Consider the following 69,678-nt stretch of genomic DNA (forward strand, 5'->3'; position numbering starts at 1 on the left):
CAATCCATGCCGTTGGAAAATATAAAAACTCCACGAGTGTTCCACGTGCCGACGTTTCTCTTCAAGAACGAAAAGACTCTGGCGAGGTACTTGGCGGCTCGGATACTCGACAGAGTGGACCAGGCCACGCTCTTTTGGAAAAAGGCCAATGTTTTCTAGATACAAGGAGAAGCGGGTGGTGGCTCATCTGCGCTCTCTCGGTTGGAACGTTTCGGATCAGTACTCGCACGAGGACCTGACCGTCGACCGAATGTTTACCACTACATCGGCGATCGTCGACAAGAAAAGAAGTAGGTCGCTGCGGATCGACGCAATGTGCGACCGAAAGGGAAGCCGCGTGGCCTTCGAGTACAACGGACCGTACCACTACTACTGCAAAAAGATTAAGAGTAAACCCACGATCGCTTCGCTCAACAACGACTGGTGTAAGCGCCTGTGGTGTCGCTCAAACGGCGTGCGCGTAATTTGCGTTTCGCCGGCGGCACCCACGGGTCGCGAGTACCTCGATTTCAGGTACAAGGTGTCTAGTCTGGCGACTTGTCTTCCGCTCAAAGGCAAGATGAAGTACACGACGGACTCTGTGCGATTCCTCAACGCCATAGGAGACGTCCCCAAGTACCTGATGCATCTAGGCATGTGGACCGTGTACGTGATCCGGGACGACGACGCCTGTACCACCTGTCTGGTCGTGTACTCGATTGACCCGGGCTTCGAATGCTACTGCGAGGGGGCTGGTTTTTGCGTGGTCCGCCAAAGGGAACCTAGCCTGTGTGCCTTTGCCGTCACGAGCTGGTGGCGAGAGAAGCAGCTCGAAAAGGACGTCGTCGCCTACTCAAAAGCCCGAGATAGAGGCGGTGACAGAGTCGTGTCCATGGACGACTACAGTTCGAACGGGGAGTGGGTGCATATGCTCCCGGTTCACATACACGTTCCGAGATACCGTTCCACAAACAGCAGATACTTGGCGTGTAGGATCATCGACGAAGTTGACGACGTGGCCCTTTTTCTCCTACCAGACCAAGATCTCTTATTCGGAACAAAAACAATCAAGGAATGCGTGGCCGACCTCTTTTTTGCGGCGAAACAACGTCGCCGTACACTTAGAGTATAATAAAGACAAATTCACACACGACGACTAGTAGAGTGTTTATTACTCGTCGGTACCGCGGCAGTCCTCTTCCACGTATGTCTCGTAGTCTATGTGCTCGGGATAGGTAACGACAACGTCCTTGGACGCCATTGGAAACCCCTCGTCGAATCGAACGAGTTCTCTGGGATCTTCTCCGGCTTTAGCGAATCTCGCGAGGCACTCGTTTAACAAAGTCCACAAACGCCCTGTGTTTGTGCGACGCAAAGTAGAGTGTGTACTGTATTTTGAAAGGGAGATATTTTCTGGCGTATCTCACGTGGGACGGTTCGTAGTCCCGCCAACCAAAGTCTCTGTCAAAATCTTCGCTAACTTGTAGGTACTTTCGAAGTGCGATGCTCATGCGCACGCCGTACGGTCGGACATAATACCGGAGTAGGCTGCGCTCCAGGTCCGCGTTCCACTCGCTGACGACGCCACTGTATTCGGATGAGGTGGTGGCTGCTTCGAGACCGAGCATCCGATCGCAAATGAGCCAATTTTCGCAGAACGGTAGCGTCACCACGACGTGTGCTGCAACGTCTTGCGGAAGCACATTCTCGGGCTTGAGCATCCTGGCAAAGTCCGACGCGTCGAGCGTTGGCAACACCCTCTCCTTCCAGTATTCTACGAGTCCGACGACAAGCTCGTGCGTCGAGGGGACATAGTCTTCGAATACTCCACGAGCTTCATCGAACGTTCCGCGATACAGGTGTCCGAGTCGTCTTTGTATTATATCTCGAATTTCACCAGTGGGTGCTCTAAAGTAATTTACAAACACGTCGTCTTCGCCGCACTTTGTAATCTCTTCGGCGAAGCTGGCCAAACGTCCCCTTCGTTCGGTCGAAGTAAAGCAGGGATCCATCAGCAATACTCGTATTGGTTGACGACCACGTCTCTCGTCGGAATCGCCAATTCCTGCATGCGTATCAGGTGAACGGGGTCCTCGCCCAGCTGTCTAATCTCTTCCGGAACCCTCCGATCCAGGTAATCGAGGACTCGATGAGTGACGCGGTTATATACGTCGCGTTGGACCTGAAAGGGCAGGTACTTGAAGGCGTAACGAAGTACGCGAGGCGATACCTGCAATGTATTGGCGATATCGTCCGCGTTCGATAGTCTGTCGCGCAGGAACGCGCCGAGTGCGACTTGGTGCGGTTTTACGCAAATGCTCAGCATCCTGCGAAAGACGCTCTTGTCCCAGCACGTTCCGTAAAATCCGAAGTCAGTCGACTTGTCGCGAACAAACGCCTCTTCCCCCAGCAAACACTCGTGCACGAGCCAAATGTCACACGACGGCAGCGTGACCACAAGGTAGCCGCAGTCGCCAACTGCGTTCTCTACGTTAAATAACGTGGGAAAGTGGGTTTCGGGAAGCACGTGCTTCTTCCACATCTGTATGCACGCATTGAGCACGTCGTATAGCGGAACCAGATAGTCTGGGTCGTCGGGGCTCTCTGTATCGTTAGTGTAAAAATGGCGGAGCCTCTTGGCTACCACGGTCTCGATGTGCTCGGACGGTGTGGGAAAGTCGGCGTTCGTAGCCGCGACCAACCTCTCGAACTGTTCGTTGTCGTATATTTGCCTCGACAGCTCTATTCGGTTTGCCTCAAACAACTTGTCCATATAATCGGCCACTACCACGGCTTCCATCGCGTCTACCCCCATCGTCGTACGAAATGAAGATAAACGAAAATGCGAGAAACGTACTTTATTTTTCCAAGGTCATTCTGTCGACGAAATATTTCGTCGTTTCTAGACTCTGTCGCTTCTCTGGAAAGAAGGCCAGGCACTTCCAAATCAGCATCCGCACGTCTCTGGGAAGGTTGCAGGTGTTCTCGACCAGTCTCGACTGTAGGTCTTGAATTATGGTAACTTCTCTCTTGACCTTGTTGTACATAACGTTGCGGACGAGGTTGCCTGCACACTCGAGCTCGCTCCGCTCAAAAGGAATGCTCGACAGGTACAGAGAGTATAGAAAGATGCCGAGGCTCCAGACGAGCTGCTTTTCCGGACAATAGTCCATCTCTGCGTACTTGTCCGTGCGATGGGCCTCCGGCGATCGACTGTCCTTGTTGCAGGCAGTGAACACCTCCGTCTTCGTCGCTCCGGACACGTCCGATACGTCGCCAAATTGCCAACCACCCACTTGGTATTGGTTTTCGTTGAAAAAGACGCAGTGCAAACTCAGGGCCGTGTGGTATACCCCTCGCTTGGCGCACTCGTAGACGCAGTAAAACACTTGCCGAAAGCACTCGCAGCGGTCCCAGTTGAGGTAGGCACCGGCGTCCACTAGCGTCTTGACGGTTATGTAGTTGTACGAGAGAGTCGCGTAAAAGACGACGTCGGCCGATATCCTGCCGTAACCAAAGATCCGTGGCAGGCCTTGTATGTCGGCGAGTCTAAAGGATAAGCTAACTTCGTCGGCACCCCCGTGACGATGCCCTCGACGTCCCAGGATGCAATCATCTTTGACGCGAAGCCGACGTGAAGAATAGTTCGCACGCCACTCGACGCGTGGACTGCGTCGTAGCGGATGGAGACCGGGTCGTAGTCGATGATCGAGAGAACCTTGTAATCTCGAGGATACAATTTGACAGGGTAAGACATCTTTACGCCGTAGGTCTGCAGGAACTACTGGCGAGTCGACTACTAGTCGGCTTAAAAAGAATGGACGAGAGAGAGAGAGAGAGAGAGGGAGAGATGGTGAGGAGGGTTTATTCGACGAACTCAAACATTTCCTCCAATCGGCAACGTTCGTTAGGATTTGCGTTTAGCATACGTCGCAACATGCGGTTAATTTTGACAGATTTCACGGTGGCGTCTAATTTTGCATTGAGTTTTCTCTGAAAGGAGGGGACCCTCGACGACGACGACGACGACGACACATTCGTTGTACACGCGTAATAAAGCCCAATCTTGCAATAGTCGATAAAGTCCTTCTTTTCGTGCAGCATGACTCCGACCGCGAGTTCGTACAGTACGGCGCCTAAACTCCACACCAAGAGAAGTTCTGGGTCGTAGCCTTCCATACTTGATTCCGCGACCAGCGATTCGGGCGACGAGTACTCCGTAGTGCAGGTCCGGTGCCTCGGTTTCTTATTGCCGACGAGATGCACCGAGCCCCAGTCGATCACCTGGACGTTTTGCAGGGTCGCATCGACAATCACGTTGCCCGTCTTGAGGTCTCCGTGGTAGACTCCGGCCGAGGCGGCGGCAGTGTAGACGCAGCGCAGGATTCTGGTAAAGATTCGCATAATGTCGGCCTCGTCGAAAGACATCTTGTTCGGACCGTGGATACATTGAAAGAGGTCTCTAGAACCCGTGTCTTCCATTACCATGTAGCCAATCTCCTCCTTGTTCCAGCGAAAGTAACCGTAGTCCAACAGTCGAGGTACGTCGTCGACTCCTCTCGCACATAGGTGCTCGATGACGTCAATCTCGCACATCTTGTTTGTAAAGAGAAAGTCGTAGCCCCACTCTTTGTCGTAGGATATCGGAACGTTCTTTATGACGACCCTCTTGCCAGTGTTCTTGTTCAGGGCAGAGAAAACTTTTCCGAAAGAGCCGGAACCCTTGGATTCCACGATGTGGTACTTGTAAAACATAACTTCATCGGTCGTCATTCTATAGCCACTATCTGTGATCCCGGCGTCTTTATATAGGGTGGGTGACGAAATATACAAAGAAAAATGTTTGATTATTATTCATACGTCGACGACCAGGGCGAAAAATACGTCATAAAGATAGGGCCGTCCACGAACGTGTTAGTCCTAGATTACGATATCTACCTGACAGTGTTCCCACTCGAGTTGTACGTGCTGGTTATATGCGCCGGTTGCAAGCAGATGCCCGAACTGGTGAACCACAGGGAAGACTTCAACGGCTCGACGTTTGTCTTCAAAGACGCGGCGTTTATGCGAGCCGCCTACCTACCGGATCTCGACAAGCTCTACGTGCTGGAGCAGGTCCTGGACTGCATGCTGTTTTGTGCCGAGAGGCAGGTGTATCAGGTTAACCTCTCGCTAGAAATGGTTCATGTCAGCAAGCTCGACCGTCGTAAAGTCTTTGTCTTTGACTGGCATCGGAGCATTTACCTGCAAAACTACGAGTACGTCATCGAACCGGACGAGTATGGCAACGACGCGTCCAGACCGCCCGAACTGCGGCACTCGGTGCCCGACTCGCTAGACTACGAAAAGATTGTTTCGTGGCAGTTTGGTCGCCTGACATACGAATACTTGCTCGAGCGCGAGTTTGTCTTTCCACTCGGCGCGGGTGCCTGTAGGGAAATTGCCGCCCTCAACGAACGATGGATAGACGGCGAGTTCTACGAAGAGATATTTAATGCCGAGAACAAATTGAGGCGTGTCATAGACGTTGGTGTGAAATCCCCCGTGATTCAGCTTTTATTGAAACGCACGCTGCGCGCATGTCCCGCACAGCGCGCCAATCTGAAAGAAATTCAAAGGTTAACGCTTTCTCGCTTCGACGTCCTTGCTTTCCCGCTCGATTTCTTTTTCCGCTGAACGACTTTTCTACGAAAGGTGTTTAGTATGACTTCCTTGTTATTGAATATGGAATAAAAGTCAGCCGCCATGTGTTGGGCGTCTATCTTATTCTTATTCTCTCGCTTCATGTGTAATTGGGCTCTTCCGATTGCGATGGCCATGGCATATTCCAGTATAGTCGCCAATGTCACCGCCGCAGTACTGCTAGTCCTCCACGTGTACATTCGATCCAAGAGGATTCCGTGAATGCGCCCACGGGGTATTATGAGCTTGACCCTTTGCCTCCTGGTCACAGATTGCGTCGACTTCTTCGCCATGTCTGTAAAAAACCAATCTGTGCACGGTTTGGATATCTATCGAGTTATATATTCCATCATGAAGAGACGAGATTTTCATTGCTACATCAGGAAATACACCAAGGATAAGTACGATTGTTCGATCGATGTCCAGGCAGCTGACATCGTGAACGACCTTCTGCACGACACGTTGAACGAGGTGTGTGACAAAACAAGTTAATTGGTCCACAGGTCCAATCGCCAGACCATGAACGCGTCAATGATCGTGTCCGCGATACGCCTCCTCTTAAAAAAGGACATATGCGAGGACTTGGAGATTCAAATCCAAAACAGGTTAAAGGAATATATGAATCACGAGAATAGCGAGTAGTAAAAAAAAACCCACGCTTTACTGTTACTAGTACGCTTTATCTGGAAACATGTCTACGTCCGCTAGCCGGTTTCGTGCGCTGAGTTGCCTGTTCTTCATCGTCTCTATATTATGGATGATATGCGGCATTATGATGTGGAATCAGACAAACTACATAGAGACACGCTCAAATAGCTCCGATCCCATTAGCTTACGCATACAGATATACAACAGCCTCGGCTTTATCATAACTATAGCCATCGTCTGTATTAGTACATACGCAAGCTATTACGAATTCAAAGAAGAACGATCGTTTGCCTCTTTGACATTTCTCGCGATCTTCTACCTCGTATACGTACTAATAAACGGAGCACTCAACGTGGTCGTCTTCTACATATTCAGCAGGACCGAGGTACTCTGTCAAACGTACACAGTGAATCGAACACCGGCGTGCATTGACGTCACCTCAATATGGCCCGGTGACAGAGTTCCGTTGTGTGGATACGACGCGGAAGAGTTTTGCGAAGCTCTCCTTCCGTCCTTTACCTACACGCTGTACGCCGCAACCACCCTGCTCGTGTTTGTCCTGATCGTCACCGAGATATACCACTACGTCGCCTGTTTCATGTTCGTAAAAAACCGAACCGCCAAGGACAATGCGACCGATAATATCGTTCCTTCGAAATACAAGCATTTCGCGCATAGAGACAGTGGTTTCGAAGAAGAGGACGAGCTATACTTTAACTGTAGCGACAGCAAGAAGCCCATCCTCGCGTGATGCCGGACACGCACGTGACGCTCTTTGTCCTGACTGACGATGTGATAGAAGAGAGTATACGCAGCGGAACGATCCGCATCATGTTCGACGTGCGAGAACTGTGCGGAGAGACCAAGCTCGGCAACAACGCTATCCTGGCTCGTCTCTACGATTCGAAATACTTTGGCTTAAACATGTACGATTCTCCAGAGGACATTTGTGACATGTGCAAACAAAACAACGCGAGGTGCCCGGGCCACCCCGCGCTGGTCGACTTGGGATTTCGCTACGTTCTACCCCTGTACGTGGGTAAAATTCAGTCCATGCTGAATACCAAAGACGTAGCATCGCCGGCCGCCGTCGAAGCGTTTCGCATCGCATACCCCGACCAGTACGAGCGCTACACTTCCAGATACCTGGTGGTGAGACCTCCGTGCGCGCGCCTAGAATTTATGAAGGACAAGAACTTGCAGCAGCTGATTCATTCTCAAATCACCTATGAGTCTAGATCTTTAAACGCCATGGTCAACTCTACCTCCCAAAAGAATCACACGTCCAAGCCAAAGACCGTCTACAGGCTTTGCGACTACTATCCGATCCTAAACAAGCTCATCAGCTCCGTAGCAATCTCGTCCGACAACGTGCCCGTCGTAGCTCCCGAGATAAAGGCAAAGATCGTCACGATGATTCACAACATGGCCATAGGCAAAGTCGTCGGCAGTAGAAGCGCCGGCTGCTCTTCGTCCTTGCCTTCCGGCGGAAGCGGCAGCAACGACGCGGCCTCGTCCGTATCTAACACCATGTATATGAGCGTGTCCACAAACAACAACGCCATGATCCCGTCGGACGACATACGGAGGGACGTCGCCTCCAACCGATGCAACGGCTCGGTCACCAACAACATCTTTTCTGGCGGACGCATTCACATGTCCATGCTGGACGTCTTGGCGCACAAAAAGGGTCTCTTTAGACAAATGTACGGAGGCACTAGACCCATCTACACGGTGCGAGGAGTCATAGTGTGCGCCACCGACATTGACCTGTGGCAAGTCGGCGTGCCCCCCAAGGTGTACAACTACGTGCGGAGCAAGGACGTGTTCCTCTGCAGGCACCCGACTCTATACTCGTCGGGAATGCAGCTAATTCAGCCGGTGCCGTACGACGACGACAATCTACTGGTCCTTAGCATCCACCACGAACTCAGCGGCTCCTTTAACCAAGACTACGACGGGGTCGAAATGACGCTGTACGTCTCTTCGACCAGCTACAAGCCCTGCGAGCCCGACGCCATCCTAAACTCCTTACCCGTCCTCTTATTTTCCGAAATTAACGGAATGGGCATAATAAAGTGTTCGTACAATACGGTGATGGCGATATTTGTCTTGACTTCGTGGCCAGACGAACGTCTGGACGACGCCTTCGTAGACTATTTGCGCCGTGCTCGCTCAATCTCCACGAGGCCGCCGCGGACCTATCGGCAGCTGTTTGAGCACGTCACGTACGAGTGGATGTTTGGCGCGTCGCCTGTCAAGCCACGATTCCCCTGGACCTTCGAGAAAATCACGGAGGCCTTTGGAAAGTCCCCGTGGACCAAAAAGACGACGAATCGATTCAATGCGTTCGCGGTCAGGATATGTAAGGGGTACGAAGAAGACTACCTACGCCACAGGGGGTGCGTGACGCGTCTCTGCGACGACTTTATGACGCAGTACGGCTTTGATTTGTCTGCGCAGGAAATGAATCGCTGCAGCAAACTCTTTAAGGCCGAGTTTGGAAAAATACCGGAGCACTTTAAAGACACCAAACGTCAGTTCACTTGCTTCAGGCACTCGGATGCATCGGTCCGTCCATAGTAAATTTCTATTCGCGAAACTACGTACACATGTGCAAAGACGTCGGCGTTTGCGTTTTCGACAACGATGGTGGTGGCGGTAACGGAGACGTGGCGTGCGCGTGGCTCTCCGACTGTCTCTGGGACGGTCTGCGCCCCGTGCAGCAATTCATCATGTCTTGCAACTCGATAGAAAACATGGTGCGCTCCATCGTCTGCACTGGCGAAGGTGGATACTGGCGTCGCTCGGTCCAATTCACTCTCGACGGCCTCTCGGTGCTGGAAACCTACTCTGTGTGCGACGCCGATCACGACGGATTCGTTTACCCGCCCGTGTGCAACGTCGGCGGAGCGGCCAAGTACGTGTCGGGCCAATTCTTCGCACGGTTCGGGATACCCTACTTTGTCAACGGAACCGAGGACGTGTACTCCAAATGCGTCGATTTCGACGCGGGTGTCGTCCTGCGAATCAACGGGACCAGCTTCTTTGTCGACTCGGACGGAGGCCTGGTGCGAGAAACGACCAGCTGCAACTCGCACTATATCGTAAATTCCTTGTTGGCCGTCAATAACCTGCCTTGACAAGGTACGCCTCAATGTCCACCAGTCTACATCTCTCCTCGGGCAACGGGGCCAAGCAGAGCCAAATCAATTCGGCCACGTCCACCGGCGCCGAGTACACAGCCTTGGTGATCTTTGACTCGAGTTTACGAATCGTTTCCTTGGAGGCCCCGACTATTCCACTGGGAAGCAGGTCTTCCTTGGGTCGTTGAAAGAGTATTTTGTGGAAATAAAGTTCGTACAGAAAGACTCCCAGGCTCCATGTCATGAGGAGTTCCGGATTGTAACTCGTCTTGCGGCTGCAGCAATATATGGCCACGACCTCCGGTGACGAATACGCCATGGTCGTCCTGACGGCAGCCGGATCCGAAACGCTCGGTTTGTGTATAGCGGGAGCCAGGTAGGCGCCGCCCAAGTCTATGACCGTACACTTCATGTCGGCGTTCACTACGACGTTGTTTGGCTTTATGTCACAGTGAAAGACGTTGCATTTTTGCACGCACGCGTGTAACGTGCGAAACACTTGCTTAAAAACGCTTCTAAAGTTTATCGAGCTCTTGTCGTGATATAGTATCCGGTCTAGGGGCCTACTCACCGAGTCGGCAAATATTATCGCCGCGCCCTTGTCGAACGCTACCTTACTCAGGCACTGGGGTATGCCCTCGCTTATTCCGCATTTTCTCAAGACCGAGAGGATCGTATACTCGGCGTATATCTCGCTCCCCTTGTTCTTACTCACTTTTATCACCACACTCTGGTCCTTGTTGAACACGAGCCTGTATACTTTAGCATACGACCCCTTGCCTAAAAACACGCACTTCATGCCCGAATATTATTTTTGTAGTGTGTAGAAAAAACTCCCTCGTCGCATCAAGTCTCTCCACAAGATAGTGATATCGCGTCAAATGGAGGAGGTTCATAAATACTACGTCGTCGAAGAGTCAGAGACCGATGGCAGCACGGTCGTGGTCTCGGAAGAACTACGAGATCAGGGGACCTCGATTGCTAAGGTCATTCGCGAATCCATCTTACCACACATAACGGTACCACCACCGGTTTCTTCTCCCGTCTTTATCGAAAACTCCGTCATCTTCCACAAGGACGAGAGCAAAACGGAAGACATTCGGACCATCGGCGCCTTTATCGATTGGCTCAAAGAACATTACATAAAAATGCATTTCAACAAAAGCGAAGACGAAGAAGACGAAGAAGAAGAAGATCCGTCTGAGGAAATAGACGATTGGGATCAACAAGACACCGCAGTCGTCTAGTCATTTAACCCACCCTGCGCCATTTCAATTGCACGCATAAAAATCGCACCTCCACCCATCACTACCATGTCCACGCGCTACTTACCCAACGTGCTCGGCATTCACCACCAGATAAAGGGGATTTAGAGCATTCAAACGGGTGGCGACGTTCGCAACATCCTAAACTCGGCCTACAATGATAACGTCTACATAGAGCGCAAGCTGACCGACGGACATATAGAAAAAACGTTTCTCGGTGACGTTTTCGTGAGCAAAAACGTTTACTGCGTCTATTCCCTGTACGATGATTAATCTCGAATTCGAGCTGGCCAAACGAGGCTACGACGTCGACACGACCTACAGACTGGGCAAGGGCGGCTTCGGAAAAGTCTACGCCGGCAGACGCATCTCCGACAACCTTCCGGTCGCTACAAAATGCATCGACTCGACCATGGTCTGGCACTGGTCGGAATATCGCGTCCCCATGGAAGTCTCCAACCTCCTCAAGGTCAGACTAATTTCGGGTGCAATTTACATGTACGACTGGTTCAAAATCCACCGCGGTGGACCATACGTCATCGTGACCGAGCGTTCCGAAAACGACGTTACCCTCGCAGAGTACCTCGACTGCTACAGACTTCGCGAACGCGAAGCCATTCTACTTTTCATCAAGATAGTCAGAATCGTTTACGACTGCTGGCTACTCTTTGGCCTGCTCCACTGCGACGTCAAAGAAGAAAACGTGCTCGTCGACATCGACACCGGAGACATCAAGCTCATCGACTTTGATTTTGTACTCCGCGACTCGGACAAACCGAAAACCTCCTTTTGCGGAACTCTCGAATATGCGCCGCCCGAATGGTTCCTAGAGCACGAGTATCTTCCCGAAGCCTCGGCTGTCTGGACTCTGGGTCTCTTATTCTTTAGACTCGTCTTTCACGAGTATCCCTTTTGCAGCTTCCAACAGATACGAGACTTTAGCGATCTAAACTACAACCCGATCTTTATTCGCTATAAGCACACCTTTTCGCTAAACACTATTCGGCTCCTGACTAGACTACTGCGGGTCAAGGGCAAGTCACGCATGAGGCTAGTCACCCTCTATAACGAACTTCGTCTCTTGACAAAGTAATCACCACAGGTAGATAAAGAGGTCCGGTATATGTACAATTCTTTATTTACACCTCATAATCTAAACTGTCTAGATATTCTTGTATTTCGTCATAAAGAGACATGGTCTTGCTCCGCTGCTCCTGCAGGGATGGAATCTTGTGACCTGTAAATAAAGGAATATATACAAATTAAAGACCAGTCTCTTTCCTCGTTCTAGACGGTCTTCCTCGCCGAGGCGGTCTAGGACGTTCTTTTAATAGCATTCCGATTTTTACGAGACGCGTCGGATCTTCCATCCCATCAGATACACTCTGCTAGAAAAAAAAAGGTACAACAAGGAGTTATATATGTACACTCACTTTTTGGGGGAAGGATGACCTCCTCGTCGAGCTCTTCAGTCTCCGTCACAACTTTCGCCACCACCTTATTCACCAGGTCCACAAGCAGGCGTTTGACCTCCTCCTCTTCTTCGTCTCCTTCGTGTTGGCAATTGTATTCACACATGGCCTGATGCAGAGCAGTTTCAAAGAAATCTTCTACTTTGTCGCTTTTAGAGTCTTTTTTGTAGACCGAATCAATCAGGTCGGCTACCATTGCCACGTCCTCGTCTGTCATATCTTCACCCGTAACGCTCGAAGGAGTGACTGGAACGTCGTCGTTTAGGGTGATGGCCACTAGTTGTTGTAAAGTGGTAACAGACTCGTATTCCCTTTCCAGCTGCTCCTCCGAGGGAAAGGACGGGGTAGAGCACGATTCCGCTTCCGACAATTTTGACAGAGCTTGAAATGCGCTCTGCATCGGTGAAAAATACGTATTCTTTTTAAGCGGTGCTGTCAGCAATTGACGTAATAACGAATTAGAGTCTTCGCTCACCTCAGACCATGTCGAGGAGGAGTCATCTCCAAAAACTGCCTTAGAAAGGTGATGAGCCATCGGTGGACTAAATGCCGATTGAAGCGATGGGGGACAAAATCCAGAGTGAAGCGATGATGAATAAATATCTGTCGACATCGTCTGCCGATGGTCATTCGATAATACAGAATGAGTGGTGGGTACCGCCGCCGCCGCCACCGGTACTTGTTCCCGATGCCACGTAAATGGGACGTGCACTTCATCGCACTGCCGCAGCGCCGACATTGACGAGGGTAAAAATCGCACAGACTGTGGTGCCACTAGCGCATCTTGACCATGCACCCACGTCGCTGGTAGTGGTAATGTTGGAAGCACGGTCTGTGCCTCCGCCACTGGCACTGTCGGAAAGATCCTGTGGTGTCGGCACTGGCACTGTTGGAGAGAGAGTCTGTACCTGCGCCACTGGCACTGTCGGAAAGACACTTTGTGCTTTCGGCAGTGGCACTGTTGAAGAGAAAGTCTGTGCCTCCGCCACTGGCACTGTTGGAAAGAGAGTCTCTACGTCCGCCATTGGCACTGTCGGAAAGAGAGTCTGTGCTGTCGGCACTGGCACTGTTGGAAAGAGAGTCTCTGCCTCCGCCACTGGCAGTGTCGGAAAGACATTCTGTGCTTTCGGCAGTGGCACTGTTGAAGAGAAAGTCTGTGCCTCCGCCACTGGCAGTGTTGGAAAGAGAGTCTCTACCTCCGCCATTGGCACTGTCGGAAAGAGGGTCTGTGCTGTCGGCACTGGCACTGTTGGAGAGAGAGTCTCTGCCTCCGCCACTGGCACTGTCGTAAAGAGAGTCTGTGCTGTCGGCACTGGCACTGTTGGAGAGAGAGTCTGTGCCTGCGCCACTGGCACTGTCGGAAAGACATCCTGTGGTGTCGGCACTGGCACTGTTGGAAAGAGAGTCTGTGCCTCCGCCAGTGGCACTGTCGGAAAGAGAGTCTGTGCTGTCGGCACCTGCACTGTCGGAAAGAGAGTCTGTGCCTCCGCCACTGGCACTGTTGGAAAGAAAGTCTGTGCCTCCGCCACTGGCACTGTTGGAAAGAGAGTCTCTGCCTCCGCCACTGGCACTGTTGGAAAGAGAGTCTCTGCCTCCGCCACTGGCAATGTTGTATGCACAGTGTGTGGCATCAACATTGGCACTGATGGGAGCACAGCCTCTGGCGCCGACACTGGCACTCTTGGGAAGACAGTCTCTGGCGCCGACAGTGATGGAAGCACAGTCTCTGGCACCAGCACTGATGGAAGCACAGTCTCTGACACCGGCACTGATGAAAGCACAGTCTCTGGCACCGGCACTGATGAAAGCACAGTCTCTGGCACCGGCACCGGCGATCCTGTATGTAGAGTCTGTGGCACCAGCAGTGATGAAAGCACAGTCTCTGGCACCGGCACCGGCGATCCTGTATGTAGAGTCTGTGGCACCAGCAGTGATGGAAGCACAGTCTCCGGCACTGGCACCGGCAATCTTGTGTGTAGAGTCTGTGGCACCAACAGTGATGGAAGCAGAGTCTCTGGAACTGGCACCGGCAATGTTGTATCTACAGTCTGTGGTACCGGCACTGGTGGAAGTAGAGTCTCTGGCACCGGCGCCGGCGATCTTGGATACAGAGTCTCTGGCGACGGCGGCAGTATGAGCTGCGACGGCGACGTCCTGAACTGTGATGGAGAAAATGAGAGCTCGAGCTGCGGACTTGATGGTGATGAAGATGGATGTGGCAGCTCGGACTCGGGCTCTTGCAGGAGCGGTTCGGCGTTGGGCGATGCCTTCGGCACGATCGGAAGTTCGGGCGAAAAGGATAATACTTCCGAGTTGCTCGTGGAAGGAGATGCCGCTGGTCCGGTGAAGGACGAACACTCCGAGAGCTTCGGACTCTCTGGTAGTGGCGTTAACGGCGGCAGGATCGGAGACTTGGGTGAGGGGGTGATTGATTCCGCGTTAACCGCGGAAGACGATACCACCGGTCCGGTGAAAGACGAGCACTCCGACTCTGACAGCCAGGGACTTTCTGGTATTGGCGTTGACGGCTCGTCCGACCAGAACGGACTTTTACTTTTTTGGGCTTCGACCATTTCGTCATCCGTTGAATCGGATAGAATTTGTCTCCGACGTTTCACAATGGGCCTAATTAGAGAATCCGGAGATGATGTCGATGAAGATCTGTTCTGGTCGTCATCCGAGTCGATATCAATAATTTCGTTTTCAGAATAGTATACAGGTTTCTTTGGAATCGGTCCGCTGTCAGAATCGGAGTCTAGACAATTCTTCCGTTTCCTGAAAGAAGAGGTGTACCGCACGATTTCTTCTTCCTCGCTGTCCGACGAATCAATTTTGGATTTTGGCACTCCTGCGTTCTTCAATACCATCTCGGTTGCAATATCCAATTCGTCATCGTCCGAATAAGAGTCTTTGTTGCCAGATTGGACGCTTTCGGATTTTTTCGCGGAGCCCGGGCTACTAATCGAGTCGTCCTCGATCCCTTCAAACACCTCCTGGCTAGACAACGTGGCAAATACCAATCGCTGTTCGTCGCCGGTAGGCGTCGACTCAGCAACAGGTTGCTGGAAGCCAATCGTTGTCCGAACCGTGTCCATGATAGAAGCGTTTTTGAAAAACCTGCTCGGCATCATGGTATTGGCCACGTTCATCGACGTGGCCAGGAGGGTCGGATATTGCTTCGACCATAGGTCGAGCAATTCCTCGGTCAGCACCTCGTCCTCCCTCGTACTGAAATAAATGAAGAGACCGAGGACGAATGGCCACAGAGTGGTCGCATCGAAATATTTCTTCACAAATGCTTCGACGGTCGCCTCTTCTTCGAAATTGCACAGGTGCATAACGAAGACGCGGCGACTAGACTTTTGAGAAATTTTGGTCACTACTTTGGTATATTCGGTCACGCAGGAGAAACCGAGAAAGGTTTTCAAAGCCTTAATGTTTTTCGGAGTTTTAAGAGTATCATAATTATCCAGGCGGCCGTAATTCAGGTCCTCCTGCGACGCCATGTTATGACGTATTAGTACGGATGAACATGTGGCGGCAGCGTTACAATTGAATGGTCGCAGGAGGTCCGATATTAAATTATAAAAGGCCGCCAGGATAGATTCGTTTTTAGACTCGACAACGAGGCGACAATCCCACACCCGCCGTTTTTCAATAATAACATACAATACATAAAAAAATAAAGATGTCATCAATTCCGATGTCTCCCGAGCGACAGACTCGTACTCCGTGGAATAAAAAAGTCCTCTAGAGAATTCTGCAACATCAAAGTCCCCAATTGATAGGCCGACCCCGGAGATGTAAACCCATGGATCGGTCAAAATGCTCGGATACTCTATGAGTTGCGCCAATTTAGATTTTTTTCTATCCGTCATTTTCCGACTTTCAATATTTGCAATTACATTCACGCATTGATTAAATTCCGACGAATAAAAAAACACAGATTTATACACCAATGTTTTAATGGATTCGCAAATGTAATTTACCATGAGGGCCCTATCCTTTTCAATATTAATACTTAGCCAATAAACTCGGCGAGTTCTCGGCGCATCGTCAACGACGTTAGCGCTGGTAAGATGAAATATTGCAGGAGAATTACCTTATTAGTTTTATCTCTGCTATCGTGACTGAACGTGTAGCTATAAGGATAAAATACTTTACCCTTGTAGCCGTTAAACATATTTAAAACAACGTGGGCGCGATTGCATTCATACCCTTGATAGTGAGTGAGCAAAAGAGGTTGCACCACGTGTTTAGGTTTTTCACGTGCGCCACGATAAAATACCCAATTTTCGCTGGAGTCTCCGTCCACCGGCAGCCAAACGGAATAGGGGGCCGACGCTACAGAATCCTCGAGAAACTTTAACAATTCCTTCGTTACATGTCTCTCGCTCATCATGCGGGCCACCTCTTCGTTAAGGTAATCGATGAATAAATGCCTTAAAGAATCAACGGGAGAATTGTCCAGATTAGCTATGGACCACATGACGAAATGAATTAATAAAATGATAAGAGAAGGAGATGGTTTCACCGGTACCGTTAGGAGGTCGTAGTCTTGCGGCATCTCCTTCCACGTCCTCGGAACGACGCCGGGAATGAATTTCACTTTGTCCTTGGTCATTTTCTTTCGCTTCAAACTTTCAAATACTTTCATACTGGTCGAGGCTGGTATGGTCGAATGATTGAAGGTTGCTTTCACCGGCGTCTTTAGATGATGGCCCGGAGCTTCTAGTCGTGCCGTCGGCATTGGAAATCGCCTGGACTCCATGTCTGCCAGTAGTAGTAGTCCTGTCGTTGCTGCGAGGGAGAGGGTAGGCTAGTAGTCGGTGGTAGTGTGTCGCCCGTTTTATACCTCACTAAGACCCCCCTCTCACAGCCCATGTGACTCTCTGGTGGCGAGCTATTAGTAGCATTGACGTCAAAAACCACTCGAATAACAACCAACCTTGCATATTTCCATATCGCGTTACCGCTCGACATCTGACCTTGGCGATGAGACTCGCGTGAATGTAAGATCAGTTCCACGAACACTCGACAGTTATCAGTGACCAGACTTTGAACATAAATTAATTTCTAGAAAACATTTTGAGACGAAACTTAGTGTCTGTCCTGTGCTGGCTTGCTGATACGACTACCACGAAAATGTTCTCATTTATATAATCCCTTCTATGAGTCACTTTGTTTAAGCTTAAATTGAAACTACTTCATATCCATTGTCTTGTCAACTTTTTAACTTTCCCTGGTCATTACCACCACCCTTAGTAACACTATGGTTCAACACTCTTCATTCTAAAAGTCAAAAATATTAAAGGGGTGCTTTTGTTTCTACCTAAATTTTTGTCTTCAAAGTTAGCGTCCCGACGCAACACGAAGGTTAAAACACTCTTAGTCACAAAATATTAAAGGGGTGTTTTTGTTTCTACCTAAATTTTTGTCTTCAAAGTTAGCGTCCCCACGCAACACGAAGGTTAAAACACTCTTAGTCACAAAATATTAAAGGGGTGTTTTTGTTTCTACCTAAATTTTTGTCTTCAAAGTTAGCGTCCCCACGCAACACGAAGGTTAAAACACTCTTAGTCATAAAATATTAAAGGGGTGTTTTGTTTCTACCTAAATTTTTGTCTTCAAAGTTACCGTCCCCACGCAACACGAAGGTTCAACACTCTTAGTCACAAAGGGCAAGATGCCTTAGACTTTCCACGTTCCTCTCTCCCCCCCCCCACCCCCCATACAACTATCAGCCTGTAGCAACAGCGCTCTTAGTCAGAAAGGGCAAGATACCTTAAACTGTCCACGTTCCTCCTTACCCTCACCCACACCCCCCCACCCCCCCTCCCCCCTCCCCCCCTCTCCCCCACCCATACAACTATCAGCCTGTAGCAAACAGCGCTCTTAGTCAGAAAGGGCAAGATACCTCAGACTGTCCACGCCCCCCCCCCCCCTCCCCTCCCCCCCTCCCCCCCATACAGCTATCAGCCTGTAGCAACAGCGCTCTTAGTAACAAAGGTCAAAATCCATACAAGATTGTTGCTTTGCTCCTCCCCCTCCACTTAAAATTGTTATCATCTAAAGCCGAAATATGCGTATATCTTTTGTGTACTTACTGACGTCAGCTATATGGATTGCAACGCCCCCTTTAGTGTATATATATATATATATATATATTGCGAGTAGTGTTACACATCACGACACGACGACTAGTACTAGTACCGACGAAGATGCAGGACGTAATTGCAAGGTTCCGAACTTTCGAGGGTTGCCAAATGCAATACCCGACACCTAGGTGTATGGCATTTGCCGGCTTCCGTCGCCTCCTCGGGGTAAATTTCTGCCAAGATTGCAACCTCGTTGTGACAGACGAATACCTGAGACTCTCAAACTCCAACGCCTCGGCATTGGGAATGTGGGTGCATCCACATAAACTCCACGCCGCCGCATCTCCAGACTGCAAATTTATCAAGACATATCGGGACCCACGGCTGTTTGTGGATTTCGACCCAGTAGTCTACGAGTCACCAGTTCACCCCACCATGTGCAACGTTATGGACAGAATGACGTCATTTGGAAGGTATTCCAAGTACTACAAAGAGTTTGCAAACGCCGGATTCTTTATGAGAGAATGCGAGACAGCCGAAGGAGACGTCACCTGCTTTTATTGCGGAATGCAGGCGTGGATGGGAAACTTCAACGAAGAAGACCCCTGGGTGCTTCACGCTCGGCACTCGCCGCACTGCTTCGTCCTCCGAATGCTCAAGAGCGAGGATTTCATCCGAAAGACTGTGACGGACTATAGATTAAGTGAACGATTCTGGGCACTGGCGCTCCCCGAGGTGAAGAGTCTCTTGATGGAGCGAACGACTCGTTCCAAGACACTGGACTATCTCAGAATGTATTGTGACCTGTCGCGGCCGGACAACGTGAGGGACTTTGTGGCTGCAATTTCGGACAAGGGATACTACGACTTCCGAGTGCCCGCCAGACTATTGAATCCTGTGGTGATCGCTCCGCCGTGCGTCCCTCTGGTTGACGGAAGAGAAGACGTCGACGCTCCCGACGAATAATAACAATAAATCGCAATCAAACAAAATATGGTCCAAGTTTCTTTTCCAATCTGGTCCAGACTAGAAGTGGTCTGTCGACCCTTTTAAAGAGTTCTTCGATAGAGTGGGGATGCGAGAGAACGAAATGTAGAAATTTACGTTCTTCTGGATCGGCGTACACGTAGGGGTTGGTGCGAAGGGACTCGAGTTTGTTTTTTACGCGGAGTAACCAAGCGACGCCTATATCTTCTCGTCAGCCATCGTGTAGCGTCTTTAACTTTATGATTAGGGAACGAAAGTCAAAGTGGCCGTGCACGGCAACGAAGCGATTAAAGTTGCGAACAGTTGCCTCGTAGTCTGACGAATTGAGGAGATAGTCCCACAAGCGCTGCGCCATCGGCACGGTTCGCACAACTTTTTCGTAAAACGCAGACTTTGCGTACTGTTTCTCGACGTTCAGCATGTAATGGAGGTCGCGGAGCCAGTCTCTGTCGTCGTCGCAGCGTGTCTGTGAACGTCTGGCGGCGGTCTCGTACTCCTCGACCTCGTAGACGCTGGTTGCGCCACCGTCGTGTCGCATAATGGCCTCGAGTGGCGAGAGCCTCGTTGCTTCCACAATCAGGACTCGAACGCGATGCGACATGGGCGTTTTCGTAATCAGGGTCTCGATATGACAGGCGTTGTCGCGCAAAATGCACAGGGCCGTGTAAACGCGCATCGTAAAGTTTACCCACTGCGTTCCCTCGTTGCGGAATTATCTTAGCGCCTCGGGTAGCACGCGGGTCCAGTCGGTCGTCACCAAAGACGCGTAGCGAAAAAAGTCTTGTAGACTCCTCTTATCGCCGCGAAGCCAGAACCACACTCTGACTAGGGCTGGGTTCGTCTTTTCGTAGAGGAGATGCGAATAAAGGTAACCCAGCACCCGCTCGCTACCGTGTACATTTTCGGGACGCATCATGCGAAACACTTCCATCGAGGGACTAGTCCCGGTCGGCGGATCATTGTCCTTGAGAAACTCGTACACGTCGATGGGCACGTCCCCGCTCGAAAACTCCTTTCCCGTGGTGGAATAGACGAGTTTCCCGTAAAGTCTAAACACGACGTCCGCGTCGTAGTCGTGCTTCCTCAGGAGCTCGGCTGCCACCAGTTCTCGCCACAAGTGCTTGCACACCCAGGTGTTTGCGGCGCGCGCAATCGCACGCAGCACAACCTCGGAGGCCTCGTTCCCGGCCGATACTCTGCCTTCGCGCCTCTCCAGAAAACCAAACACGTCCGCGTGCTTGTCCAAGAGCCGCTCGGCTATCGCGGTAGTCTTTTCGATCACGGTGGTCCACAGATCCATGTCGTGAAACACCGACCCGTAATCCAAATTGTCTTTTGAAGAAGAAGTTTCTCTAAATACGGAGCTCATTGCGTCTTCTTCCGTTTCGGCGTCGCACACGAGCTCAAACAGTTTCACCGCCGCGTCTCCGTGTGCGAGTTTGGCCGCGAGGCTCGGATGGACGCGCTCGCTCCAGTCTGTTCCCGGGATCCGTTCGCGAGGCATCCGCCTGACTCTCTTGATCAGGCCGGCCCAATCCAGCCTGTAGTTTTCAAACGTGGACACCGCCTCACGGTATCGCTCGAACAGCCCTAACAACCTACGCTCGTCCTTCCGCAACTCGTTTATAAATTCGATCACGGTAGGGTTCAGTTCGCAAACCACGCCCTCGGCCAGCACGGTGGCCATGAGTTTAACGTCGATCCAATCGTTTCGGTAATTGAAGGCCCGAGAATGAGAGGTCATCATGGTGTCGTACTCTTCTTTCGAATAATACTCGCGCATCCGCCGAAAAAACCACTCGCAGACGGTGGACCGCTTCGCGAATGTCTTGGCCGCTTCCACGACCCTGACGAGAAAGTACTCGTCCAGGTCGGGGTGATCGTCCACGTAATTCAAGAGCGGAACGTTGGACCGAGCGTCCTTCAGGGTCTTCTCCATTATTTCGCACACCAGGGCGGCCAGCTCGTGGTTGCCCGCCGCCAACAGAGCGTACTTGCGAAGAATCTCAACGTCTCTCTGAAGTGGCGGCGGGGGGAAGCGCCCAAAGAACACGTTTAGAGCCGTCTGTGTCTTTTCAATCGTGCGAACGCAAGCGACGTGCGCGAGAAGAAACCTCATACTGTCGACCGCGTCTCTGACATTTGCGAACGTTTTGGCAAAGGCACTCGGGTCGCACGACTCGCCCAGTTTGGCTCGAATCTTTGCCAGGGCCTCGGCCGCGTGTAGAACCCTGCCTCTGTAATCGGCGTCCGAGAGCACCACTTGCTTGACGACGCGATAATACAGACTACACAATTCCGGAGGAAACACGCCGAGTATCTCGTTGTACAAGTTCTTTACCGACGACACCGTTTTGAGGAGTTGCACTATCTCGGCCGTGTTGTAACCTCTTTCCGTGGCCAGAGTGGACAGCCACTCTTTGGGCGACCGCGTTCCGCGCGTCGTCTCCAACGCCGCGTGGTATCCAAATACCCCGTGGCGGTCTTCCGTGTAGTCGCTACCAACTCCCGTCAGAAAACCCCAGTGCTCTCCGAACGTAGTCAGGCGGCCCACTTCTTCGATCACGGTCCGCGTCCTATTCAAGCTTTCTCTGATATTGTCTTCCAGTTCTGACAACTGCGATTTATTTAACGCACCGGTACGCACGATTGCGGCCCTGAGGTTCTCGTTGTCGATGGTCGCGTCCAGAGGCACGGGCGATATTCGCTCCTTGGCTCTGTGCATGTGATCGATGGCATCGTCCGTAAATACCTTACGAACGTGTGCCTCGTAAGCCGCCAACGAACACACCAGGGTCTCGGCGTGAGGCACGTACACTTCAGCTAGAGACTCCTTCGACACCGTTCTGCCGTCGCGCATTGCCTCGAATTCGTCGTAGAGGCCGGCCTGCGCGCTAACCGCGTTCAACGTCTTGGCGAATGGCATACAGTCGCGCTGGTAGTAGTAGTTGGTCAGGTGGTTGGGAAAATCTCTCCCGACCGCAAACGCCGCAGACAACACGGCCCGATGCTTTTCAAAGAGAGCGGCCCCTTCGCGTATCCTGTCGGCGATTCTAGCTAGTGTCGCTCCAAACTCGGCCAACTCGTCGGACGCCACTCTGCCTAGGACGTCCTTGGAGGCTCGCAAAAACTCTTGGTCCGCTTCGAGGGATCTGACTCGCGCGCTAGTTTGGGGCACCACGGCTAGGATCTCTCGCCTAGACTCCACGTGCGTCTCGTACTCTGCGTCGTAGATACGGTAGTGCTTTGAGGCTCGTTCGTAAGACGCCACGGCCTCGTTCAACTCCCCAGTGGTGTTCAAGTCTAGGCTTTGGACAAGAGACGCGAGGGAATTTTTGACACAAGCATCGTAAAAGGCCAGAAACACTTTATATTCGCGAGCGTTGGCGACTCCCGACTGGATTCCGCCCGATTCAAAGTCCGGGTGTCGCGAAATGTAGTCGATAACGCGAGATGGAAGTCGAACGCATATCCTCTGTCGTTCGCTCTTTAGAAAACGCAAGACTCGTCCGACCTCCCTCAACCGATCCAACAACTGTTGCGCGTCTTTGAAGGAAACGAGCCTGTTGTTTTGCGCCCGGTTGCGCAGGCGTTCGTACTCTTTTAAGTCCTCGTCAAATTTTGTCAAGCCGTTCTTCTTTAACTCGTCCACCGCGTCGGCAATTTCTCGGTCGGACTTGGCCACCCCTATCACGCGCTCGTTCGCCTTCACTATCCCTTCGAGTCTAGATAGGTCGATCCATAACGTCTCGAATAAAGAGTCTAGAAACTCGATCCTATCACCACTCTGCAAAGACGCGTGTTTCTTTAGGTAGACGTCGATCCATTCGACCAGGTCCTTCTCTCGTAGAGCCAAAAAATCTAGAGTTTGTTTCTGGGCACCGTATTGCAGGGCGACTGGTTTCCAATCGCGCACGTACAAGGCGTCCCGCACGTTTTCAAAGACTCGCATCCTGGCTTCCTTCTCAAAGAGAACCTTTACATAGTCGCCCGTGTGCCGGAGCGCGTCCGCGTCCAAAGTCGCGAGCGCGTCGGGAGAAGCTATCGCTTCCAACACCCCCGTCGTCCCGTCATCCGAGTCGGCGTACGCCCTGGCCAGCGGATCGGTTCTCCTCACGCTCTTCGCGTAAGGCGTCAGGTGCGACTCTATCGCATGAGTCACCTCCTTGGTTTCTCGCACCATTGTCGCTACGAATCGGGCCATCTCGGTAAAGTCGCGCGTACTCTGTTGCACGTCGAGGTCGTCCGTAGAGGTGCGTCGGCCCAATACGTCCGTGAGGAAAAGATACTTTTTGGTCCGCGCAATCCGAGCTCGCAACACATTTTCCTCGAACGGCGTCCCGATTCCACGTATGGGCGCGACAATCTTCCTCTCGATGATCGCCCTGCGATCCTTCAAAAATTGCATCTCGGTCGCGTACGCCTCGCCATCGCTCTCGTCGCACACGTATCTGGGCAGGACCCAGTTTGAGTACCAATCGTCGAATCCCGACCTCGAAGATGCAGCCAACGGAGCATCCGAGTTCGGCCACCGGGCCGCGGCGGATCGTGCCGACAAAGAAGAAGATAGGAAGACGAACAAGTCTCGAGTAAACGGCTTGCTTCTCTTTTCAATCAATAAAGATTTTATTCGCAGAGACTCGTTCCATGCGTCCACCTTACTCTTGACGGCGCGGGCCGAACGCAGCGTCGACAAGACGCTAAACACTGTGCCAACGACGGGCTCCGCGTTTAGGTTAGGACAGGTGTCGATGTCAGTGTCTGCTTTCGCGGATCGCGACGCTTCCCTCGTCGCGTCCAATTCCGCCAATAATTTCGAATACAACTTCAAATCCCTTTCCAGGTGCAAGTGCCGATACTCTACCGCATCTGCGTCGTCTTCCTTTAGGTCCGACATTGAATTGCCCAGCGATTCGTCCGAGTAGATTCTGGTCACTAACTTTGCGGGCGATTCGTCTTCGGCGCGACGGTGCGCGAGGATGGACTCGTAGATTGCTACGTATTCCCGAGCCAGAGACGCGCGCTTGGGTTGTACCTTGTCCTTCAGACGAACAATTTCTTTCCGACAAGATTCCCACGTCGCGGCAGGCAAGGTGCGGTGCAAGCCCTCCCTGTACGCTCGCGTGACGGCGACAAAGTCGGAATTGGCAGCCGCCTCGTACGCCTCGGCGCGAGGTTCCGTGATCAAACGTTCGGCGTCCAGAGCCGACGAAATGTCTAGCGTCTTTTTGCGATCTTCGTACGCCGCGACGAGAGACCGACTCGCCTTTTCCCAGTCTACCCGAGAGTCGAAGACTCCCTCCAGCCACTTTGGATACGAGACGGTCTCCGTGTCAAATACAGTCTTTGGCACGTCAGGTGCATCTGTAATGTCCCACAGTTTGAGCTGCTTCACTATTCCGAATATCTTGTACTTTTCAAAGACTTTGTACATTGCCAGGTAGTTTTTGGCGTCCCTACACATGTTCAATAGCTCGGAAACGAAGCTTCGAGTCAGGTCGGCGTGATGACGCTTAATCAGGTCTTTTTGCGACATTGTCGTCAATTCGATTCGCTTTAGAAAATCGAGCACTCTCGCGTTATCGCCTCGCTGCGGCCAGGGAGAAAGCTTCAGGTCCCGCGTTAGCCTTTCGACGTGTCGAGAGCAGTCCATCAAGTCCGTTTCTTGGCCCAGAGCCTCGTATATTTCGGCCTTTCGCCGAACGTAGGCCGCTCTCTTTGCGTGGGCGTTTGCGATCCTGTCCCAGGGAAAGGTGGCCACAACGTCGATGGCGCCTTCGCGTATTATCCTGGCGAGGTAATCGTCTTCTCCGGTAACGCCGTCCTCGTACTGACGAACGTACTCTCCGTCCGGAGAGTGCATGCCCCAGTCACGCAGAGACTCTCTGTAGCGCTTTTCGTTTTCCACCAACTCTCTAATCTTGGCGACTTTCTCGGTCACGGTGGCCAGCGTGTCCTTTGGCGAGATCATTTCCGTGTTTAGCCACTTGGCGTAATTCCGACCGGCACGTTCGATCGCCTTACGTACCTCTTCCGATCCGTGCACTTTGAGATTTTCGACTCGGGTCAGGTCGGGAAACTCTTTGCGGACCGCGTCGACCATCTGCGCGTAGGCGGCGTGGCACGCCAGCCACGCCTCTAGCTCTGGTCTCAGGTCCGTCTCGTCGGCGAAATCGAGAAAGAGACGCTCCCTAAAAGTTTCCAGAACTGTGTCCTCTAGCCGTAGAAATCGGCGGTCCACGCACTTTTCCGCGTATTTGGCCTCGCGCAAAAACTCGAAAAAATCGACCGTCACTCTTTCGCGCAAGAGCCTCCACATGGCGTCGTAAGATTTTGCGACGAGTTTGCGAGCGACGTCGGCGTCCTCGTTCGCCACGGTCCAGCGGATAAATTCGATTTTCCAGTCGTCGTCGTCTTCCGCATCGACCATCTTCAGCAGACTCGACACCTTGAATCTAGACAGTTTGGAAGAGACGGCGCTTTGCGAAACGCGCAAGGTGCCGACGAGATTGCGCAGGTAGACCCTCACTCGAGCTTCCAGACTAAACTGCTTGGTCTTCCAGTACGCCGTTCGCGCCGCGTGCAACAGCTCGGTGATTTGCGCGACCCCGAGGTCTCGATGCAGCTCCCAATAGTTTTCGCCATTTGCCGATCTCGTCGAAAAGAGATTGTTTACGCTTTCGCGCGACGCCTCGGTGGACGGAAAAAAGGAAGCGCGGTGCTTGCCCCACGTCGCGACGTGTTTCACGTACTCCTTGTTCGCCTCTATCAGTGTAGCGACCGCCGACCGAGCTCGCCTCACAATCTCCGAGTGCCGCTCGAAATTCTCGTGCGCCTTTCGAATGCGATCAAACTCCACCGTCGCTACAATATCGTACGGGGCTTTGATTTTGTCCAACAAATCCTTGTCGAAACCCTCGTGCTCGCCAAAGGCGACTGGGTCCTTTTCGTGCGTCTGCGGGTATCTATCGATGGGTCCGCTCATTCCCCACTCGCGGATCTTATCTCTACGTTCGCGCTCCGTAGTCATTAGGGATTTGAGTTCGGAAACATTTTTGCGCAGCGTCTGCAAGTTACACTTCGACTGGCTAATTATCTTTTCGATCCATAGTTCGGGCGCAGCGTTCATGGTGGCCAGGATCGCGTCGTTCCAAGTCTTTAGGTTTGGTACGCTCGAAGGCAGTTTCACGAGCGGAGGGGCACTAAGCAGGCCGCTGTCACCGAGAAACTTTCTCATGTTTTCGTAGTCTCTGTGGCGTTCCTGTACGAGCCGATAGAGTCTATCGAAATCGTCTTTGGGAAACTTTGACTTGAGACGCACTTTCCACTCGTACAAACCTTTGGAGGTGGCGTGAGCAAACAGAGACGCGGCGTCGGCCTCGTCAAACATACATTTGCCGTGCCTCGCGATTAAAGGATAGTAAGGTCCCAATTTTTCCATTTTTTCATCGACGTCGCCGCTATCGCCCACGCCAGCGAGGAGTAGTCGTCGTAACTCGTTCAGGTGCGGTTTCAATCGCTCAAATTTTTTGTAGAGCACCTTCCAGTCGACGTCGATCAAGGCCTTCCTAATGTCCTCCTCGTCGTTCTCCAGCCAGCGCTTTCTCAAGACGGCGTCCTTGCGAACGGCACCGAGGTCCCTAGCAAATTCTCTCAGGAGATCCTCTAGGCTGCGAAACTTGGCGTAATGTGCCAATAGTGACGATATGAAGGCGCTACCGTCCTGCAAATACTCGTCAGATTTAATCTTGTTAAACAAGTCCCTCGTCTCTTCCTCTTCGCGGACTTTGTGCGTGGCCGGATGGGTCACCGCCCAGACGAGCGCGTCCCTATGTTTGTGCTCCGTGTAGTTCTTCAAAATCTTTTCGAACGCGTCTAGTATGGCCTGCAACTCGGTCGGCGACAGCGTAGGTGCGGAGAGAAAGACGAACCGCTTGACGTTGTCAATCTTTGCGATTTCGCCAACGGCTTTCAAGAGTTCCGGAGAAAACTTTTCGTCGATAAAGGTCTGGGCATATTCAACCTTGGCTTTCAACTCGGCGTAAATGCGAAGAGTCTGACCTTCCTCGGCGGCGACCCAGCGAACGAGCGCCGCGTCCCACTGCGGCGTGCCCGCGGCATCGAAAACGGCCCGGAGCAGTGGATCGAACGCTGGATGTTGGCTAGACCACGAAGAGTGCCGCGTGACTTTCTTGCACCACTCTTCGAAGAGTCGCTTAAACTTTAGAACGGAATCCTGCCCGATCTGGGACTGGTATCGCTCGAGCACAGAGTTGTACTTTTTAAACGTATTGGTTTTAACGTCGTAGTACATTCCGCCGCTAATGCCGTACAAGTACTTGTCCACGGCATCTAGGTCGTACACGTCCAAGTCGTACAAATTACTAAGCATGTCGTCGCCAGCAAATTCCACGCCCAACGCCTCGGGGTACTGCTTTATCACGTCCCTGGTCCTGACTGTGTACATGAATTCGCCCAGGACGTTGTTTGGGTCCTTATACATTCTGTAGATCAAGTGTTTGAGGGCCGGGATGACTACGTTGCGCAGAAACCCGGGCTTGTATTTCTCGCTGGCCAGCGAATTGACCTTGGACTGAATGCTCTTGAGATAGAGTGTGTAGGTAAAGACCAAGTCTATGGCTCGCTTCGGATCGTACAACGCCGTTCGAATGTCGTTAGCGTGGTTCGCCACAATGTAATCAAACACGCGATTGGCCGTGTCGCCGTAGTCTTTGTAACGGGTAGTTTCGACACCAGCGTTAGAGTACAGCGCGTAGTAAAAATCTTTAAAGTGGTCGTCGACTCTACTTTCCAACCTTGCCTCAAACCCTATGGGAATGGCTTTCAAAGGTTTGAACAAGAGATTGTCGGTGGTCATTTTTTTATTTCAGCTACAGAAACACGTTTTCGCCTTTAGCGCGTTTATTTCTATAATAGGTCATTGCCGCGTAAGTCACGACTCCCGCTGTGGCCAGGACGGCAACTCCACCGACGACGTACAGCCAACCGCTTCCTTCGTCTTCCGCTCCAACAGTCTGATACGGCGTCTTGGCGACGTCCGACACTTTTTCGTTGCGCGTCGTTTCTTTAGGAAGAGCCGAATCTCGAAGAGACGGTATCGCGTCGTCCGACCGTCGTCTCTTGGCCGCCTCCGCCGCAGTCTGAGGGTACGTTTGGGCGACGCCCGACTCCTTCTCTTTGGGCGTCGTTTCCCTAGGAGGATCCGAATCCCGATGAGACGGTATCGCGTCGTCCGACCGCCGTCTATTGGCCGCCTCCGCCGCAGTCTGAGCTGATGTTTGGGCGACGCTCGACTCCTTCTCCATGGGCGTCCTTTCCTTTAGGAGGAGGGGGAGGAGGAGGAGGAGTCGACGGCGACTCGTTCGTGCTATCCCGAAGAGACGGTCTAGCGTCGTCCGAAAGTCGTCTCTTGGTACCGACACCCCTCAGCTTCGAGTTGTAGCTGGAAATTAAAGACTCGACGCCGACATAGTCCAGACCGTTGTCGTAAAATGTCTCGATCAGGCTGTCTACGTCGTGAAGTTCGGCGTCGTACAGCTTTTTTCCTCGGTCTTCATGACCACCTCGACGCCGGCATCTTTCAGTCTGTCTCGCGTGTACACCGTGGCCAGGAACTTGCCGAGTAGATTGTTCTGATCTCTGTACATTCTGACGATGACGTGTTTTAAGGCTGGCACGGCCACCTTCTCGTGTTCGGCCTTGAGCTCGGCGGACCTCTTAAAGTGAAGAAGAAACGCGGTGTATTCGTTAATTACGTCGTTCATTCGGGTCACGTCGTTAAATAGACCAAGTATAACGTTGCGATACTTGGCCACGATGTAATCGTACGCGGCTTTCATTATCTCTCTGTCGGTCCTGTACCCCGTGTGCGCCCCGGCTCTATCGTACAATTCTTTAATGTGCACTTGCAAATAGTCGTCCATCGACTTTTCGAGTCGTTCTTCAAACTGAGAAGGAGGCTTCTTGAGTATAACGTTATTCTTATTAGACATTGTTAGGTGTTTTGTATTAGTCCTGGACGTCAGCCGTAAACTTTGATGTTGTATTCGGAAAGAGCTCGGGTCACGTCATCTACAAAAAGCGTCTTGCGGTGTTGCATCTGGGCGTAGACGACGGCCTTTCCGACGACCTCGGTGACGAATCTATCGACCTCGAATTGCATGTTACCGTACACGTTCTCTGATATGCGATCGATCTCCATCTCCTTGGCCAATCGACGCAATTCGTTCTTACAGAGAACGTCGTCCACGGCAGTCGTTGGCTGTCGACTGTCCAATTGCTGCTTCTTCTTATTCTTGGCTACCGTCCTCTTTTGCCGGGTCACGTTGTTTGAGGCGTTTTTTATGCGCGCCATATTCTCACCATCTATCTCCTCTAACGATATAAGCGGGAAACTTCAGTTTTTTATTTGAAATCGACGTTACAATCATGTTACGCGTATACTACGACAACCTGGCAAACACCATCGCGACCGGACTTCGAAATCCCGGCGACTCCAGCGTCTTTGTCGACTTTCTCTACGCCTTGGAGACTATGCACGCGGCGACGATCCTTCTCGTCGGCCGCCCCTTCATGACGGTAGGCGCAGCGTTGCATCGATTCCATAGCCGCACGAAAAACAGATACAGACTCAACCTGTACGTCTACATGAGACTGGTTCGGACGGAAGTCTGGTACCTCAAGACGGCCTGTCGATACATCGACTTTCGCCTCTACCGCGACGACGCAAGCGCCCTCGGTTCGGTGATCTGCGACTACACGTTCGAAAGCGGTCGAGTGTACGCGAACGCGACCGCCTTTCGCTACGAAGAGGCCAGCAAGATTCTGTGTCTGACTCTGACCGACTCTCTCACCTTCTTTGTGGCCTGCGTTCGCAAGTTGAGTTACCTGCTTGACATGCCTCCCGATCGAGTCGTTTGCAGCGTCGTCGAGCCACGCACCGTGAAAAACGCCAGAGTGCATCGAGATTTTATGAGCCTGTACGAGAGCGTAGATCCGAGGTACTTTAGAGTTTGCGATTACCTTGACTGGTTGTGTAGGTATCCTTTGTTTGGGCAATAAAAATAAAAAAAAACGTGCACGTTGAGTTTTCGTCTCAATCTCCTCGCGTAAGCATGAGTAACGACGTAGATATGACCAAGGTCGAAGAAGAAGAAGAAGAAGAAGAAGAATGGATAGTGTTAGACGAATGGAACGATGGCGACGATGAAAAAGAGGAGGGAGAGATTACGGACGACGAGGTCAACCACTCCGCTCAGACTATTTATAGTTCCGAAGACGAGACGAACGATCGGTATAATCGTTTCAAAAACGAACGTTGGCGGGTATGGAAGAGGCGCCCCGCTACCGGCTCGTACTACCGGGCGACCGCATACCTTACCCCGTACAAGTGGACGTCTTTGAAACAATGTTGCGCGGGTTCGGAGAAAAAGCCAACGTCATGATAGAAGCTCCTACCGGATCGGGCAAGACGATGGCCATGCTCGGAGCCGTTCGCGAATGGATAACGACACGACCCAGCGGCAAAATCTACCTCTGCTCTAGAACGCTCCAACAGCTCGACCAAATGGTAGCGGTGGCCAAGGCGTTCATCGGAGACGCCGCGCACATTTCTCGTCTCGTCGGCAAGGACCGAGTCTGCCTCTTGGAACGGGAAGTCCACAGCGGTAACGTGCCCCAACTTTGCAGTCAACATAGGGCCTCGTCGACGTGCCGATTCTACCGCAATTGGAAAGAGCAGCATGGACCAGAGACGCGTTTGCCCGACGTTAGGGACATCAAGGACTTGGTGGAGAGTTGTGCTGCAAACGATATCTGCCCCTACTACGTCAACGAACAGTACTACGTAGCCAGGTCGAAAATAGTGCTGGCTCCCTACAACTACTTGATCGATCCCTTCGTCCGTAGCACGCTCAACATCAATCTCAGCGGCGCGATTCTGATCCTCGACGAGGCGCACAACATTGAAACGTTTTGTAGAGACGCCATGTCCCTACAAGTGTCCAGATCGCAGCTTCAGACGTACGCACGACGATTTTCTCGCTACGTCGAGCTTCGCGAATTCTTCGAGGGGCTCCTGGCCATGATGAACGACGTTGGATATGCGATTGTTCGCGGCGATGATCTCCTGGCCAAGACGAGACGCTACCTCAAGACGGACAACGTGAGCCTGGGTCAAGTCGTGAGTCCCTTAACGTCTCGACATCCTTTGTCCGACCGGTTAAACACCACGTTGATTGACCGCATCGTCACTCAGTTTTACTACCCCGAGATATTTGGTGCCCAAGGCTTTGCAATGTTTGTCGTCCAGGGTCGCGAGTCGCCAGAACTCAGGATGACCTGCATGGACTCGAGTTACGCCATGAAGTCTGTGTCGTCGTGCACGCACTCTATCGTCCTGGCCTCGGGGACTCTGAGTCCGATATCGTCGTACGAAAAGGAATTGGGCGTCTTCTTTACTCACAAGGTGTCCGCCAAGGAACACGTCGTGTCCAAGCGTCACGTCTTTGTCCGTAGGATCTCGCATTCGCTCAAGGGTGACAAAGAGTTTTACATGAATTACAGCGCATGCCAGAACGAAGAGCTACTCAAGGCCGTAGGTTCCGTCGTCTACGAGTCGACCAAGATCCTGAAGAAAAACGTCGGCGAAACAAAGGCTGGCGTCCTGTGCTTCTTCCCTTCTTACAAGCTACTTCAGACCTGTCGAGACGTGTGGCGCAAAGTGCCTCTATGGGCCAAGTTGGTCAAGGTGGTCGGCGGGCATCTGTTTCTGGAAGATTCTGAAAACTCGGACCTCTTGTTCGATAGGTACAAGACTGCGTTGATTGACGGAGAGCCCGGCACGGTGGCCCTGTTTCTAGTCGTGCACAGAGGCAAAATGAGCGAAGGCGTCGACTTCTCCGATTCGCTGGCTCGACTCGTCGTATCCGTGGGGTTACCCTATCCGTCGTATCACAGTCCGGACGTAAAGGTCAAGGTCGAGTTTAACCGCAGCAGGGGCGGAGACGGGGACGAATGGTATAAAACGCAGGCGATGCGAGCGGTTAACCAGTCCGTGGGACGCTGCGTACGTCACGTGAACGACTGGGGGGCCGTCCTATTGCTCGACAGTAGGTATTTTAGACCCGACGTTTGGAGCGATTTATCGCATTGGGTCCAGGTCTGCGAAGACGAGTCGTCCACCTTCAAAGACACGAAGAAATCTTTGCTCGAGCTAAACTCGTTTTTGAACGGTCTTCTATGAAAATGCACATCCTCAGTTTGCACACGTACCTGCGCGAACACAGATACACGGCTAGCCGACAGGGCTACGCTTACTCAAAAAGAAACTCCCGCTGCGGCGAAACATAGTTTCGTTTCACAGCGTCACGTCATGGCTGGTACCCAGCACGCTAGCGTCGACGGCATGGCGGAAAAAACCATGCAAAAAACTATGGACGATTGATGCAGGGTATTTTGTGTCGGGCGGCCGTTTGCGCCGCCTAGCTCATGCATGCTCAGTTACGGTACTTAGTTTAGTCTCAGTTCTGAAAGGCGACCAAAATTGGCCCTTTGGCACAGGCTTGGCGCAGATTACCCATATTTTGGCAAAATGTAGCAGGATGTAGCAGGGTTAGCCCCTCGGCGCAGTTTGGCACTATTGGCGCAGCCATCACATCACTGATATAGGCAGGCAATAGCTCACCTTGAAAATACTTGCTCTTGGTGGCCGAGAACAAACTCGTGTTCCTGATTGGCAGCCATGTGCAGCGAAGAATACCTGCACATGTCCTAAAGAACCCAGTCTTAGTCTAATACAGATGCTTTGGCAGGACAGAGACACAAAAGCCTGACACAAGACCACTATAAAGACAGGAAATAGAGTGTCTGTCAGGAATAAAACACAACTCAGATAGGCATCAATCACTCACCTTGAAAACACTTGCGATGAGCGGCAAAGAGCAAACTTCTGGCCTTGATTGGCTGGTGCTTGCCACCAAGACCTGCATGTGTAAGAAAGAACCCAATCTTAGTCAAACTTGGGTGTTTTTGCAGAAGAGACACAACAAAATACTAATGCAAGACCACAACACATAGGAAACGGCATCCAAGAGGAATGCAACACAAAACTCATATAGGCGGGTAATAGCTCACCTTGAAAATACTTGCTCTTGGTAGCCGAAAACAAACTCGTGTTCCTGATTGGCAGCCTTTTGCTGCGAAGAATACCTGCACATATCCAAAAAAGAAACCAGTCTGAGTCTAACACAGATGCTTTGGCCGGACAGACACAAAAGTATGATACAAACCACAAAAAGCAGGAAATAGTGTCTGCGAGAGATGAAAACAGACCCAGGTGGAGAGGCTGGTCCTGTTTCACCTTAGTCAAATAGTGTAGCTCATTTTGCTAAAACAGTGCATATTTGCTAAAAAATGTATAATATATATTTTGCCCCATTTAGCAGAGTTTACTGCCAAGGGTACCTGTACACCAGAATAAGTCAGACTTAGTCAGTTTTTTTTTTCTTTTGATGAGCGACAACAGAATCCTAAACAGGTGATGAAACAAAATATAAGCCTACCAAGCCAGGCTAGTTTGCCTTGATGCAAGTACAGTGCCTCGGCCGACAAATGAGGTTCTATTCTTGGTCCCTTGTCATATTTGGTGGGAATAGTAAAGTAAACGAAAATAAGGCTATCTCTCTTGCAGCCGACAGCTGCAAACGAAATTCATATACCTCGATAAACGACCTAAAAATAAAATTGGGTGGTGGCGAAGTAATTTATGGTGTCAAATTTCAAATTTACAGACTGTGTGGTTCTGGTTTAAGTCCTCCTGGTGTATATTTTTATCCTTATTGATTATATTTAAATTTATTATTATTTTTTAAGGCACTAGCACATCATTTATACGCTAATTCACCTTTAGAAGTGTTTTAAGAATACTCCACAGCTTCCTAGTGCTCGTAATAAATTCTCAATAAAAGCGGCTTTCAATTTTTTTTTCTTGCTCTCGCTGCTGCTTGCTTCCTCACCCTTAAAATGCTGACAACTCGACACAAAAGTAATAAAAAAAATGTGCATCAAATGTGATGAAGATGAGCATTTCCAAGTTGTACCCTTGCTTCATGCCCTGACCATGCCACCATACCGTAGCTGAGTGCAGCGACGAATGGTCCCAGGTGCTGTGACCCGACCGTATATAGCCTTACAGTGGCGCGACTCATGCAGCCCCTATGCTTAATGATGGAGCCAGTGTGCGAGGTGCGACCTGCTTGAGCTGTGCAAGCCACAGCTTTACAGCCTGCAAAGGTTGGGAAGATGCCCCTCCCTTTGCAGAGCTTGCAATAGCTCAACAAGAAGCTATTGCAAGCACTAGGGAGCCAGTGTGTGAATAAAAGCACTTCTGGATGTGAATTAGTGTGTAAATTATGAGTCTATACGTTAAAACTTAAAAAAAAAGTATTATTTATAAATATAAAATATATATATATACTGTAAACGACTAAATTTTCGAGAGGACCTAATTTTCGCCGATTTTGTGAATCGCCTACAAACGCGAAAAATATGTCCCGCGAACAACTCAGGCGATATGTGAACACTACGGAAGCTACGCTCGATTCGCGAAAATTAGAACCCGCGAATAATTTCATATTTTCAGCTTTGGCCCGATTTGCAAAAATTTGAGCCCGCGATAATTAAGTCGTTAAGAGTATACTAAAAAAAAAGGCAAAAAGAAAAGAAACGTCTGCAGGTGGGTTTGAACCCAGAGCTCCACTGCCCTTGATTTCAGTTCCCTAAGGCCCGCTTCAGTCGGGGCAACCTTTCTAGCAATTTTCAGGTTGATGGCGGGTCGTTCCCTAGGTTTTCCCAGATCAGCACGAATTTCTGAGATCAGGTTCGGCTCAAAGCAGACAAGCAACTCGAACAAACTGGAGAAATTTGAAGCGGCAGCAGCCAATAAGGGACGCAATATTTTCACGTGACACCCCTGTGGTGGTGAGGATGACAGCTGAAGACTTGGTCCTGGTTTGAAATGGATCGTTTTTGGAAATAAACTTTTTTCAGAAACATGAGTGAGTATTCTCAACGGCACTCAAAGATATAAAAACATGTTTTTAGCACGTAGTTGTGCGTCTATATAGTGCAAGAAAAATCAAATTTCATGATGATGATGGCAAGTCGTAGCAATTCGGTTGCAGCTTGTGAACGCAGGCGGCCCGTGTTACTGGTGTTGCGACGTTAAGTTGCTGGGGTAAATTGCCCCGTCTGAAGTTGGCCTTAGGCTCGCTTCCACCGTTCATGCTCAGCGAGCAAGTCCGCTTCAACCGTTCACACCTCAAGGCAAGCTGGACAGCTACAAGCCACCTAAATGTCTACCGCCGCATCCCCGGCCAGGTCGTGACGCGACATAACTTATTAAAAGTCTTGCTGTCACTGCCACGACCGGCCAGAGTGAAGTCGATAAAGAATCACATAAAACATTTCGTAGCTTTCTTGGAACGACCACCCTCAAGGGAGAGTCGTCCCTCTGCCCTTCGTCGATTGTTGGACTGACGCGAAGCAACTAGCCGTCTTGGCCCAGCAGTTACAAATCATAGTGCTCATTAACTCGCCTGCCAGCGTTCCCGGTGCCAACCGCAATTTCCGCCAGTTTACCCGACACCCGCTTACAATCTCGTCTGCCACTGTTCCCGGTGTCAACTGCCATTTCCACAATCTTTCCAACACCCACTGACAAACACCCATCTGCACTCCAGGCCTCGACAAGCGCTTACTTGCCTACCGCATCACCCCAAGCCTAAATCTGCAATGAGTCCTGGCTGCTTCCCCTCCTGCCACTCGTTATCCTGCCTTCCAGCGAACATGCAGTGGATCTCCTCTGCCTCTGAAGACGACTTTCTTACATCTTGAACGCGCTCCCCGTCTCCTGCCAACCACTATTCTGGGATACCCGAGAAAGCGTGTCTGCAACCTCGTTCTTCGAGCCCTTTAGGTACTCGGTTCAAGGAAACACCTGCTGAGCTCTGCCGTGAGACAAGTCGCCAAAATTTCAACATATTTGTCTCAACGGGCATCGATAGCGTTAGTGAACAACCCGCTCAATGAATCCGTGAGACTCCCTGGGGACGACTAGAAGCAGAGGCATACCGAACGAGCCCCACGTTGGATGTGCCATTTTAGTGTTGGTTTCTTTATGGAGTTCGCTTAGCTACTAATAATCACCGCAGAATCGGTATGCGCTCCGCCCGTCACCCTGGGAGTGACATACAGTAACAAGAAGACAGCGAATAAGTTGACTGTAGCTCACGGTTGCCCGTCGTTCAGAGCCGGCAGTCCAGGCACGCCGACCCTTGTTGTCGCCCGTCGATCCGAGCTCACAGTCGGAGTCAGTGTCCAGGCCTGCGGATCGTCCTTGCCACGCCAGCGCTGCGTAGGCTGGCTGTCCCGGGCTATCACTGCCCGAGTCTCGCTGCGGGACCACCCCAAGATCGTCGTGGCCTAGGCTAGATGGCCAGGACTCGCCGTTTCTACCGGTCCGGACTTCGAACCTCGCTGGTGGACCGCTCCGGGGTTCGGCATGGGCCAGGCCAGGCAGCCCGGCTCCGATGTTCCTGCCCAGCTCCAGCCTCGCTCAGCACGCACTGTCTCGCGCCAGCTCGTGACTTCTCCGCCGACCGTCTGTCCTGTGCCCTCTGCCTCGTCTTTCACCCTTGGCTCCCACGAAGTTAAGGAAAGGGAATGTACCATTATGTTCAGTGAAGTTCGGTGAGAAAACCCGTGACTCGAGCAGGAATGCCGTTATCCTTGATGTGACCCTATGAGACTCTCTTGCTGCCTTTGCTGGGGTTTATCTAACTGAAGTACCTGTACGAAAAGTAGAAGAAACATATGTGCATAACACTCATTATTCACAAGAAAATTTGTCAACATCCAAAATGACCCATGGAGAAAATTATGCGAGGAATTTGTCAGCCGCGTTGGCCAAGTCACCTCTCGTGGCCAATGTTTCATTGCAACTTTAATTGTAGTAAACAGTCATAGGGTATATTACAAAGTGCAATTTTTTTTTGTACGAAACTACAACACACAAAACAGCACTCTAATACAGTATGTATAGGGTTGTTCGTTTTCGGGTAAAACCCGATTTTACCCGATTTTCACACCCCAAACATGTTTCAGAAAAATCGGGTTAAACCCGATTTCTCCCCGAATTCTAAAACCACATAACCAACCTATTTCTTTTTACTCTGCGTGGAGTTCGCGTTGCACACACGCTATCTACCTGACCTCGGGAGAACAGTGACCTATAGTTCATTTCGCAAACTGCGTGCAGCACTGCGGACGCCTCCCCCCCCCCCCCCTACACCGCTCTCAACCAACCGCCCAACTCACCGTGCCATTTTACGGAGGCCGGCTGAGGAAAAGCGACAATAGGCGTTAGGGCCTCGGAGGGACATTTCCGTCCCCCCGCTGTGCAGGTGGAACCACCCCGGCACGCCATGTAGCTTTGACCCTGCTACATGCAGCTAATGAAATGCACTATCAATACCCTTTCGACCGCTCTTAGGTGTCGACGCCCAGCAAGGTCTCTGGGGTACCATGGCCATCTCACTGGCGTCCGACCTTTCACACGAAGAATGTCCGAGTCTGTCAGTTGCGTAAACAGATCGGAAAAATTTAACAGGTTTATTGCATAGCGAAATATCTGCTCGAAGATAACCATCCCTCGAACGGTCGGGGTTTTTGTTGACATCTGAGGGAGAGGAGGATTCCGTGGGCGATGCTTCCCTTGAAGCGACAGACGGCAATCGGAGCTAGAAAACCCTGATGTCCCCCGATTACCAGCTTGAAACAGACCCCTAATTTTAACGTGATAGCGTTAGGTAGCTTGTAATACCCTTAAATAATAAAAAAAATTGTATCTTTTACTGAGTACATTTGTAAATTTAACCCAAAAAAAACCCGAATTTCGGAATGTTCCCACAAAAAACCCGATTTCTCCCCGACTATCAGCTGAGAGATAGCACCCGAGTTTTACCCCCCCCCCCCCCCCCCCCCGAATTTAAAAAAATATAAAACCCGAAAAAACAAACAACCCTAAGTATGTAGAGGTACCTCTAAAAAAATTACAGGGTTTTATGGAGCCTCCTTCAGATAACTGATGTTGAACATAAACTATGTGCACCAAGAAGTGAGCAAACAGTGACTTCCAATTAGTCTCAAGCACCAGCGACATGTCGACAAGGAGTGCAATGTGTAGAATGTCGTCTAGAAGTGTGCAGCCAAGATGAAAAGGCGAGATATAACGATATCAGAATAAGATCACACCAAAAAGGTTCCGTTACCATCTAGGTACAGTAATGAGTCATCCCACGTACAGCCGCGATTCACTTTGCGTTGAGGCGAAACATGGCCAACAAAATATAAAAAAACGTGTTTTTTTTTCTGTACATTATTTGCTTTGCACCGTTGATAGAAGGACAGTTGGGCGGCGTCACAAAGTCACTCGCTAGCGTTTTTCAAATTCGTTCATCGGCACTCATGGTCTACCCGGGAGGAGAAAAGTACGAGCTCAGAGCCGAGCCGCCGAGCGTCGATTGCGACTTTCCTAAAGAGAAGCTCCGGTAACACATCGGCGACTCGTCAGCTTCAAACAACGCCTCTTCGAACGAGCCTGACGCGCCAGCGAATCCAATGTACCGAACGGTCGCGGCAGAAAGCACGCCGGAAGGAAGGGGGCTGGAGGCTGAGTATCCGAAAGAGACGCGGCGCTGGTTTCTACGTCCATTTCGCACATGAGATAACAAACTGGCAAAGCTAGCCGAGTGTGAACAGTGACTGACGTTACATTGGAGCACACGCAGTCGAAATGACGCCTGTAACAGAGCACAGCTAAAGGCTTTCAACAGGGGACACATGCGTTCAAAAAGGCCGCGATTTAAAAACTTCACGTCTCCTTTCTGTCCTTCGGTGCTTACTTTGATCCGCGTACACCAAAGCACTCAATGCTGCGAGTAATAGAGTCGTGTATACGTACTATCGGGGAAAAATGAAATGCCAACAGAGGAGCGCGTGGCTCGCGGTACAGGCTGCGCCGCCTGGAAGTGAGCCTAGGGGCGAGGGTGCGTGGCCTACTCCGATGTGTTCACGCTCCTCGATTGGCGCTCCTCCAGCTTCGGCAGTGCGCCTCTTAGTGCGCTGAAAGCTATCACCTCTATCTTTGCTGGCTCAGCGCGTGCTGTGCAAAGAAGCTCGCCGCACTCGCCGAGCAGGCGAAGATAGCGGTGACAGCTTTCAGCGCACTGAGAGTCGCACTGCCGAAGCTGGGGGAGCGCCAATCGAGGGGCGTGAACACATCGAAGTAGGGCGCGCCCTCGCCCCTAGGTTCACTTCCAGGCGGCGCAGCCTGTACCGCGAGCCACGGGCTCCTCTGTTCGCATTTCATTTTTCCCCGATAGTACCTTTCGAAGCAATTCAAAGTGTGTAGGTTTCGCTCGATGCCCACGAGCACAGAGTGCGACGAATGCCAATCACGCCGGCAGCGCGACCAGCGCGACGGCGCCGGCTGGCTGGGCGCTGGGCTGGCCGGGTCGCCCTGTCGCGCAACCGACGCCCGCCCGCTGCGCACTGCGCCTGCGCATGCTCGGCTTGGCAACTCTCTCAGCGCGGGGCGCGGGCTCGCCGGGCGGCCGGGCTCGCTCCCTTTGAAGTTTGAACAGTTCGAAGTTCAAACTGCTTCCGGAACGCGGGCTTGCGCGCGCGCGCGCGGGTTGGCGATGGAAACTAATTTTCTCGAAAAACGAGGCTGTAACGTATCGTTTGATGGCGCAAATGCACGTATTTTTCACGTCCTTTTTTGTACAGTGTGTGAATCTCGCGAAACAGGCGACGAAAAGTGCTGGGTGAAATGTGCTCGCATGTCGTCGTGGATTTTGTGTACCACGTTGGATTACACAGAAAGGTGGGTCAATATCGATAAATGCGCGCGTAAGAAGCAACTACTTGCACGTGACCTGTCAAACCTATTCACCCTCATTATTTTATCGTGCGAACCGACAGTGTCACGTATCGCGTTCGATTTCGGTCCCAACACCGGTAACTTCGAATAGTATATCGTGTTTGATGTTGTATTTCTCACATCGTATTCGATGTGGTGGTTGTGTACCAAAACCGATAGTTTCTTGTTGTATTGGGATGTTGTGTTGCAACATCGAATTGTATCCCGGTACGTTGGGTTTATCGTTTGGCGATCAACTTTTGTTGCATTACAACTGCAATAAACATTTGTTGGAAAACGATCACTCCAATGAGCACGTCGTTATTGGTCTTTCTCATTAAAAGGTAGGTCGCGGCGGGTGTTCCGGCTAGTTATTCTGAATGGTTTGGTGGTTGTCTAGCATTTTAAGCGCGTGAGGCTGTGTGTACTGTGTGCCGTACTAACAGCTGTACATACTTGCACTGTCGATCAATGTGAATATGTTCGCAACGCAGAACGTTCATGTTATGTACGTGTGATTCCACACCCAATATATTTCTCGCGTATTGCCGTGTGGATATGTCAACGTAATTCATGTTGGTAACTTGGTATCAGCGTTCTGAGATATATGCACGCGATATCATATTGTATTCTCCTTTGGTCCCATGATTGACGACAGATATTTGTATATCGTGTGGCCGTACAGTATGTCCATGTCGGTCACCAATATGCACGCGACGTCGTATTTTATTCTAATAACCGTAAGTTCTATCGGGATATTGTGCTCAGATATCGTGTTGTATACCAATAACCGCAAGTTATATCGGGATATTGTGCTCCAATGTCCTGTTGTATACCAATAACCGCATACTATATCGGGATATTGTGCTCCGATATGAATTCCCATCGTGCGTATTGGGTTAATCGGATAACAATAAGTTTTTATTGGTTTCCATCATCTTCATTGGAATACAATATTTCCAATAAGCCGAGTTCATATTGGCCTTTTTCAATAGGGATGATTCGTATCATAGGCACTTCGGTCATGATTCATATCATGGACACTTCTGTCTTAATTAATATCATGGACACTTCTGCCATGGAACGAATCATGGACACTGCTGTCTGGAATCTTAGTTTTCTGGGCACGGGGGAAAGAAAGCCTACCAAGCCTGAGGCGCCCCAGCGCTTGAGACAACTTGAGACGCCACTCTGCACGTGCGCTAGCTTTGACAGTGCTTTCTTTCAGGAGGCACTCACTTGATCGAATGGCGTTTTAGCGAACGCCCACGTTTCACCGAATGACGCTTTAGCGAATAGTCGGACGCCACGAAGCGGCGTTTTCGGGTGGGTCAAATGGGTTCACATTTTTGTAATGAGCCGCCGCAGACTGTCGCCGCGAAGCGGCGTAAAGCGGAAAACACATGTACGACGAAACCGTCCGATCCGACGTCCGACCGCGCAATACGACGGTCGGAGGCGAGGGTTTTCAACGCTCTCCGATGCTACGAACACCCTCTCCCCTCAAGGTCATTCCGGCAGTCTGCACGTCGGATCGGACGGTTTCGTCGTACATGTGTTTCGCGCTTAAGCGCAACGCAGCGAATGTGTTAACGCGCGCCCCCGTTATTCGCTAAAACATCGATTCGCTCAAGTGTCGCTGTTCGCTAAAACGTCATTCGCTCGTGTGATATGGACCCCTTTCTTTCACACTGTCTTAACTGAGACGCTGCTCCTAGAAAAGCGGCCCTCGTCTCTAAGAAGGAAGTAATCGAAATATGCCTACAGTGGAACCCACTTATGACGATACCACATACAACAATGTTCCACTTATAACAATCAGTTTCTAGAGTTTCTAGACTGTAAATCATCAGTTTCTAGTTCATACACAGCAATAATCGGTTGACGATTGAAATTTCGGGTTATATTCTCTTTGGAGATGAAATAAGTTGATTAAAACGGTCTGTGGTAAATGCACCGTGGCTCGTTGACATTCACCGATATTGATTCTGCCGCGTTTCCTGAAACCCATAAAAAGAAAGCATTTACACACAGCTGGCGGGATAAACAATGCGACGGCTTCTGAAGCACAACAAGCACGTACCACGTACCAGAAAGTGGCGTACCGCGTTCTCAGGCGGCGGCAGCGTGCGTTTCCAGAATACCTCTGATTGTGTTTGTTCCGTTTCAGGTAGTTTCGGTGCACTCAGAAGGCAGCTATTAGCCGCGAGATGTTTTGGTAGCGCCCTCCAATGGGTGTTCTCTCGTGACGTCACTACCTCGCAAACAACAAGTTCGATGGTGTTCGTAATTAGCATGGCAAGAGCTCAAAATCATTCCGCTCTCAAAGCAACGCTGCCAACACCGTCAAGGTTAAGGTTCTTGCATCCCTCTCGTTTCCGTCAATGGGAAACCCTTTGCAGACGTCGTAGTCAGCATTCGGCGAATAGGGGGTATTCACTGGACGCCATATTTGAGGGCGATCTTTAGAGTGCATGCTCAAAACGAGCTCAGATTAATAGCCTGCTAGGACCGGCCATCTTGGTGGTGCGGAGTGCAGGTTACAAAAGAACTGCGGAAGCTCGCCGTCAGCACGCGCTCAGCAGCCGCGCACACAGATATGGCCGCCAGTGAATACTCCCTATAGTGGCAGGCTGACCAGAGCGACGCTTTTGATTGCGCACGTCGCCATTAGGAAACGCCGAAACGACAAGGCGACGTTTCGGTTACCGATAAGGCATCGGTAATCAGGAAAGGCTAAAGGCGAATTTCGACGCCACTAAGGATTTTGTCTTTCTGCGGCTTTGTAGCTTTTATACCCATTCGATGGTACAGTACATTCAACCGCATGTTTAGACGATTTCGGTTTTCTCCTGAGTAGACATAGGTGAAGGGAATGTTACTCATGGTTTGGTTACTTGATTTGGAGCAAGATTATGAATAATCGAGGAGTTACATCTTGCTCACGTTGTCTCGCTGCCCGGCCTTCGGTCAGATGCGATGTCTGCAGTCCGTGAGTCGGTCCCCCGTCTTCTCTCACTTCGGCGAGACGGTGTCGGGAGCGGTTTCCGTCCGAGCATCTGGAGTTACCCGGCGTTCGTGGAAACCCTCGAGCATTTCCTGGACGACAATGTCAACTGCTACGTATATTCATCGGCGCTTGACGGGTACGTTGTTGGGTTAGCTGTTGAGTGTTCATATGATCACTAGTGCCCGTGTCCCACTAGAGCGACAGCTAGACAGATACAAAAGACAGCGACAACCCTCAAACCCATGCAGCATGCTAGTGATGACACCTTTGGGAGGCGTTTAGTCGTTCGGTGCTCGCGAGTAAGCACGAGCGATTGCAAGCCTGCCAAAGATACCCTTGCGTGCATGATGCTCGCGTTTGAGCATAGCCTCCGTTATATACTCTACAAAGCGTCTCAAGCCGCGAAAGACTGTGGTTTGAGGCTTGTTTTTGTCACTCGTTTCTGTATGTCGCTCTAGTGGGACACGGGTATTAGACTGGTAATGATAATTGTTGAAATAATACGAAGAAAAATAAGAAAAAATAAAGGAAGAAGAGGGGTAGCGTAGTCGTCCACACATATCTGGCGGCCGAAATATCTTTATTTTTTTATTCGTAAACAATAGTGATGACGGGATTTTATATGTTGAAACTACAAAAACCTTGCGTATACCTCTATCTGTTCATGGATCGTTTCTAACAGTCACTTATGCTCTACACTAAAATGCAACAATTTTAGACACAGACAAAGGCTTTTTTGTGGTGAGGCGAAAATCGCGCGCGCAGCTTTGCACGGTGCTACAAATGGGAGAGGGCACGCGTGCCTGTACCTTGGGCTGCATTGCGAAGAAACGTTATCCCCGAGTAGAGTAATATTGCTGTATCTGATCTAAATGTTTGATAAAAAAAGGTAACGACAATCGGGTTATTCATAAGTTTTTGTCCTCGTCTTTTTAGGGCCATTACCATTAATTCAGCTAACTCATATAGATACAAAACCAATATTACTATATGTTAGGCTTTTATATCTTAAAGAAAATACGAGAAGAAAAAAGTGCCAAGCTAAGGATACACGTCTAGTACTTAGTAGAAAGTGCATTTTCAGCCAATGGTTAAGCATGTATATTATCTGAAGAATATATAAACGGGAATTTGATTAGATAGCTCTACTCCAAACGTAAGTAATTATTAGTTTTTTTCGTCGAACTTTATGGTTATGCGTTGTTGGTTTTTTTTTTTTTCGTTGTTGTTGTTGTTGTTGGTGTCTGTGGCGGGAAGAGATTTCCTGGGAGCCAGCATCGCAGGTCTCACTCACACGTACACGATGCAGGGCGTTTCACATTCCTGTCACGGTATAATGCAAAAGCGCTTATAAATCGGCCCCACTTACTTCTTTGAACCAAATGTAAAAGGGACACTGAAATCATCTTTTAACTTCAGCTAATCACTAGTCAAAATAAACTCATCTGGCCCGTAACACAGACGAAATATGTAGGTTTACACGCGCCACAAGTTTACTCTTTGTACAAAGAAATCACGAGTTCAAAATTTATTGAATTAAAAACTGTCTGAGTCTACAAGCGGACGGGTGTAAAGAAAACATAATAGAAAAAAAAACAATATAGCCGTAAACGGACCAAGACGAAGAGTAATATCTTTGGTGACCTTGGTTTAGCTTTCCTGCATGTTGCTTCATTCACGTAAATTAAAAAAAAAAAACGAAACGTCCTTGCAATAATAGCAATCGGAAATCTCAACTGAAAAATAAAAATTATATGGACAAGTTAATTTTGAGTAAAGCGTTCACGGATAAGTTTTCTTTGTGCTGTATTGGACGCCAGAACCCTGATTATGTTGAAACTAACATAGAGTAATGATTGATCCTCGCAGTCATGATGTTCATCATGCTGGAAGCGAGCATGGTGGCCGTTGAGAGATCCATGGACTACTTCGACTTGCCGGAGGAGGTAATTCCCAACTGATTTCTTTTTTTCTTCGGCTAAACACACATTGTGCTCCAACTTCACTCCGTTTCACCCAAAGGAACGTTGGTTTCACCTTACAAAGGACCGGCGCTACAAGCCATTTCAGTCAATCCAGCACTCTGAGCGTTTGCCGTGACTATGCGCGCCTCGCGCGCCGTAGCGGCCCTTCCGAAGGTCACGTGAAACTCACTAGAAAAAAAAACTGGCGTTCGTGTTTATCCATCGTAAGCTCGGTTTGCCTTTGAGGTGCGCCGATACAGGTTTGCACTGTAGGTTAGAAGTATTAGTCAGTGCAGTAACACTGCGCTAGCCTGGAGTCTTTAAAGGGACACTGACACGGTATTTATGCTCGGCAAGGTTTTTATTTGTATACATGACACATGAAAGCCCAACTACCCCGAACACAATTTGCGGCTCGAAATTCGTTTCCTTTCCGGCCGAAAACCGCCGATCGTGAACTGGTTAATTTGAGTCGCGCTCACTCTCTTCTCCGTAGTCACGTGCCTTTTTGATGGTGTAGACGCAACCACCAAAGATAATCAAAGTCGTGCTGTCCTCGAGGGTACACACTCAATATTCAAAGAAGAAAAGGAAATATGACACCCATTTTTTGTGGCCTCTAAAGAGCTGCAAATCGGTCGACTAAAAAAAAAGGTTGCATAGCCATGTCATTTCAGGCAAAGCTCTCCTCCTCTATATTTCTTCTTCCTCCCCAGTCCAGTTTCAATTTCGGTTTCAAACAGTCGCGTTTTTTGTTTTGTTTTTACTTTATTAAAAATATACACGAAATTGTACGAACTATTGTTTGGGTAGTCTTCTCACAACCATAATGTTTCACCTGGCAAAAAAAAAAAAGTCTTGGGGGGGTCTCAGTGTCCCTTTCATGTGCGTACCACTGTAGTGGACCGCAATCCTATGCGATGCTCATCGAGGGATCATGGGGATTAAAACCAGGATTCCTGGGTTTTGTAGCGCGAGCTTTCGCCCCACTTGCTTCGAGCTGTGGTGCGCTAACACACTATGCTACCGATCCCTTACGTGAACCCAGAACCATGGAAGAGCTTGGTATGCGACCACGCGCGGCGCTATGCGGAGAGCAAGTCGTCTGCTTCTTGCGCAGGAGTTGCGGTGACGTCAGAAAGACGCCGAGCTCTGATTGGCTCTGATTCAAGGATAGTGGGTAGAACTCCAAGTAAGCTGCCCTTGATGTTTACCCACTATCTTCATTCACGACCAATCAGAGCACGGCGTTCTGACGTCACCACAACCCCTGCAAAATAATCAGACGAACTTGCCCTCCGCATCGACCCTTGCTCTGGGGCAGGGGGCGCGAGCGTGTTCACAAGACGCGACCATGTTATGATGGCTGCACCACCCAAGTGGCTCTGTAACGTTCGATTCTGCACGTGCCATGTTCGAATACAAGCATCTGTAGATGCGCGATAACAAAAAGTGAAAGCCGCTTACAACTCCCTGTAACGCCGAATTAGAGCGCAGCTCTTGAGGAGGAGGAGGGAAGGGCACTGGGGGGGGGGGTAAACTAACCAGGGGGGTCACGTGACCTTGGGGGTCATGTGACCCCCAATGCCGATGATGTCATCACTGACGTCACTGATGACGTCATCAGTGACGATGACGATGCGGGTACCGATGACGTCATTAGTGACGTCACTGATGACTTCACCAGTGATGATGACGATGACGATGCGAATGTCGGTGACGTCATCAGTGACGTCGGTGATGACGTCATCAGTGATGATGACGATGACGATGCGGATGCCGGTGACGACATCAGTGACGTCACTGATGACGTCATCAGTGATGATGACGATGACGATGGGGATGTCGGTAACGTCATCAGTGATGATGACGATGACGATGCGGATGCCGGTGACGTCATCAGTGATGATGACGATGTGGATGCCGGTGACGTCATCAGTGCTGATGACGATGACGATGTGGATGCCGGTGACGTCATCAGTGATGATGACGGTGACGATGTGGATGCCGGTGACGTCATCAGTGATGAGGACGATGACGATGTGGATGCCGGTGACGTCATCAGGGATGCTGACGTCATCAGTGATGATGACGATGACGATGTGGATGCCGGTGACGTCATCAGTGACGATGACGTCATCGGGGGGTCACGCGACATCGGCGGGGGTCACGTGACCTCGGGGGGTCACGTGACCTCGGGGGTCACGTGACCTCAGGGGAGTCACGTGACTTCGGGGGGTCACGTGACCTCGGGGGTCACGTGCTCCCCACGCGGTCACGTGACCCCGGTGGGGGGCTCGCGCGGTGCATTATGGGATATTTCCCATGATGCACCGCGCGGTTACGCCGACGGCGACGCCAACGGCGACGCCGACGGCGACGGCGACGCCGACGCCCCTCAAGCCGGAAACGGGCCCCTAAGAGCTGCGCTCTAAAACTTATAAGAAAATAAGAATAAAAAAATAAAGAAGAATTATCCTTCTCTCGGCCGCACCGTCCCATTAAACATTCGTTCCAGCTTTAATATTAGCATTCCATTCTTTTATGCTTCCGCGAGCACGTATGTTTCACTTTGCGTGATAGCGAAGCCGAAGCTACTCGCAAAAGCACGTCCTCCTGAATGATGCTCGCACTGCACAAGCTCGCGTGCTTGACAGGGACGTTGAAAGCCCGCAGCTCGCTCTCGTAGACTCTGCTACGCTGGCACTAAGAATGGAACGGACTATAAAAAAATGAAGTGGGTAACCGTAGTGACTCAAAGGCGAGCCAAATGTTCTATTGTGCTCGCCTGGAGCGCTGCTCAAAACTTCAGAACTACGGGCCTATAGCGTCGACAAGGAGCTTAGAGCCGCCAATCAAGCTAGCGCTGCTGGAAGCTTGTATTTAACAAAATGTTAAATACAAGCTTTACTGCCAGCTTGGCAGCGTGGACGGCGCGTCCATCGCGGTTCTCGGTCTAGGACAAATTTCCCGAGCTCTCGCTGGCACGCGATTGTCCCGTTTCTCGCGGCATCAGCTGCTTAGTCCACCTGCCGGCGACGCCGGTACATGACACCTCTTCCCCCTCAGATGTAGCTCTAATAGCGCTCTGGAGGGTGCCTATTTCTTGGATTAGATTAGATTAAAACGCGATTCATTACCCAAAAAATAATCATGGACGAAGTCCAGCAGGCTTCGTAGGATATTTCGTTGTCGGTCTTCATTTCCAGGAAGGCGAGTCCAGCCTTCCAATAAGGCAACGTCTTGGGGTCTATATTGTCACGGGTGGTGACCAAAAAATAATAAATGAACAGGAAGAAATAAACGTTTAATGTGGCGAACTTGTGCCAAAAATAAAAGGGTACAAAAATAATAACAGAGCGTCGCGCGCGTCGAAGTCGGCGTAGCAGCAGAGTCGAGCGCTGGGGCGAAACTGACTCCGCTCGCCTGGCGAAATTCCTTATGTACCCTCGTGGGTTTCTGGATCGTTGGGCTTAGAAGGTTCGGCGCGTACAACATTCTGACCTCGAACAAGCAACATGGTTCTCGAATTTACCAGAACATTACTTTACAGAGTCAACAAAAATGCGCCTCTGCGGCCAGGACTCGAACCCTTGCTTTCAGCGTGGAAAGCACGCGCGATAAACATGACCAAGAAGGCAGCGCGAGCGCGCTGCCTTCTTGGTCAGCTGCACTCGCGGCAATATATTGCTCTTACTTCTTGATATTTGGGAAATTCCCAGATCAAGCGTCGAATGTCTGCTTTGACACGCATGTCGCAGTGGAGAATAGAGCTGATCTTCTGCCCTTGCTCCACAAAGCGAGGCGTGCCAGAGATAGGGTGGCGTCTGTTCTTACTCGTGTGAGCAGCACTTGCCTTCTGCGACCAAACCCCTTGGAAAGAAGTCCGGAAAGATCCGGTTAGGATAGGCGCTCGTCTAGTCTCGCTTTCATGTCTTCTTTGATACTCGCCCTCTCCTCAGCCGCGTTATACTCCTGATGTTCCCAATCGACGGGTGACAGAGCCCGCTCCTCAGAGTGAGTTGTCCGGTCGCACCGGTGATCGATGCGTGGATGTGGCGGCTCATCGTCTCGTTGCCCGGGAAGGGCTAGAAGAGACGCGCGGGCGATATTGTGAGCCGCTTCGTTTCCAGGAATCCCACTATGGCCTGTAAGCCATTCAGTTCTTGTTGTGACTCCTCTCCGCGAACAAAGTTCTGAGACGAGTTTCTTAATTTTCCGCACTTGGATGCTGGGACTGTTGTGGGTGCGTCACTCCTTGACTGCTTCCTGAGAATCTGTAAATATTCGAAGATTCTCAGGAAGGGGGCCAAAGTGCACTCTGATGGTCTCGAGTGCGAGCCGAATGGCTGCTAGCTCCCTCGCCCACCCCTCCCCCCCCCCCCCCTCGGTTGACACCACTCCAGGTGGAAGTGCTTCGGCTGCTTCCAACTCCAAGTCAGGGAAAACCATGGCGGTAGATTTTCGGGTAATGAAACCTTCTAGCAAGGCCGTGTTTGCGTTATACATGGTGGGGAAAGCAGCTTAGAAAACACGGACTACGAAGAGGAAAAAACACGACAAGACAATGCTGTCCTGTCCTGACAATAGAGCATAGTCCTGTCGTGTTTGTTTCTCTTCGCAGTCCGTGTTTTCTGAGCTGTTTTCCGCATCATGTATAACGTCAACCAACTAGCCCAGTTCACCCCCTTATTCCTTTGCGGTCAGTGTCGATCCACAGTGTTGCCAGCTCTCCACCATCTTGATCTGCGGTTTTACGCGTCTTGCTGTTTGGAGCCCTTCTTGCGGAACTGTGGTTTGGTGCTGGCGACCACCGGGAGGTCCTCTCACGGTGCAGTCGGCTCGAATAGTTCAGGAAGATGTGGAGGTGCGATTTCGCGAAGGCTCTGGACGGCCCTGCCTTAGGGTTTGGTCCAGAGGCGAGCTTTATGTGCATCCTTTCTAGCGCGCACGACGTCTTTAATTTGATCGAGTTGCGTGTACTGCTTCAGCTTCGGGAGAGGGGTGAAGTGCGGCAGGCCCGTAATGATCCTCATTGCCTGGTTGTTCAAGGGTTCAAGCTGTTTCCACTACCGTGCCGTAATCTTGTAATGATGGGCCGCATAGCACACTCGGGACACCACGAGGGCCTTGACCATTTGCTTGGCGATTGCTTGAGTTGCTCCTCCGCGTGCGTTGCAAATCCTACGGTTCACATTGAGCACAGATCTGCATTGCTCGAGTGTGTTGTGCAACCAGATGTCGTCCTTGCCGTTCGGCTCGATCGTAATATCGAGGATCTTCACCGACGTCGATGGCTGAATGCCTGTTCCGGTATGTATGAGGTTGAGTTTTGATGCGCAGTCTTCACCTCGGTTGTATAGGCAAGGCGAGGTGACGACTGTATAGTTTGTTTTTTCTGGTGCAGCCCGCATCCCCACTCGGGCTAGGTGGGCTTAGATTGTGTCGAGTCTAGCTTGTAGTACCATTTCCTGCACCTTTAGATCTTCCATGCAGGTCCAAATGGACAGATGGTCTGCGTAGACGGTGAATCCAAGACCCGGGATTTCGCTAAGTTCATGAGGTAGATCTGCCATGGCCAGATTGAATAAGGTGGGTGAAAGTACGGATCCTTTCGGAACCCCCACTCGGTTCGGCTTGGGCTCGCTGTCATGCTGGCCGCAGCGGACTGAAAAGGTTCGCCCAGCCAAGAAGTTCTTGATAAAATTGAGAATCCGCCCCGCAATGCCTAGCCAATGGGCTTCTCCAGTGATTGTGGAGTGGGGCACAGAATCGAACGTCTTTTTCACGTCGACTGCCACGATGGTTCGGAACTTGTATCGGTGCACATTATGGTTTACGTCGTCGGAGATGAATGTCAGGCTCTCTTGAGTACCAAGGCACGATCGGAACCCCGTTGGCGCCGGGTGGAAGGCGCCCGTCGTTTCGAGGTGCCAGTCGATTCGAGACAGGATCATCCGCTCCATTACTTTGCACGTACAAGACGTGAGAGAGGTGGGCCGATAGTTACTCAATGTGCCCTTGTCCTTGCCCGGCTTCGGTACGGGGATGACTAGAGCGTATTTCCAATGCTTGGGTAGCATGCCTGTAACCCTCATTTGGTTCACCAGCTCAAGTAGTTGAAGTTTGGTGGTCACCAGAAGATTCTTCAGCATGGTCATTGTGACCCGATCCGGTCCCGGTGCGGTGCTGGACTTACCCTTGTGGAGGGCCCACTCAAGCTCCCCCAGCGCTAATAGCCGGTCCAGACCGTCGTCCGGGTCCAGAATCTCCATTTCGTACGGTGATGGATTGTCGCTCGCGCTGTCTGGCTGGGCAAAAAGCAGGTACCCTGCCATGTTGGCGAGCTGCTCGTCGCTCTTGTTAATCTTGAAGGCCATCGCCGAAGGGGCTCCCTTCTCCGTCCTCTTCCCCAGAAGCGTTCGGCTGACTGCCCAGAGCCTTTTCACCGATGTCTTCTCTGAGAGAGTGGCGCTAAAATCGAGCCGGCGGCTGGAGTCTAGTTGCTTGGCAAAGATCTTGGCTTCTACCGTGGCGCGCGTAATCGCACGCCGAGCATGCGGGCTCCTGGGGCCGTTGCGGTACCGTTGCATCGCTTCCAGCCGCTTTGCCCATATGCCCAGTAGTCGGAGATCCGGTGTCGGCACGTCCTCCTCGACGCCAGTTTCGGTGGTTGCCTCTTTCAGCGCTGAGTGCCGAAATCCCTGGAATAATGCCGCCGCGGAGGAGTCCCCTTGCTCTAGCTCTTGACGAAACTTGTTCCAGTTGATGGTGCGTGCTATGTGTTTTTTGCCTGTCTTGACATTCCTTGTTGGGGAGGACTCAAAGTAAATCTGGCAGCGGTCGCTTCCCCAGGAGTTCCGGAGACACTTCCACTTGTGATATTGGATGTGCGGATTGGAGGTCCAAGTCAGGTCCGGGGTTGTGTTTTTGCTCCGGGCGTCCCAGATCCTCGTCCTGAATCCAGCCTTGTTTACCAGCTGTATGCGATGAGCTTGCATTTCCTCATTGAAACTCTTTGCACAGTGGGTGTTATGATCATAGCCCCACAGATGGTGCTGCATATTGAAATCGGCCTCATAAAGCCCTATCCCTCGGGTAGAGATCGTGCAAGTGACCGATCCACCCGTGATCTAATTTTTGCTTGTTACTTCGGTTGGGTCTGTAGTAGGAGAGGTAAAAAACAACATTCACACCCTGGCTGGACCCTGACGCGGACTGCGACGACTTCTTTCCTCTCGGTACAGTAACTGCCCAAGTCGATCTGGTGCTGCTCAGCCCAATCCTACCGCCCGTACAGGAGGAACTTCCCCGGAGGGTCGTCTCTAAGACTGGGGCGAAGGGAAGTGAGGGACAGGCATGAATATACATTGAATCCATAAAAATAGATGGTGCGCGTGTTGGTTTCCTTCAGCAGAAATTTTGCTCGAAGTGCAGCCGCCCGCTTGCAGAGCCCATTGCAGTTCCACTGTCAGACCCGAATCACGTTGTTTTGGTGATGAATGGGTTGGCAAAGAAAGTTTTCATCTGTGAAAACTGCACCTTTTACTGATTGCTTTTCTCTTGCTGGGGCTTGAACCATGTTCTTGAGCCGATCCAGCTCAGCCTTGAGGAAAGCGCATGCATGTGTTCCTGAGCTCTTGCACCTCTGCGGACTGTGTTGTCGCAGGCGCCGCTGCCGGTGTCGGTGGTTCGCGGCCGCGTTTGACAATATCGGCCCACATGGCGGCGTTGGGCGGAAGTGGAACTTTGACTTCCCGCGCCGCCTCTTGTCGTTATTGCAGTACACTATTCAGCTATTTGTGTTTGTTTACCTCTTCCCGGATTTGCTTGTGTGTCTCCAGCCACGTCGGGCAGGTTCAGTCAGTGCCTATGTGACCTGCTTTCGGCACCCTTGACAAAACAGGGCTCCGGGGCTCGGGCAGCTGACGTCTTGAAGGATGTTGTCTTGTATGTTGCCGCAGGTGGCACAAACCAAAGCATTGGGGCAGATGTCCGGCTTGTAGGGATATACGCGCATATACCGTCTTCCGTATAACACGGATCGTAGTATCCTGTCGCTGTCAAAGGTGAGCATCGCGTGGTGGTCTTGCCCAGGCGCCGGGCTGCTACCACAGGAATTTTCTCAGACTTCAGTTTGAGGTCTAGGACCTCGTCCTGCGGATCTTCTTTCAAAATGTGGATGTCATAAATGACTCCCTTGCACTATGCGACTCCATATGACCGGAATACTTGAACGGGTATCTTCTGTTAATCTATAACGACCCCCCCGGATCTCCTGGATGGACTTGGCAAGTCAGTCCTGACTGAACATAGTGACAGTTGCGCACACAGGGACAAGGACAGAGAAGAGGAACACGTAGACGACAGACAAGCGCACACTCACAACTCATGTATTAACGAAAGAAGAAAAGAAAGTGGTACAGAACGCGGAATCCGCTCGAGCGTTGGCCACACAGGCGCGAGGGACCAGAGGCCCGAGGGCTCGAGGGGTACTGTTAAAATTACCCACACGAAAATGATTTTAAAAAGGCAATTTCCTCCTCTGTTAATGACACAGACGGAAAGCTGACACATCGCTCGCCCATGCTTAGAATAATGAAAGCTTCAAAAATCTCTCTGGTGTGTTTTTCCCGGTACCTGCCTATTATCTTGGTGTCCGCTAAGGATGGCGTACAATTACACGATTTACAGTGAAGGGGTAGATGGCCCCCCACCGTAGACTTTAGAGAGAGATTGTGCTCTCGTAGCCGGTCGTTCACACACCGTCCGGTCTGTCCAACGTAGCTTTTACCACATGAAAGAGGGATACTATATACTACACTCAGGGAGCAGGGCACATAAAAGTGGGAGTGGTTCTTGTGACACGTATGTTTTTTAAAATTGTTTACCTTAGCATGAACTTTTTGACAAATTTGAGCCATTTTTTGGGGGGCTGACATCACTAAAGGGACCCCGTAACGGCTAGCCACATTTTTAAGATTGTGGGAAATTTTATGCATATACGGAACGACCACAATTCTTTTTTTGTCAAAAGCGGGCTTAGGTTTTTGAACTCCCTTCACTCTCTTGACCAGAGTTCCTACTACCTCAGTCAGCACCTGCATAGGAAAGCCCGAGGATGTCAGCCTCTCAATTTGTGCTTCAAAACTACATTGGAGGGTATGATAACAAGACTTATTTAAGGCGCTTGTAAGGCATGACATAGCTATACCCCTTTTAACGACTTTGGAGTGAGAGGACGTGTAGTTTAGGATGCCTTTCTTGGAACGAGGTGAAAAGGTCCAGCACAGGTGATTAGGTAGCAGAGAAAGCGAAAGGTCCAGAAATTGCAAAATTCCTTCCTTTGGCGTTTCACAGGTAAAGACAAGTCCCAAACCACATTTGTGGAAAATGTCCATTGTCTTACATACAACATCATTGTCGACCGTTTTTTTGTACACCAGCAAGAAGTCGTCGACATATCTAAACACTTTTGTGACAGTCGTGGAATCAATGGAAGACTCAATAGCACGGTCAACACCCGAAAGAAAAATATCGCTTAAAACCGGTGCTACACATGAGCCAATGCACACACCCGACTTTTGTAAATAAACCCCATTTTGCCACTCTATGAAAGTGGAACTAAGATAGAAATGGAGAAGTTCTAGGAAACTTTCCAACGTTATCCCACTTGAGTTCCGGAACGAAAGTTCATCATGTGACTCAATGCAGGACCTGACAGAGGCGAGCAAGGAATCATGGGGAAGCGAGTAGAAGAGGTCTTGAACATCCACGCTGAAGACACTGTGATTGTTAAAGTCATTTGTCTTCAGAAATTCAAGAACAGCCTCCGAATTGCTGATCAAAAAGGGGTCGTTAATTTTTAACCCTGAAAGGTGTTTCTGCAGATATGTCGATACTTGCCGTTGCCACGAACCTCTTTCAGTAACAATAGCTCGGAATGGGCATGCTTCCTTGTGTGTTTTGGCACTGAAGAAGATTTCTAAGTGCAGCTCTTCAGCTTTTCTGATGTTGGCAGCTAACTGTGTTAACGTGAGACGTTCGCACAGACTGAGAGCCTGGCTCTTCACTTTTTTCATCACAATCTGCACCTGCCGGAAGTTCTTTTGTACTGCTGCGCAGGCTTTTTCATTATACATGCCTTCAGGCATTATCACGAAGGAGCCTTCTTTATCGGCCTCCAAAACACGCTGTTGGTTGTCGACCAAGAAGTTAACCAGACGCATAGGATCCTGGGTCTGGACTTTCCCCGAGACAGAAATAGCGTCAACACATTCCGATATACATCGAGGTCGTATCTTCTCATCAGTCTTGTACGCCACCTTTCTTGCCAAAGTAAGTAGTTCCGGAGGGCGCAGATTCGGTTGAAGGCAAAACTTGGGGCCAAGATTCAAGGTTGATTGAAGGGAATGGGGTACCACAATATCCCCGAGGTTGGTAAATCTCCCTGCAGCTGTAAAAGGTTTTTTCTTCTTTTTGGGGAGGTTTTGTCGAACTCGCTGCCACAAAAACTCGGTAACATTACTCAATGTCCTATTCATTTCAGAAAAGGATCGTCGTTGCCGGTACGAATCGGCCCCAATTTCTATCTTAGTTCCACTTTCATAGAGTGGCAAAATGGGGTTTATTTACAAAAGTCGGGTGTGTGCATTGGCTCATGTGTAGCACCGGTTTTAAGCGATATTTTTCTTTCGGGTGTTGACCGTGCTATTGAGTCTTCCATTGATTCCACGACTGTCACAAAAGTGTTTAGATATGTCGACGACTTCTTGCTGGTGTACAAAAAAACGGTCGACAATGATGTTGTCTGTAAGACAATGGACATTTTCCACAAATGTGGTTTGGGACTTGTCTTTACCTGTGAAACGCCAAAGGAAGGAATTTTGCAATTTCTGGACCTTTCGCTTTCTCTGCTACCTAATCACCTGTGCTGGACCTTTTCACCTCGTTCCAAGAAAGGCATCCTAAACTACACGTCCTCTCACTCCAAAGTCGTTAAAAGGGGTATAGCTATGTCATGCCTTACAAGCGCCTTAAATAAGTCTTGTTATCATACCCTCCAATGTAGTTTTGAAGCACAAATTGAGAGGCTGACATCCTCGGGCTTTCCTATGCAGGTGCTGACTGAGGTAGTAGGAACTCTGGTCAAGAGAGTGAAGGGAGTTCAAAAACCTAAGCCCGCTTTTGACAAAAAAAGAATTGTGGTCTTCCCGTATATGCATAAAATTTCCCACAATCTTAAAAATGTGGCTAGCCGTTACGGGGTCCCTTTAGTGATGTCAGCCCCCCAAAAAATGGCTCAAATTTGTCAAAAAGTTCATGCTAAGGTAAACAATTTTAAAAAAACATACGTGTCACAAGAACCACTCCCACTTTTATGTGCCCTGCTCCCTGAGTGTAGTATATAGTATCCCTCTTTCATGTGGTAAAAGCTACGTTGGACAGACCGGACGGTGTGTGAACGACCGGCTACGAGAGCACAATCTCTCTCTAAAGTCTACGGTGGGGGGCCATCTACCCCTTCACTGTAAATCGTGTAATTGTACGCCATCCTTAGCGGACACCAAGATAATAGGCAGGTACCGGGAAAAACACACCAGAGAGATTTTTGAAGCTTTCATTATTCTAAGCATGGGCGAGCGATGTGTCAGCTTTCCGTCTGTGTCATTAACAGAGGAGGAAATTGCCTTTTTAAAATCATTTTCGTGTGGGTAATTTTAACAGTACCCCTCGAGCCCTCGGGCCTCTGGTCCCTCGTGCCTGTGTGGCCAACGCTCGAGCGGATTCCGCGTTCTGTACCACTTTCTTTTCTTCTTTCGTTAATACATGAGTTGTGAGTGTGCGCTTGTCTGTCGTCTACGTGTTCCTCTTCTCTGTCCTTGTCCCTGTGTGCGCAACTGTCACTATGTTCAATAACTACCAACTCGCCCAACTGTCTACTCTACTTCAGTCCTGACTGAGATGGTGTTGGTCTTTTTCATCAAGTGCATTGTAAATGCTGCCGTATCAAGTCGTGTCTTGATCATGGTTTTCAGTTGTGGTAGTAGCGGCTTGATCGATGTCATGGTACGAGTAAAGCGGATTTTATACTCCATGAAGCGTTTCTGGCGGGGATTCGCTGGGGCCCCGCCCGTAGTAGCGCTAGGAGGGTCGACCCGAAGGCATTTTTTCTTCTTTCTCTTGTTTGTAACGGGGTATATTCGGAGCTGTCATTGTCGTCCGCAGGCGCGCCGCCAGCTACGTCGCTCACCATATTCGTACCGTCAGTGGGCGTCAGCATCCCTTCTGTGCCGCAGGGCTTGCTCAGCATTGAAATATCGGATGGAATGGTGGTTGGATTTGACGCAAAGGCATTTCCCCTGTTGTTGCTACAGGAGCTATCGAGGCGTTACCGGCAGCCGAATTCTTCTTTCTCCGCGTCGATGCCTTGACCGTTGCAGAGGCATTGCCTGTTGAGTCTTCTAGAATGTTCTTAAAAATGTTGACCAGGCTTTCCTTTGAAATGCTCCGAAGCCAGGTCCGTAACGCTTGCTCTACGTCTAAGGTAGGGCAGGTCGGTAAGAGTGGAAGTTGCTCACTGATAGTGTGGGGTACGGTTGGAAGTGCCTGAGAAATCCGACAGTCCTTGTCCGCCGTGGCGGCGGCGGGCTTGGGTCCTGTGGCAGATCCTTTTGTTGTCGTGTCCATATCTTCAAGTCTTTGAATACAGGGGCCAGATGCCTCTAATACCTCTTCGAGGTTTCTCAAAGATGTGGCCGAGGTCGCCTGGCTGCCCATGTTTGTCTGAATTGCCTGGACGAGAGCGGTGGTAGGTTTAGGCCTAGCCGCTACGGTTCCGGTGCTTATTTTCGGACCCTCGAAATTCCCTTTTCGGGGACCTACAAGGGTCCATTGGCATGTCGGCTGGTTAGCTGGGGCGTCCTTGTCGTCGATATTGAGAGCGGCTGCGAAGGGGTGCCAAGACCCCTTCGAATTGGAGCAATGATTAGGCCTCAAGTAAGAGCTTACAAGAGCACGTCTGGTCTCCTCAAGAGCTGGACGTAGAATCCCATTTCTTGGAGGTTGCTCTCTTTTTCCGCTTCCGGCACCTGTCGTGTGCTTCGGTGTCGTCTCGTAATTATCTTGGAATGATTACCTCTCGCTAGGGTGATCCTGTTGGGAGTCCGAAACAGGAGCGGGAACAGGCCACTCAGACGATAGAGTCGATGTCGTAAATTGACGCCTGATTTTATCCATGTGACGGCGGGTTGATCCAGTTGCAGTCTTCTCCACCAACCAGGAGCGACTTCCAAGTATTTTAGTCAACTTTTCTTGGATCCATTTGGGGGTTCCTTTGAAGTTTAGGACATAGACTGCCTGTCCCTCTTGCAACACCCTGGACGGCGGTGTCTTTTCCGTGGCTCGTTCCTTGTGACTACTTTCTGGTCGAGAAAGGAGTCTACTGATGTTGGCAGTAAGCTCCCTGTTGAACATCAGGAATGCTGGTGTTTTTCCTGTCGAGCTGCAAACTGAGTTGTGTTGTTTGTACATGAATTCAGTAGAGAGCGACCCCGTTTTCTCTCTCCCCAAACTTTGCTTTAGTTCGTAACCCAAGCGCTCAGTTTGGACATTAGGCGCTGGATGGTACGGAGCGCTGGTTATAAACTTCACGCCATTCTTTACATAAAATTCTGTTATCTCCTTGGATACGAAGACGCTTTCGTTGTCGTAAACAATCTTGCGAGGCAGTCCAAAAGTTGGGAACATAGCTCAGAGTTCTCTGATGACCGCTGCAGATGTCACATTAGTTATGTTTTTGAACTTCGAGCCACTTTGTGTAGGCATTACAACGGCAGAGAACATGTTTCCTTCCAGGTGGCCTGCAAAGTCCAAAGTAGCCTCCTGGACTCCTGGCAGTTGGGGAAGCTGCCAACAGCTTCCTTTCTGTCGCGGTCGATGCCAGGCCACCACACATAACTGCGAGCAGATGACCTCATGGCCACAATTCCCTTGTGTCCAGCATGCACTAAATTCATAGCTTTAGGACGTGCCAAGGCCGGTATGACCATCCGAGATCCCCATAATGCACATCCACTTTGACAGAACATCGCTGCGCCTTTTTTTCCGTACGCGGTAAAGTCCTTTTCCGTGAGCTCATGAAGCTTGCCTTGCTGCACAGCCTCGTAGACGCGGGAAAGAATTGGATCCGCGCATGTCATGGCTACTATGTTCTCTGCTGTCAGCGGAGAGCTTGTCAAGGTTTCAATCATAAGGACGTCTCCTGGTGAGCAAGGCTTGTCGTCACTGTCGGGTTAAGGCAGACGGCTTAGAACGTCCGTCTTCTGGTGTCGTTTCCCAGGCCTGTACGAGTTTGTAATCGTACGCCGATAGTTTGACGCACCATCGCCGCATTCGGGGTAACAAACTTTGTGGTACCGGCTTTTGTGGTCCCAAGATGCCGAGCAGTGGTTGGTGATCGGTGACAATAACGACGCTTCTTCCGGCGATGTATTGGTGAAAGTGCCTCGCCCCGAACACCACAGCTAATCCTCCTCGATCAAACTGTGAGTAATTTTTCTCGGAATCCCCTAGAGCTCTTGACGCGAATGCGATTGGAGCTTCCCTGCCCTCGTGGTCGACTTCCGTAAGAACTGCGTCGACGCCATATGGTGACGCATCACAAAACAGAAGCAGTGGTTTTGACTCATCGTAGTGAGCCAACGTTGTCTTGTGAAGTACCAGATCTTTCAACTTCTGCAAAGCGAGGGCATGGCGCTCTTTCCCGTGCCTGGGGACGCTCTTCGCTAGTAGTCTGTACAGATCGCAGGCCACAGTAACTTGGTTTTCTAAGAACCTGTCGTAGAAGGAGAGCATTCTGAGGAACGACTGCAGCGTGGCTTTTGAGGTTGATTCTGGCAACTCCCTGAACGCCTTGATCTTGTCGTTCGTTGGATGAACACCAACCCCATCACTCGTGTGGCCCAGGTATGTCACCTCAGGAACGCCAAATAGGCACTTCTCACGGCTTGCTCGCAGGCCAACTTTTTAAAGTCTTGACAGGACAAGGTTCAGGCGCTGGGCGTTTTCTGCGGTTGTGGCACCGCTGGCAATGATGTCGTTCAGATACATGCTGACGCCGGATATCCCTACAAGTGTGGTCTCCATGCATTTCTGCGAAATGACTGGTGCTGTCGAGACGCCGAAAGGAAGCCGCTTGAGAAGATAAAAAACCCTTTATCGTGTTGATGGTAAGAACTTCAGCTGTGTTCTCGGTGATTTGAAACTCCTGGTATGCTTGAGCCAGGTCGATGGTGGAGAAAATTCTCCCTCCCCACAGTTTTGCGAGCACCTTTGTGACTGTCGACAGTGGATATGACGCCTTGAGCGTCACAGCGTTGACGGTGCTGCGGTAATCACCACATGACTGGTGCTGTTGTTTTTCGTCCTCACTACTGGAACGGGTGTTGCCCAATTCGAGTGCTGAATCTGTTCAAGGATGCCTTGTTCAGTGAGTCGTTGTAGCTCGGCTTCCGCCGCTTGTTTGAGCGCGAATGGCACAGTGCGAGCTCGTAGGAACTTGGGTGACGCGTTGTCTTCCAGTTGTAGGTTTACCCTCTGGCCGGTTCTAGCCGTTCAGGTTCCCGTCAAAAACGGACCCGACCCTTTCGATGGTGGCTGTCAGGCTGCCGTCAAACACCACCTGGTGCACGCCTTTGAGGCCAATTCATAGGGTTACAAATCAATTCCGCCAAGGAAGTTACATCCGGGGTGTTTCGTCACAAGAAGAGGCAAGTTCACTTTCAGTTTCTTGAACAAGACCATGACGTGAATTGTTCCCAGAGATTCGATGCCTTCCCCAGACCAGGTACGCAGAGCGATGTTATCGTGCGTAAATTCCGAAGGCTTCCTCGGCCGCCCTACTCGAAACGTTTGTCCGCTAATAAAAGAAAACGCCGCTCCCGAGTCCACCTCAAATCTGAGAGGAACACCCTGAGTTTCCAGGCTTATCATAACCTTCTCTGACGACTCCCGCCACGGTGTTACGGCGTACAGGTCGTCCAGCGTGCCTGACGGTTTCGTAAAGGGACCACGATTTTCCTATGGGTCGAGTGCCTGTCGGAGCTTTGGGCGTTTCTCTTTCTCTTGAAGCAAGCTTTCGAGATGTGTACCGTATTTTGCAGTACCGACACTGTGACGTCCGGAACTTGCAAGAACTAGGATTGTGGAGTTCTTCGCGGCAATAGCAGGGCGTGGACGACGGCGTCGTCTTCTCCTGGCGACGATGTGCCGGACGCGTTTTTTCCGCGTTGTTCATTTCTTGAAAATCTGCTTTTATTTGCCGCTGGTGGTCCTTGGCGCTCTCGGCTCGTACAGCAATGTCGAACACCTTGAGAAACGTTAGGTCGTGCTCCGCATACAGCCGCTGCTGGAGATTTTCATTTTGAAGACCGCAAACAAAACGATCGCACAACATTACGTTCATAGGTAACATCGTGGCGTTGCTGTTGTGACCGTGCTGACCGTGCCGTCGGCTGCACCAGCAGCTGGCGCTGAGACGGCGGGGCAAGCTATGCTAGTCATCGGAGTCATTTGAACGTTCCAAAAATCGCAGTCTGCTCCAGGTTTCTTAAGAGCAGCGACGTAAGCGGTCACTGACTCCTCAGGCTGTTGATCTCGAAGTTGTAACTTGGAAAGGCTGAACACTTCCGCCGGCCGGCGATCAAAATGTGCTTGGAGCAAATCCACGATCTCCACGAAAGTTGGAGATTTGGTAGCCACCAATGCCTTGACCGTTTCAAATCTGGAGGGACCGCACAGAGTTAGCAGAACGGCTCGCTTCTTCGTGCCATCCCTGATTCCGTCGGCCTCGAAGTAGTAGATGAGCCGCCCCGCCCAAGATGGCCAGCCCTTTCCCGAGAACGCTTCCATGGTGTCGTGAGTCGCCACCTTCTCAAAACCGCAGGTTCGTTTCTGTCACTCTTCGCGAATTGATAAATACAAGCTTTTCTGTCACCTTTAGAGTGTGGACGGTGCGTCCATCGCGGTTTTCGGTCCAGGAACAAGTGCCCGAGCTCTCCCTAGCAGGCGATTTTCACGAGCCTCGCGGCATGGTTAGTCCACCTGCCGGCGGCGCCGGTACATAGCAGCAATATCAACATCATCGCTGATAAAAGAAGTGCTACTTTGCAGTGCTTTATTGTGCCTGGGTAATTAGACGTGCAAATAAGGGCACCGTTGTATGCGGTACTCGAGTATCGCTAGTCGTAAAGACAGAAAAAACCCAACTCTAATTAAGTGTAACATGCACGTGGTTGCACTTTTTTTTTAAATGGTATAAAGCAACAAGTTATTGCAGATATGAAATTACCGGCTAAAGTGAATCCACCAAAAAAAGTAAAAAAAAAATCAAGGATAAATAGTTTTTCATAGGAGCAGTTTTTTTTTTAACTTCTTGTTTAACTTTTTTTAAACTTTTTGGGCTCGGTAAAAAATATGTTCAGGGTAGTGCAATGCTATATGTTTTTAAATGTACAAGAAACGGCATATTCAGGAGAAAGTTTCAGTTTGAAGGTTTAATTTGAAAGGGTCCAAAAGATTCGCCGAAAAATGCCTTATTACGAAAGAATTGCTCAAAAAGACAAGTTTGCCCGCTTATTTCTTTTTAAGTATTAGATGAGATCAAATAAATTTGATTATTTATAGTATCAAAGCTTTTGTGGGTTCGGCATGAAACATTTGATAAGGTAGAAAATTATATTGTTTATTCGATTTGCCTTCAAAGTTGCATCAACGCGCAATTAGGAAAATCCTGTTTTGAACCTCCGATTTTTTCTCACCAATACCAAACGGCTTCTTGCAAAAGTAAGGTTTTTACCATTGAGTGGACACATTTCTCTGCCGCATAATAATTTTAATTGAAAACAAGTCGGCGTGACTCAGTGGCGCCTTTGGTGGTAGTTTTTTCATCCTCTCCAAACTTCGGCCTAAGTTTCGTGGCCAGTAGCGTATTGAAGGACTTTGGTGAAACTCACACTTCGTCGCAATGGATGCGTTGACTTGGAGCGTTTGCTTGAACCATCGTAAGCTGAAGTGGTGTAAATGTTCAGAGTTATAGGTTACTTCAGTACTTACCGCTGCTGTGAGACAAGCCTGTCCGTCCATTTGTGGGGGCGCAATTCTGTGCAGTCAAGGAACATACTTTCTTGATGAGTAATGAACAGTAATGCCTAAAGGGATGGTTCTCGCATTTGTGAGTGTCTGTACCTGAGTTCGTTGCCTAAACCCTTACAACGAGAAAACACACTGGCGCCATCTATCAGGCAGCGCTGAAACTGCGCATCACTAGACTGGAGCTCATGCAATATGGGGGATATCTAATCAAAGAGAATTGGTTGCTTATAAGTAGTAACATTGCTAAGAATAGTTGAATGTCACGGTAAAAGAACAGTGTGTAAAAGCTTATTAAAATACAAACGCAAATCCAAAGGGTTCTGGGCCTACCTAATACATGCCGCCGATGTGTCAGTGTGCCAGTGTGTTAAGCGGTTAGATGTAACAACGCAATTCAACACAGTCAAACGCAAATGAACCGTGCTTTGGTTTGACCAGCGCTACAAATACCAAATGTGCTCCGGATACATAGCAAAGACACATTTTTGTTTTAGCTCAACCAATTTTCCGCAGCATTACTTGTTCCCGAAGATGTTTTTTTAGCCACTTAGTAACGCTGAGGCGTATATTAAGAATAGTCATTCAGGCATCTCTAACATGTCTTTCTGATTAGCATTTCTCCTTTGTTTGCTTGGTGGCTAGAGGCAATTCGAGTGGCAAGTGCCTTGTAGACGTGATACGCAAACCCTTGTACTCAAGGGTCTGCTTTTCACGACTGTAAGGCCCTCGTGCACGGCAGTATGTAGCGGGACTGGGAATGCTCAGTGCCATCTGTTCTTCATCTGTGACTTCGAAAGTGTACTGTACTTTCAAGACCTCGTGTATAGCCTGAAAAGGTACATTTCAGACTGAAATTGTTTTTTCTATAAACTCTGTACCTGCGGCATAGTCTTCCCTCACTCCATAGTCTGCACTTTTTGCATACTGAGTCCATAGTTCATATCTGGTGCACAGTCTGCACCTAAAACAATTATCGTACCAAGCGCACCTACCAAAATGACTGGTTTATTCGCGTACAAAGAAGCTCGCATGATGCATCAATCATCATTATTATATTCTGCCACTCGCAAAATCTGTTATATCTTGCATGATGAAGGATAATGAAAAAATTGCATTTGTAGATAGTCCGCACCGAGCCACAATTCAACTCATTAACACGTATAATCCGCTGACTCTAGTCCGAAAAACAAAGTACGCTACATGGTTTGAATGCAGGTACTCTGGAAGAATCCGGAGATGCAGCCTGCTATCGAATGGCCCTCTCGGGGTAACGTCACCTTCTCCGACTACAGCGTAGCCTTCCGCGACGACGCTGACCCCGTCCTGCGTCACGTCAACTTTCAAGCACAAGGCGGGTAAAAGGTGAGTCTACCAGTGCATACGGTACTCATCCAGAAAGTTCTGGCTTAAGCTGCACACTGGGGCCAGTTTAAACCAGCTTGAGGGCAAGGCCTGCACTATGTCTCCTTTTGCCCTTTGACGTCATCACCAGTGTTCAGCGTGTTCACCGCTTGTGACTGGTCGGGGGTCCACTTACCATGACGTAATGAACATGCCTTCTATTTTGTGTGTTATTTCTGCGGTACAACTAATAATTTGGAACAATCAAAAAAACTTCGGCGATTATAGCCACCGCGCTGATCGCTCTTGGTTGCGCGAATTCAAATATCCTCCGATTGCGCGTAGAGTACGCCAGGAGTGACGTGCGCTCGTGTCCAATCCGAAAGGCGAAGTCGGCCGTACTGTAGTGACGTCATTGCCTAAAACATTAGCGATTAGGTGAGGTGCATGGTCTGTGTGCATCCGCGTAGCATTGGACTGATGTCTTGAAATGTATCCCTTTCAGGTCGGTCTTGTTATGGAGGACCGGTGCCGGCAAGTCCACCCTTGCCCTCTCGATATTCAGGATGATCGAACCCAAGACAGGGACCATTGTAGTAGACAACGTGGACATCAGCAAGATTGGATTGCACGACCTTCGCCTCGAGATGACCATCATTCCTCAGGTAGATGGATGACGCAACGTGCTCAGCGCGTTTTTTAGGCTCTCATCTTGGTTCAAAATAGATTTCGCTCCGCACAACCTGCGATGCAACCATCCAAACTACGAGTTCGCACTTAAAACATAAACGGCATGCCTTGGTGGCCCCGGCTTCGGATATCCATACATATCGCTGTAGAAGCAACGTCTTCTTTTGTGTTAATTGAAAGCCATTTTTACCTGTATTTTTGTAACAGAATTATTCGCATGCCTTCCTTTCTGTTCATTCGAGCACACGGATGTGGAAGGGACGCATCTTGGCGGTTCTTTTAGTGTTGTTTGGGCAGAACAAATAGCAAAAGGGAAAAGTTAAAGGGACGCGGAAACTTGGTGAGCAGTAAGAATGCTCGCAAGCAACGTCGGCGCACATTTTCGCCGTGTCTTCTTTTCCCGCTTCGTGATTCAATGGCGGTTTATACAATGGTGTTTGTGTATGACCGGCTATGTGAACTCTCACTGCGTCCGCAAGGATGCGTTTTGCGGACCTCAATATTTATGGCAACCATTTCGTCATATATGCGGTCATAAATGTTTGTAATGCAGTCGCTCACACCAAGACCAAAATGTCTGAACCAACCTTCAGTGTTCCATCTTATAATAGCGTGAACCCGCGCATAAAAAAAAAAATAGAAACTCCCTTTCAGTTTTGTTGTTAAAGCGAAGGTAGGGTAAGAAAATGTTATGTGTTATTGTGTAGAAAATGTGTACACGTGTGGAGACTGCATGGCCCAAATAGTAGCTGGGTGCCATCTTCTGCGGTAAAAATGTAAATCCGACTTCCTCAGAGCTTGTTGGAGTGTGAAAAGCAGTAGACGAAGAGCGCGGAAAACAATCATCTAAAACGCGTCAGCGGGGAGTAGTACTCTTGCCAGATCGCGGCAAAAGAGAACTAAACGTTCGAAGATATACCTCAACCCGTTGCTGCCGTTGCGGTAAAGTGAGCAACGGAGCGTCTGCTTCTTTTTCGCTGCTTTTCTGTCACTTTCCTTTCGGGTTTTCGTCTGTGATATATATAGAGAGAGAAAGCTTATTTGATGACCCTTAGTTTAGGGTTTCAAGGGAACATCCAGGAGGAGGCCAGTAAAAGAGGGACGTGGAGAGGGGGGTCGGCAAAGGGTTGGGAGCCTCATCTAATGCTTTGAGGTCCTCTTCGATCGTGACGACTTGATGAAGGGCATCAAAGATGGCGGGAGAGAGTTGATTATTTGTTGGAGACAGCCAGCCTTGCCATGGGGTGGGTCGGAGCCTGGGAGCGAGCGTTTAATATGTAGAGCGGATGGATGATTGTGCTTGGGAGCAGTACGTGCCGGTATGTGTGCTCGTTGTTGGGGTGGCCAGGACAGAAGGGGCATTTGGTTGTTCCTTGAACGCCTCGGAGGAGATGAGTGTAGTTTAGGGAGGGTACAGCGTAGGTTTGAGCTCGATGTAGGGTGGTAGCGTGTCGTCGGGAAATGGTGAGTGGCGGTGCTACATGTGTGAATCTGGTTTTGCGGTATTTTCGGAGTGTATTGGCGCGTTGTTAATGTTTTTCGGTGTGTTCTAGTGGCGGCTCATGGGATTTAGGGCAGGTGAACACAGGTCCCGGAACGGACGTGACTCGGGAAATCCAATGTGCTCGTTCGCTGCGTGGGGTCAGAACGTGGCCAAGAATCCAGTGGATACTGAAGTGGAGGGTGGGAGTGGTGTCGAGAGCCGCGCGGAGCTCGTGTGACATGTGGTTGGTGATCTGACTGTGTTGAAAGGCACGGAGTTCCTATTGAAGTCGCTCAGAATTGCAACAGAAGTGTTTCCTTCGTCGAAGTGGGCGACGGCACTTTGGGGAAGCCAGGAGCCCGCTTGTTTCACGGAGCAGAGCGCCACTATATGACGAAACACGTGATGCTTTCCCACCCGCCGGGAGTAGTGTGGATCCACTCGAAGAATATGTTCGGCCGGCTGTTCAATCAATGAGGAGACGAGCACTGCGTCAATGTTTAGTCGGTAGTCGGCTTATCGACTTCCGTTCAAGGTTGAATAACGGAAATGGTTAGGTGGTACACATTCTGTGTTAGAAAATAAACAACAAAAAAACGGCTGTCGTAGTTATCTTTCGTGGGTTACGTTCAGTATTGAACAGCGTACACGCTAGGAGGCAAACATCATTGCATATTCATTTGCCCGCTGCACAATCTCCTGGAAGCCTTGGGAGCATGCAACTTTGCTGGCAAAAGCGGAGCCTACAAGTGGGATAGATAGGATTACGTACGAAAAGCAAGTGTTCCGAAAAGCGTCTTCCGCGCATCGGAAAGCACGGAGGTGTACGTCAATCTCCGAGCAACAAAGAGAACGCACAGGTAACGCGCGATGATGAGGTAGCCAAGCGTGCGTCGCCATTGGCTGAGATCGGAGAGAAAACAAAGGCACGTGGGTGCGTCTGAACGGTAAAACACTTATAGAAAGTTATGAGGCGATTACGTTGCACGCGTTAAGCGTTCTACCATCACAAGCGTTTAGCGATGCTTTGAGTTTCCAGACGTCAGACGTCTATACGTTCACGGCGCACTTCATCAGATAGTTCAACGCGTACCATGTGTACTCGATAGTTGCTCCTGAAAATGAAGAAACACTATCGCTAAACGGGCCGATAAACCTGGCGATCTTCCGGAGCCTTCCACGCTCCCAGCTCGTCTCCCTCAGCGCGCAAAGATGGTCGAGCTCCTCCTCACCCACCCCTCTGGTCACGTGACCTCCCCGTTAACCAATCAGCGTCGAGCACATCACTCTTCCTTTCTCACGTGTCATCCACTGTGTGTCGAGTCTCCCGGCCACGCTTTTATCCAGGCTTCATGAAATGTCAAACATCTAGGCAAAGAACGTTTCGCGCTAACTAACGCACGAGGAGCGCAGGCAGCGAACAAACTTGCACGCCGTATAAGATGCCATGAAAATCCGTGAAGCTAGCGCCACGTAATGCCAAGCTGCAATTCTCCGAACCACTCTTTTCATTTTGTTTTTCTTGGGCCTCGCTGCGTAGGGGGGGGGGGGGGGAGCAGGATCAATGGTAGAGTGGTAGCAAATACAGGAGGTGTGTAAAAATTCCACGTCTTCTGTGACATTTACCAGGATATGTAATCCGATAGCATACAGGATGCTTTGCTCCTCTTCCAACGCCCTTCGAGCTCGGCGCTCTCGGTATGCCTGAGCTAGGCGCTGTTTGCGGTTCCATGTTCCCTAAAGAGACCTTTTTTCTTCTTTTTTTTTTTCGAAAGTGCCCGCCGTCTAGTGGTTGCTGCGCTAATTAACCGAGTCGGCGTTTCTTTGGGCACATGCTCGGAGTACGTATTGGACACGGGGGCTATGTCAGCGTTCGGCCACGACTCGGATCCAATCATACGCTTCGAGCCACGAAACATTTACGACTGCCATTGTTGCTTGATGGAGTTTTAAAAAGGGCATATTGAGCTGGTGCGTAATTACACACCAATTCAGCTTCCCCCCTTAAATTTAGCTATCGAGCCGCAGCGGAAGGACACATACGATCTGACGCTTTGGTAACCCTAGAAATGCTATAATATCTAAAACTTTATACAAATTTTGTAATAAATGAAAAAAACGTGGTTCGGAGAATAGTTGCTTGCTATTCATAAACGCTAACTTCATTTGTTTTTTGTAGACAGCCGTTTCTGCCTTTGACACATACTCCTCGGGCACGTCACCGCCGAGCAAGCAATGACGCACACCTTTCTGTTTCTTCAGATGCTCCTGGCGCTGGTTCTTCCGCCGACGTTCGTAGCAGAACGGTCCGATGGCAGCGACAACGAGTGGAGGATTTGTTTTCCGAAGCACGGACCGACACCAGCACCTGCACCGTGTACCTCGCCAAATCTGGACACATCACCGTACTTCATCTGGCAACCGGGGACAGCCCCGGCTGAACAGTGCCTACAAAAGGAGCTCTCGCTGACCGGCCAGTTGGGGCACGTCACCGCCGAGCAAGCAATGATGTACACCCTTCTGTTTCTTCAGGTTAGTTACCTCGACAATGCACGATGTTTTCGCACTAGTGACCACTGTTTGATTATGGTGTTGTGCCCCAACGACGACGTTCGCCACTACTTAAGATTGCTTTCCCGCTTTTGTATCGAGTGCTGTTACATTGTTTCGCTCTCGCAAATGCTTTTGGTAATGTCGGGAGACGTTCAATCAAACCCAGGCCGAAATACCGAAGCTATTGCTAACATTCTATCTACTGT

The 69,678-nt window shown here is 50.3% G+C and overlaps 7 protein-coding genes and 1 pseudogene across 8 annotated transcripts; 4 read left to right on the forward strand and 4 right to left on the reverse strand.

Moving 5' to 3' along the window:
- Positions 1 to 3,843: 3,843 nt before the first annotated feature.
- On the reverse strand, positions 3,844 to 4,752 carry LOC115308930 (CBL-interacting serine/threonine-protein kinase 26-like). Its single transcript, XM_029967053.3, has one exon. The coding sequence runs from the start codon at positions 4,750 to 4,752 to the stop codon at positions 3,844 to 3,846; it is 909 nt and encodes a 302-aa protein (XP_029822913.3).
- Positions 4,753 to 10,985: 6,233 nt separating this feature from the next.
- On the forward strand, positions 10,986 to 11,813 carry LOC120844840 (serine/threonine-protein kinase pim-1-like). Its single transcript, XM_040216793.2, has one exon. It carries the CDS (start codon positions 10,986 to 10,988, stop codon positions 11,811 to 11,813), a length of 828 nt encoding a protein of 275 aa, XP_040072727.2.
- Positions 11,814 to 11,835: 22 nt separating this feature from the next.
- LOC121834205 lies at positions 11,836 to 12,734 on the reverse strand. Its single transcript, XM_042287951.1, has 2 exons — positions 12,154 to 12,734; positions 11,836 to 11,957 (listed from the first exon to the last, which is right to left on the reverse strand). Exons 1-2 carry the CDS (start codon positions 12,725 to 12,727, stop codon positions 11,860 to 11,862), a joined length of 672 nt encoding a protein of 223 aa, XP_042143885.1. The 5' UTR covers positions 12,728 to 12,734; the 3' UTR covers positions 11,836 to 11,859.
- Positions 12,735 to 12,748: 14 nt separating this feature from the next.
- On the reverse strand, positions 12,749 to 16,185 carry LOC121834204 (mucin-2-like). Its single transcript, XM_042287950.1, has one exon. It carries the CDS (start codon positions 16,182 to 16,184, stop codon positions 12,906 to 12,908), a length of 3,279 nt encoding a protein of 1,092 aa, XP_042143884.1. The 5' UTR covers position 16,185; the 3' UTR covers positions 12,749 to 12,905.
- Positions 16,186 to 18,176: 1,991 nt separating this feature from the next.
- On the forward strand, positions 18,177 to 19,482 carry LOC121834202. Its single transcript, XM_042287947.1, has one exon. It carries the CDS (start codon positions 18,414 to 18,416, stop codon positions 19,254 to 19,256), a length of 843 nt encoding a protein of 280 aa, XP_042143881.1. The 5' UTR covers positions 18,177 to 18,413; the 3' UTR covers positions 19,257 to 19,482.
- Positions 19,483 to 19,805: 323 nt separating this feature from the next.
- LOC121834203 lies at positions 19,806 to 20,595 on the reverse strand. Of its 2 annotated transcripts, none has more exons than XM_042287948.1 (2): positions 20,185 to 20,595; positions 19,806 to 19,937 (listed from the first exon to the last, which is right to left on the reverse strand). In XM_042287948.1, exons 1-2 carry the CDS (start codon positions 20,575 to 20,577, stop codon positions 19,893 to 19,895), a joined length of 438 nt encoding a protein of 145 aa, XP_042143882.1. In that variant the 5' UTR covers positions 20,578 to 20,595; the 3' UTR covers positions 19,806 to 19,892. The 2 variants fall into 2 exon arrangements, with proteins under 2 accessions (XP_042143882.1, XP_042143883.1); XM_042287949.1 differs by having other exon boundaries at positions 19,806 to 19,934; positions 20,182 to 20,595.
- Positions 20,596 to 30,624: 10,029 nt separating this feature from the next.
- LOC121834207 (regulator of telomere elongation helicase 1 homolog) lies at positions 30,625 to 32,541 on the forward strand. The gene is made up of 2 exons (XM_042287952.1): positions 30,625 to 31,197; positions 31,738 to 32,541. The coding sequence occupies exons 1-2, from the start codon at positions 30,625 to 30,627 to the stop codon at positions 32,539 to 32,541; spliced, it is 1,377 nt and encodes a 458-aa protein (XP_042143886.1).
- An 8,459-nt stretch (positions 32,542 to 41,000) lies between these two features.
- LOC121834208 overlaps positions 41,001 to 69,678 on the forward strand; it is a 70,314-nt pseudogene continuing 41,636 nt past the window's right edge.

Source organism: Ixodes scapularis, unplaced genomic scaffold (genome assembly GCF_016920785.2).
Source record: "Ixodes scapularis isolate PalLabHiFi unplaced genomic scaffold, ASM1692078v2 ptg000597l_1___fragment_2___debris__unscaffolded, whole genome shotgun sequence".
Lineage (NCBI taxonomy): Eukaryota > Metazoa > Arthropoda > Arachnida > Ixodida > Ixodidae > Ixodes > Ixodes scapularis.

What these genes read in the sequence shown, in the direction of transcription:
- LOC121834202 (XM_042287947.1), top strand. Translation starts at nt 18,414, where the DNA reads ATGCAGGACGTAATTGCAAGGTTCCGAACTTTCGAGGGTTGCCAAATG.
- LOC120844840 (XM_040216793.2), top strand. Translation starts at nt 10,986, where the DNA reads ATGATTAATCTCGAATTCGAGCTGGCCAAACGAGGCTACGACGTCGAC.
- LOC121834204 (XM_042287950.1), bottom strand. Translation starts at nt 16,184, where the DNA reads ATGGTAAATTACATTTGCGAATCCATTAAAACATTGGTGTATAAATCT.
- LOC121834207 (XM_042287952.1), top strand. Translation starts at nt 30,625, where the DNA reads ATGGAAGAGGCGCCCCGCTACCGGCTCGTACTACCGGGCGACCGCATA. An exon ending in ACTACTTGATCGATCCCTTC is followed by an intron (nt 31,198 to 31,737) that starts GTCCGTAGCACG and finishes TCGTACGAAAAG; the next exon opens with GAATTGGGCGTCTTCTTTAC.
- LOC121834203 (XM_042287948.1), bottom strand. Translation starts at nt 20,577, where the DNA reads ATGGATCTGTGGACCACCGTGATCGAAAAGACTACCGCGATAGCCGAG. An exon ending in AAGTGTTTCGCATGATGCGT is followed by an intron (nt 19,938 to 20,184) that starts CCCGAAAATGTA and finishes GCGTTTACACGG; the next exon opens with CCCTGTGCATTTTGCGCGAC.
- LOC121834205 (XM_042287951.1), bottom strand. Translation starts at nt 12,727, where the DNA reads ATGGCTCATCACCTTTCTAAGGCAGTTTTTGGAGATGACTCCTCCTCG. An exon ending in GGTCATCCTTCCCCCAAAAA is followed by an intron (nt 11,958 to 12,153) that starts GTGAGTGTACAT and finishes CTTTATTTACAG; the next exon opens with GTCACAAGATTCCATCCCTG.
- LOC115308930 (XM_029967053.3), bottom strand. Translation starts at nt 4,752, where the DNA reads ATGACGACCGATGAAGTTATGTTTTACAAGTACCACATCGTGGAATCC.